This window comes from Aythya marila, assembly GCF_965140915.1.
Source record: "Aythya marila genome assembly, chromosome: 1".
Classification (NCBI taxonomy): domain Eukaryota; kingdom Metazoa; phylum Chordata; class Aves; order Anseriformes; family Anatidae; genus Aythya; species Aythya marila.
In genome coordinates, this window is record NC_139042.1 from 125,077,213 (window position 1) to 125,139,073 (window position 61,861).

The following is a 61,861-nucleotide window of genomic DNA, read 5'->3' on the forward strand; positions in this document are numbered from 1 at the left end:
TACAGAATAAACTACATACATCAGATTTACAGGACAAAAGACATCTGTTTCATAACAAATAGCAAAATGTTCTTTTTCGTTTGTGCATTGTTCAGTCCTAAGTATAACATTGTTTAGTAGGAATAACTTAGGACTTCTGCTTTTCCATACTGTCCAAGAGGGGGAAAAAGCAAATACCAGAGTTGGTATATGTGGATTTAACACAGGAGAAAGCAAGTGATACTTTACACAGGTTTTATACTGACACTGGAGTCTGGCTGGGATATTGGACCATCTTAACAGATACATATTCTGGTACTTTAGACATTCAAATATGATCAAAACACTTCAACTATTTAAGGCAGAAAACTTCAGGAAATATGATAATGTGGCAGGTGTGGAAGACTCAGAATGTTGTAAACGCTGCCTTCTTGAATAAAACACTCTTTAACAGGTTCTGTACCACTTAAATATTTGCAAACCATAACTGTTAGGACAGCAGAACACTGGAAAGGGCTACCTAGAGTAAACTGGAGCCTGTTCATTCTCAGTATTAACACACATGGCAGGTGTGGTCTAGATATTCTTGCACCTCACACTACAAAGGCAGTACCTCTTGTGGTCCTTTGTGATCCTATTTGATATATGGTGACTCCTTTGCCTTCCAAGTTTCTTATTTTTGGTATGCTAGCAGATATCATCCCACTTAGCTTCCTTTTCTATTCAAAAGTGACTACTCATGTCTTCCTGATCAAGCTTAGCTAGACCAAAGCAGACTTCTTAAGATGCTCATGTAACAGCTACAAACTCAGCCATACTGTTTGTGAAGTACTAGGATCCCCCTTACCTCTGCACTTTGGTCATGAAAGACAGTCACTTGATACCCAAGATTCTTGAAAAGCAGCTCCAGGGAAGTACAGTCCACATCTCCACCTGAGCGATACTCCAAGTCCTTCTCACAATTGAAATTGACATTACTGAGAATAAGTGCTAAGCCTCGGGGCTCCGATATCAGTTTATATGCCTGAGAAGAAGATTTAAAATTGGTGAATTTAGACTATACAAGGAAATAATATAGTCTCAGAGTAGAACACTAAGCCCTATGTCCTAGCTTGATTACTAAGAATATGCAGGATTTCTACTTTGAGAAGGCATGGTAGAGGTCAAAAAAGTGTGGTTTAACATAAAAATGTTTATATTGCAAAGGGTTTCAAAGGCAACTGTTTCTGCAAGACTCCACAACTGATGATCTTACAAAACTATTAATAACATGTTGTAATACCTTCCCTTATTTCTTATTTTAAAAGGAACACAGCTTACACATTTCATACTGTGAATTAACTCTTGCTAACGTTTTTCTCCTTCTTTCACACACACACCAGTAGGACCACACATATTTTCATCATACCCATTGAAGGCCTAGCACAACGTTAGGAAAGACTGAGCTAACATTTCTTAAATTTGGTTGGGACCAAGTAGAGATACAAAATACCATGTGAACATAACGGTAGCAGAAAGGGACAATGAATCGCTGGTTCTCAAAGTTATGAAGATGTCAAAAAATGTTAGTAGGGAAAAGAGCTAATTTAGGAAGGGTGTCTTCAAAACAAGCTTGCCTCTCCCACTCTAACAACAAACCAATAGTAAATAGCAATAGCAAATCCCTGTAATCCAGAAGTAAATTTAATACTGAAGGACCTAAATTGGAAGTAAATTTTAATACTGAAGGACCATATCAAATAGGGTGTAAACAGACACAGATATAAAAAGAGGTGAATTAGGCTCACACTGATGTTGCCAAATTGTAACTTTCTGTTGGGGAAACCTAAATAAAGCAAAACAAAACCTGCTTTGCCTTGTGACAACATAGAGCCTTTAACAGAAACGTTAAGCATTAGCATGTAGTGTAACCCTAGTAAGGCATCTGCCCTATTATATGAAATGCTTAGTTTTCCTTAAGCCTGTACCATCACCACAACCTATGCTTTACGAACAGAACAAACAAGAAAGTAACTACAACTATCTACATAACTTCTGCAGCTAGAGAAAAGGATTAGAAATTCAGGTTGTTCTATCCAGGGCTGCACAGAACTCTGATCTAATTTTTGTGCCTAAGGAGACATTTCCCAATACAGTTAGCAATTAAAACAGCAAAGATTGTGACAGTGTACTGAAAAACAGTTCTAATATTGTGCAGACATTTGCAGAGTGTGTCAGCACACAGAACACAAGAGAAGGTAGATGGGGATGCAAACAAATAAATATGAGGTAGTAATATAGACAGCTTACAAGCACAGAGCAACAGAACAGAAGGCATTCCATGAAGTTCTTCATAAACAAAACCCAGAGAAAGAGATTTGTACAGAATAACAGAACTTCTCAGAATTTCTTATCACTTGTAAATGAGAACTACATCAAATCAAATGTGATTGGTAAGAGCTCTCAGTTACAGCAAGAGCGTAACACTAATCTGCATCCCAATGAAGTACGTTTCAACTCAGTTGTAAGTAGTACATGTTCAGTTGATATATTCAAATACCTCACATTTTAAAGAGATTTCCTCTGTCAACTACTTACCAAGCGCTGGTGATCATGATAGAATTCTGGAGTGCAGTGCTTCACAGGAGGAATCGGTGGACCATCTCCATTATCCAAAGAATGCTCCACTGGTTCTATGCAAAACAAAAATGCCAATAACAACAACAAAAATACTAACTAAAAAGGTAGTAATTTGCATATTCATAAGTACCTATTTATTACTGTCTACAGGAACATTCCTGTATTATTCTATCCATATGTCTAAAGATTTTGTTTCATCAGGGACTGTACTCACACAATGAAACACAACAGGAAAAAAAAAAAACATACTGGTACGGTACACCTATTTATTGTATTTTTAATTGGCAACAAATTTTAATTTTCCGTCTCATTTGTGGGTTAATGTAATGTCTATCAAGTTTAGTTCTAAAGAGTGTGAAAACAGTTTATATCTAAAATTAGACCAGTGTGCTTTTCTGTCATTTTGTACAGTATCTCATCCATTTCCCAGTAAGGTTGATGAGCTAGAAGATGATTACTAGAAATATTAAAATAGAAAAGTTTTTTTCTTTCCATAAAAGATTCCCATTCTCACTGGATACAATTCTATTTCACATTTTATGCTGAACAGGTACAACAGTGATCAAACTAGACATTTCTAATTTCCATGAAGTGCAACACTCTTGTTTTTTCTTTTAGTTTATCTGCCTTTGCCTCTGGTCAGCAGCAGATAAAAGGAATGAGAGTTAACTAGTTGCCATTTATAGACATTCTTTCCCCTGTCCTGAAGAAACTGAGCTAATACATTCATGGTCTCTTGAAATCCTTTTTTCAGAATTTTGAGTCATGGTTCTCCCAGCTGGAGGACCATGTACTTGTATTGGGTTTATGTGGAAAGATTTTGGTAGTGGGGGGCTTTGGTAGTGGTTTTAGTAGTGGGGGGCTGCACGGGTGGCTTCTGTGAGGAGAGTCCAGAAGTTGCCCCATGTTAGATAAAAGCCAGCTCTAGCTGGCTCCAAAAGGGACCTGCTGCTGGCCACAGCTGTGCCAATTAAGCCACGCTGTTTGCACCTCTGTGAAAGTATATTTAAGAAATGGAAAAGATGCCCAGGATGCTGCTGCCCTTGGAGAGCCCTCGCAGGAGCAGGCCCCAGGCTGGAGCTGCAGCCTGTGGAGAGGAGCCCACGCAGGAGCAGGAGGTTTGGGGGGAGCTGCCGTGGGGGATCCGTGCTGGAGCACTTTGCTCCTGGGGGATGGACCCCATAGTATGGAGCCGTGTGGGAGCAGTTCTTGAGCTGCTGTTTGAGGGACGCCTGCGCAGGGATCAGTTCAGGAAGGATGGAATCCCATGGGGGGACACATGGGCAGCACCCATTCCCTTGTGCTGCTCAGGCAGAGGACATAGAAGAGGGTGGAAGGGGAGAAGGTGGTTTTTGTTGGCTTTTAGTTTCTCACTGCTCTAGCTTGTTGGTAATAGGCAATAAATGGTATTACTTTCCCTATGCTGGTTCTGTTTTGCCCATGACAGTAATTGTTGAGTGATCTATATCCCTGCCCTTATCTCAACCCCTGAGCCCTTTTCATTGTCTTTTCTGCCCCTTTCCATCTGAGGAGAGGGGCGTGAAAGAACAGCCATGGTGGAGTTCAGCTGCCCATCTGGGTAAAATCACCACCACAATGCTCTATAAAAAAAACTATACCCTTTGTAGATTTAAAAAAAAAAAAAAAAAAAAGCTTTGAAACCTGTTCTTTAATACCAGAGAAAGCTCCTAATAACCAGCACACTGTTAAAGCTGTGGTTAGGATGCATGAGTACTCTTCAGGTGTTACCAGATATAATATAAAAACTAACAAGGAGATTCATTCCAACAACTAGTTTCCTGACGTAAGTCACAAATTCTTGATAAAGAAAAGTTGATTTCCTGAATTCAATGGGAAGCTACAGCAGTCTGTGTTGGGCCCACCTTACATACCACCTTAAAATAATTTGTTAAGAAGAAAGTCTAAGTTATGGAATACTGTCAATAATCAGTATCTTTCCACAGCTCTAGCTCACTTATACTCTATTGTAAATTTAAATGAAAAAGAAAACCCTTGAAGATCTAAAATTTTACAACTGACACATTCTATTTAAGCAATTAAATTTCCTGTAAGAATAAATGAAGCTGACTAGAATTAATTAGGTTCTCTTTCCACTATGCTATTTAAATATAATTTTCCAGCCTGTTTCTGCCTCTTGCATCTGATCATAATGTAGTCAATTCATTTACAAGTTTGTATTCCGAGGATGAGCAAAGTGGTGGCAAGCTTATTTCTAAAATTGAAATATGAGAGTATTAATAAATTAGAGTCAACCAACCAGATAGCCAATCAGGTATTCATGATGTAACGTGTGACTCACCAATCCAGCGTGGCTTCTTTGAATTACATGATTCACTTGAAGGGAGTGGTAGATCTGATCCATAAAAGTGTTCAAGCTACAAGACATCCAATAAATCCATGAAAAGACTAGCAAAAGACATCTATTTTTTTCTCTACGGTACAATGCTGTAGGTGTCATTGAAAAAAGATATAGGTATTTACATACACATATATGACTTGCTGTAATATATTCAATATATATTACATACAATTTAACATAAAACACTATACTACGGTTTACATCCAAATAAAACAGATTATGAGAAGATAACAGCAGCACCTTCTGTTATTGCAAAATTCCTTCCTGTCTTTGCTCATCTTTACTTTTACCCAAATGCCATTCTGGGACACCTTACTCTTATTTTTGCCAAAACTTGGTTTGTTCCATGACTCCTCTTTTTGGTTGCTTTCAAAATTTCATCGTTTGCCTAGTCTAATAAATTATAAATTTTGATAAGGCAACATCTCTGCTCAGAAGTATCTAGTCTTTCTTCCTCAGTATAAAGCATGCTTACTGAGAGTTCCCATCCTTCTCAATGCACTGAGAATACTGAATCTTTATTGAATTCTTCCTTCAGTCTGGTGTTAACAACAGCAGATGGTGAAAAGGTGAAAATAAAGATAACAAAATTAGGAAAGGGAAGTCCCTCCCTTCAGCAGAGAAGACTGTCTTTTAGTAGCTTTCTACTTGGAAAATCTTTGAACACTAAATTAAAGTATTCTAGAGAAAAAAAATAATGCAGCTTTTGTGTTCTTGATGACACATCAGTAAGAACATGTTAAACGTAGGAATATGCAGGAACCTCATGGAATTTGATAAGAAGTGCACAATCCTGCACCTGGGGAGGAACAATCCCATATGCCGGGAGCTGACTAGTTGGAAAGCAGCTTTGAATAAAAAGCCTTGGGTTCCCTCATAGAAACCAAGCTGAACATGAGCCAGCAATGGGCCTTTGTGGCAAAGAAGGCTAATAGTATCCTGGGCTGCATTAGGAGTCTTGCCAGCAGATTAGATAGGAGGTGACCCTTCCCTTCTACTTAGCTCTGGTGAGGCCACACCTGTAGTATTGTTTCCAGTTCTGGGCTTGCCAGTGCAAGACAGACATGCACATAGTAGAGGGAGTCTAACAAAGGGCCACAAAGATGATTAAGGGACTGGAGCATCTCTCATCAGAGGAAAGGCTTAGGACTGCTTAGCCTGAAAAACAGAAGACTCAGGGAGTCCTTATCAATGTGCAAAAATATCTGAAAGGAAACAGCCTCTTTTCAGTGGTGTCCACACAGGAGAAGAGGCAATGGGCACAAACTGGAACACAGGAGATTCCGTCTGAACATCCCGACACAGCTGGGTGACTGAGCACTGGCACAGGTTACCCAGAGGTGTAGTGAGGTCTCACTCCTTAAAGATATTCAAAACCTGTCTGGACATGGTCCCAGTCAACTTGTTGTAAGGGGGAGGATTGGACCAGATGACTTCCAGAGGTTGCTGCCAACCTCAACCATTCTCTGCTTCTGCGTGAAACTTATCTTCATCTCAAATTCTTTTCACTACCTTTTTATTCTAAGGCTACTGCAAGTTTCAGTTTGTAACTAAACCGCATCCTTTCCACTATAAGCATTTTTCCTAAACATTTGAAAAAAATGCCTGTGTGCCCAACCCAACCCCAAATGCAGCCCATCCATTTTATTTTTTAAAACTGACATACCTGTGCAATCCCATTGCTTAGGTTGGATTCTGTCTTCAAGATTATTTCCTCCAGATGCTGCTGTTTGGTTTCTCGTAGAGCTTCACAGAAGGCTGAGAAGGCATAAGGGCCTCTCTTGGGCAACAAATTGAGGAATTCCACGTTTTGGCTGAAGCTCCCAGACTTGGCCTAGATCCAGAGAAGAAACAAATCCAACACTCAAAGTAACATGCCAACACAATTCATTTTCATTTCAGTTAAGCTTCAGAACAACTCAGTCTTTTTCCGTCATGTAAATATCCTGTCACCATGCTTTGCTGTGCTATATCCTTTTTTACAGCTTTTCCTAGCTGATTTCACTCCCACCCCTCTGTTCCCACTATCTCAAGGGGAAGAGCATACGACAATGAAGCAAGCCAACAATTCATACATTTCCACACACAGTAATACACCCTGTTCTCTCTAACCTCTTAGTTCCAGTTACTGTCTGAATAGTAGCTGCTTATCCTCTTTCAATACACCAAGTCCAGAACCCGTTTTCACTACTGTTCAATGTGTTTATGGTCTCAGGCACTAATACACAAATCTCTTGGAGAGTGTGAATGAAAATATTTATTTCACACAGTCAATTCCAGAAAGACACTATATATGTATAATGTGTTACATTTATACAAATGAAGCAATATATGGTAGTATACAAGAAAAAGTAACAATCAAAAATTAAATTTACATTTCTGTAAAACATTCACAGGAAGTTCTAATTTTTAGCATGTTAGCAGAACATCTGCTAACAAACTGTCTGATTTATAAAAGCCTTTCCTGTGTAGAAAACTGAAACATCACATACTAAAATATTGGCTACTGAAAGTACGTTTTATGGGTTCCATGGAATTGACCTTCCATTTTTAAAGTTATCACTGTGATCCAAGATCTCTTCATTTTTTTAAATGATACGAAGTGACTGGTGAGTTACACAGAACCAAACACTAACACTGCATGAGCAATCATAGGAAAATCAGACAAATCACTTTAAGGCACATGTGTAAATCCTATGCTGCACTAGACTTTCGCACCATTATGTTTTCTTTCATAAAATATATTCAGCTTGTTCTTCAAAGCAGTTTGGCTTTTGTCCTGCAGCACTGGAATGATAATGCAAAATCTTTTTGATCTAATGCTACTACTAAAATTTCAAGCTATGTTCATTCATGATTGGCTAATAGCTCTTATTTTTGTATCAACAATGTCCCTGGACTTCAGTGTTCTGTCCCTTTCATTACTTAACGAACTTCTTACTAAAATCAAGTCTATATTTGCTGGATTGTCACACTCAAAGATTTGTGGTCAATGACTCAATGACCAAGTGGAGGTCAGTAATGAGTGGTGATACTCAGGGTCAGTATTGGCACCGGCACTGTTTTAACATCTTTGATGGTGACAGTGGGATCGAGTGCACCGTCAGCAGGTTTGCTGATGACACCAAACTGTGTGATGCAGTTGATACACTGGAGGGAAGGGACAGGCTTCTAGAGGGTACCTGGACATGGTTGAGAGCTCGGCCTGTGCAAACCTCATGAAGTTCAACAAGGCCAAGCGCAAAGTCCGGCAACGGAGCTGGGGCAATCCAAAGCACAAATACAGGCTGGGTGGAGAATGGATCAAGAGCAGCCCTGAGGAGAAGAGCCTGAGGTTGTTGGGTCCTAAGAAGCTCAACGTGAGCTGGCAATGTGTGCATGCAGCCCAAAAAGCTAACCATATCCTGGGCTGCATCAAAAGAAGCATGGCCAACAGGTTGAGAGAGGTGATTCTCCCCCCTCTACTCCACTCAGGGGATCCCATCTGGAGTGCTGCGTTCAGCTCTGGGGCCCCCAGCACAAGAAGGACATGGAGGTATTATAACAAGACCAAAGGAGAGCCATGAAGATCATAAAAGGGCTGGAGCACATCTCCTATGAAAACAGGCTGAGGGAGCTGGGGTTGTTGAACCTGACAAAGAGAAGTCTCTGCAGAGACCTTATAGCAGCCTTTCAGTACATAAAGGGGGCCTACAAGAAAGCAGGAGAGGGTCTCTTTTCCAGGGAGTGTAGTGATAGGACAACTAGTAATGGCTTTCAACTGAAAAAGGGTAGATTTAGATAAGGTATTAGGAAGAAATACTTTACTGTGAAGGTGGTGAGGCAATGGAACAGGTTGCCCAGAAAAGCTGTGGATGCCCCATCTGTGGAGATGTTCAAGGCCTGGTTGAACAGGGCTTTCAGTAACCTGCTCTAGTGGAAGGTGTCCCTATCCGTGGCAGAGGGGCTGGAATTACATGATCTTAAAGGTCCCTTCCAATCCAAACCATTCTGTAATTCTAAATTCCATGCTTCTTTCACCTCCCTTAGCTCTTTGGTTTATTTCACTTCCCTTAGATGACAAAAGTTTGTTTATTTAAGATATTTCCAGAACCAATTTGTTTATTCTTCCATTTATTTTAAATCAAAGAAAGATATCACCAGCATATTCTTTTTTTAAAGACAAGATAATTTAAAACAATTATTTATCTAGATCTTCATTCTATGACTTTTTTTTTTTTGAGTGGGGTAAGGTGTGCATAGAAATTAGATACTGACAAATCCAGGAAAACCTATGCTCTATTGTCAATGGCATTCCTCTCCTGCTATTTCCACAAAGGTGCGTGACAGTTAGTGTTATGATGCATTTTCAAGAACAGTCTGCCTAACAGTTCTCCTAAGACCTTAGCACACATTTAAGCCAGAGAGTGTCACACAATTGCAAATTCAAGTACTCCAGAAAAAAAAAAAAAAAAAAAAAAGGACAAAGTGCTTTTTGGCTCAGAAGATCTTTTCTTTAAATGCCTGTTACTTTTTATTCATCTATTGCATTCTAACGAATAGTACTATTCTGCAAACATTCCTGTCTTTTCTATCCTGTAAGTGCAATGCATACTTTGCAGCATTACTGTTTCAGTTGTGAATGTTGTCCTCTTGCCCCTGTCAAATTTCTGTTTTTGCTGTAATTTCCAGCTTCATATCCTGCAACAGTAGTTTAAGTCACTCTGTTCTCTTGATCAGGCTGCTATTTCTATTCATGTACATCTAAGCTCTCACTTTTGTGTAGAAAGTGTACTATTTACCTGACTTTTCCATCCTAAAAAACTTTCTCCTAACTGATTATCCATTAGTAAGTATCTCTGCATCTTCTTTTCCTTATTATATCCAGAAGGGAAGATTCCCGTAATCTTCCTCTCTGTCTTAGTTTAAAACAACTTGACTAGAGCAGGATTTTCTAAGAGACTCATTGTCATTATACTGACTTTGAGAGGACTTTTTTTTTTTTTTTTTTTTCCTCCAGTGACTAACTGCAGGTCAGCAATTGAGCATCTCTAGTAACCACCCATACTTTATAAGTTCCTGAGTCACCCTTTGACTTTCAACACCTTCCTACTGTCTTTGTCCTCTTTCACTAGGAATAGGAGCTACTTCAGGTAAGACTGCTTGCAACTGCCACGACTTGGCACAAGTATCCTTGATGTGTCTCAAAGAATTTCAGATTATCTTTTGGTGTACACCAAGTCAAAATTCATCAAAAAGTTTTTTCCTTATTCCTTGCAAAAACATTGTCAGTCTCAGGTTTGTACCATCTGCAGTAGCACCCAGCAAACAGCTCATCATTCTTATTTTTCAGAATCTGTTCTTAAGACAGGACCATCAACCTTACTTGACAAAGAACCTCTCGGTTGCTTACATGACCCTTAGGATGTACTTGACTTGCACCTGCAGTCATTACCATCAGTGTCCTTTTTCTTTGAAGACCTGCATCTCCTTTCTGCAGTCTTCAGTGCATTACTGTACGCCTAGGGCCTATCCCAACCCACTTCTAATGACTTCTTTTCCTAAGTACCCACTGCTCAGCATAAGCAACAAAAGCTTATGAATGATATTTGTCATCTTTAGAGCCTTGGGTCATGCAAAATTCTTCATGAAATTTACAAAAAGACATGAAGTACTTGAAGAATGTGAAAGGCGTGCAAGTGCCAGAACATACTTGTTTATAATACGTTTATTTATTTCCTCCTACGGGATTATTTTGGAAATTGGTAGTATTTCTGCCTTTACAAAAAAAAAAAAAAAAAAAAAAAAAGAAGAAGAAGAAGAGAGAAGCACAAAATAACAACAAAGGGCTGGAAGATACGAACAGACTCATGAAGAACAGTCTACTGCAACTACATGCCAGCATGCAAACTAGCAGTTTATTAAATTTCAGTCAAAATCAACATCACCCAAAGTAACTTACAGTTCTTGTGCGTGTTGCAAACAAGCCCTACCTGTTTGGTGCATGCTCTCCACGCGTAATCACACAACAAAACACAGGCAGCAGAGCACAGGCAGTAGTTTTGCTGTGCTGCCACTGCCCGGAGGGGCACGGGGCTGGGGCAGAAACACAGCTGACAGCGCAGCGAGCCGCCTACCTGGATCATTTCCATCATCTCGGTGGTGATGATGTCCTTCTCTATCATGTGCTCTATCAGCTCCTTCAGGACCAGCTGCTTTGCCAGCATCACCCGGTTCTTCTTCAGCGCTTCCTGGTGACAGCGCTGCATGCCGCACGCCCCCAGCATCCTACCTGGATGCCCCAGGAGGGGCCTCCCCGGGCAGGAGCACGCTCCACAAGCGGCGGAAGAGGCCTCCAGCACCCGCCCCGACGGGCCCTGCCGGGGAGCTGCGCGCTCCCCCTCCCACCGCCGGCTTCCGAGGCCGCGCAGCGCGCGCGCGCGCTCCCGCCTTTACCCGCGCTCCCGCCTTTACCCGCGCTCCCGCCTTTCCCGCGCTCCCGCCTTCCCGCGCTCCCGTCACCGAGCGCGCCGCGGGCCCAGAGATTCAAACGGCACCGAGTCACGGCGCCTGCGCATTGCGCGCGCCCGCCCGCCGGCCCCTGCGCCTCGCCGTGCGCGTGCGCCGGCTGGCGCGCCCTCACGGGCCGGCGCGTGCGTGCTGCCCGCAGCGCGGGAAGGGCTGTGGGGAAATTGGCCCCCGGGGAACGGGGTCCCAGAGCGCCTGGTGGGGGCAGAGAAACCCGAGTCGGAGCAAGATCGGGTTAACGGAAGGGGTTTCGTCAGCAGATCGGGATTAACGGGTGTGCTTTCTTTGCAAGCATACCAGTTCTGTGATCCTTTTTTTTTTTTTTTCTTTTTTTTTTTTTTTCCCTTCTATTTTAGCGCTTTTGTTATTAATGTGTTGCAGCAGAAATAAAAGTGTAGGGCTTAATTAGCGTTGAGTAAGTAAAAAGGGATGAAAAGTAGCATGCAGGCCGTACAGACGATACTTGAAAGAGATAAAGAAAACAAAACCATAGTGTTCATAACTGGTGGCTTTCTTTTTGTCTTTCTTTTGGCTGCTTATCTGTGCCAGTCAACTGAATTTCTTCCTGGCACTGAGAGAAGTCCTGGCTGCCTACCTTAGGCATAACTCTTCCCATGTTATACACCTGTATTGTTGTTTATTGCGGTTTGTTCTTTTGCAGATACAGGAAGCAGAGGACACCTTCTGAAACATGCAGAAAATGATTGATTTAAAAAAAAATCATCTATCAGCAAACTTGTCTCATATTGCTTTTATGACAGGTTTCATAGCTGATTCATCATTAATGGTAATAAAGAGATTCACATGTAGACTTAGAAATTGAACTCATCACTTTTTTTTCTAAGCTAAGTTTATCAAAAAAGCATAATGTAAACAGGTATAAATCATGGCTTTGTGAAATACATGTTTTGAGAAGAAAAGTGAACAATGCCACTCGGTTTTTATGTAGTCTTGTTTATTAATAAACAACATACAAAATATTTTCATCTATAAAGAATCAAACAATAAGAAATAATTTACTTGCTTTTAGCCTATGATATGAGTTAAAAATGATGTACACATATGAAACAATGCTGTGATGATTGCTGCCTGCAGTCATAAGGAGATCTGGATGACCATGTTTGTTTTTTCTTGTTTGTCTTTTAATTTGGACATTCACTAGACTTGAGTGTCTCTTTGCTCACTGCAAACTACTTTAACAGGGTCTAACAGTTTAACTTGCCCATTTTAAAAGACTGAACAGCATCACTAATTGATGAAAGCTAGAACCTGGCTCCAAACCAGAACTGTCAAGATGAAGACCACCTGTGCTTTGTGACTGTTACTCTCAGGTGCTCTCTGCTACAGTCACAGCCTTGACAGACAGACTGCCCCTCTCCAGGTACCAGAGAGAAATGCCTACGCATGGGGTTATGGTGAACTTGGAGTATTGACCTTTCTACACAAATATTTGTTGTGATGACAAAATATGTCAAGTGATCTCTTTGGGCCAGTACTATAACAGAGTAATAAGCCCTCCTGTACAGCTGTCAAAACTGGTGGTCCACAGAATCACAGAATGGATGAGGTTGGAAGGGACCTCTTAAGATCATCTAGTCCAACCCCTTGGCACATTGCACAGGATGGCATCCAGGTGGGTTTTGAATGTCTCCAGCAGAGAAGAAGGCTCCACAACTTCTCTGGAAAACCTGTCCCAGTGCTCTGTCACCCTCACAATAAAGAACTGCTATCTCATATTGAGCCAGAACCTCCTATGCTTCAGTTTGTGCCCATTGCCTCTTGTCCTGTCACTGGGCACAACTGAAAAGATGCTGGCTCTGTCCTCACCCTCCCCTCAGATACTTATATACATTGCTGAGGTCTCCCCTCAGTCTTCTCTTTTCCAGGCTAAACAGGCCCAGTTCTCTCAGAGTGTCCTCGTACAACAGGTGCTCCAGTCCTCTAAGCATCTTCGTAGTCCTCCTCTGGACTCACTCCAGTAGTTCTATGTCCCTCTTGTTCTGGGGAGTGCAAAACTGGACTCAGTACTCCAGGTGTGGCCTCACCAGGACTGAGTAGAGGGGTTAGGATCACCTCCCTTGACCTGCTGGCAACACTCTTCCGAATACCAGGATCCCATTGACCTTTTTGGCCACCAGGGGACATTGCTGGCTCATGGTCAGCCTGCTGTCCACCAGGACTCCCAGGTCCCTCTCTGCAGATCTGCACTCCAGCAGGTCACCCGCCAGCCTGTACTGGTGGTTGGGGTGATTCCTTCCTAGGTGCAGGACCCTGTGCTTGCCCTTGCTGAACTTAATGAGGTTCTTCTCGACCCAAACCTCCAGGCAGAGGGTATGTATATGTGTTCCATTGTTGACCTCTCACTGGAATAAAAAATGGTGGTGTCTTCCTTATGTTCATCACCTGCAGGCTGTGTAGGATGAGAACATTATAAATAACATGTCATTTCATAATGCCACAACTACTGTGAGGTTTTCAACCTCAAGCTGATTGGCAGCAAAATGATAGGTATTAGGTAGTGCCAGCTTCCAAATGCATACAGCCACCCTCCTCTCAAGGTTAGCACAACTGAGGATGTGGTGCGAGTGCAGCAGAGGCGTAGCAACAAGCAGCACAGATCAGAAATTTGTGTTGCTGCCAAAACTTTTATAATCAGGGAACTGCAGTCTCAGTCTCTCAATAGGAAAGTTAGGGTGGTTGATTATCACAAAACTCTCAGTGATATTGTTTGCACAGGCAAACAGTAATGCACAGGCAAACAGTAATGCACAGGCAGAAACTACTCAGAGCTGTTTCTGTTCCTCCCCTTTCCAAGGCAGCTTGTCTTTCCTTATGATTCGCTCTTCTCCCCCATAAAGATATATCTCCAGTTTCGGTTGTTGCTGTATGTCACGCAATTTTCTCTTCAGTGACTTTGCTTATTTTGTGCCAAGATGAAGCATCATGGTATTGCACTGTATATATGTAAATTGTGCAAAGTTTGTAGTGAATGTAGATACTATGTCTGTAGTTCAGCTCTGGTTCAAGGAATGATAAGACAAACTTCACCCGTGTGAGGCATGAAAAAAATCAGCTCTTTCACCTTCCCTCCAGGAGAACCATGAGGTTCAGCCTGGTGGGGGTTTGGTCCTGCCTTCATAGAAGGTGGAATTAATCATACTGTGGAGGGCTGGAAGACATCTTCAAAGACCTCATCGTTGATGGCAATCTCATAAGCAGGTGGAGGAGTGAGCGGCTCCAATGGCTCAACCCTGTCTGCAGTACCTTTCACTTCATGGATGTCTGAAGTAAATCGCAATCTTGGGGGCAGCACCAGCTGCAAGTGCATCCTGGAGCCTGTGTCTGTCTCAGAGGTGCTCCTTGTGTCTGGTGCCACTGAGACCCTGAGGGTTTCCATCACAGTCTCTTCCTGGGCAGGTGATTCAATAGCTACATTGTAAGGGGGGGGTTCACTCAATGGTGAGGGCACTGAGCCTGGATTGGATGCAATTGTCCATATCGCTGGAACTGACATAGTCATCACCTCCTCGTATGTAGGTGCTTCATAGGCAGCATTCACCCTATGCACAAAAGCAGAATGTCAGTTACACTGATTATTTTACTGATTTTTTATTTTATTTTTCATGTAGAGGCTTGTAGTTTGAATAATGTAGAATAGGGGCCATGCTAGAATCAGTAGATGGAGCTGAGGCAGGATATTTTATGTGGTATTACTGCATGTCATATTCTGTTATTGCATCAGTTCACTTATCCAGCCAGCTTAATACCTTGCTTCCTAGTCTAGAGAGTGTCTTATCTGACCATTTTCCCACACTCACCAGAATAAGTTAAAAAAAAAACAAAACAAAAGCAAAAACAAAAACACACTGTTCAATTCAATGTGTTAGGCTTAGCTTGATATCTACTCGTTTAAAATGTGCCAGCAGTGACAATTTACTACAAGGAGTTACTGATTACTAGTTATTTCTCTGAATAAAATAAGACTTTGCTTTTTATCTCTGTTTTAACACATTAGCTCAACGTTCATCAGTATTTAAGAATGTAAGTGGAGAAAAATAAATCATTTCATTTAAACAAGGATTTGCTATTCTGTCTTAAGAAGAATGTCTGCAGAGAAAATTGTTACTTTAGAAATGTTTTCCCTTTTAGGACATATGTTCAAATAAATAGATACTAGTTTACTTTTAGAATACCCCAAAACTATCAATGACAACTACAGAATTTATTTCTCTCTAATCTTTCTAAAAATAAACACAATAACATTTTTGCATTCTTACAACACCGTACATTTCAGAACATCAAGCAAATTATGCAGCTGGATAATGATTGTCTGGATTATAGTGACAAGGAAGCAAACATAAACAAACTCTTCAACTATAGTACACAGATTGTGGGTGAATTAGGTGATAAAGTGCAACCTGCAAACATGCATGAATCCAAAAAGCAATGTGAGTATTCAGAGACTCTCAAAATCAGATCCTGTTAATGTGAAATTGTGTTTTGAAGACTGGAAACACACCCAGTTACAGGTTCTTTTTTAAAAGTTTGCCAAAGAACAGTTGCTTCGGAGGTCAGGTTTATAGAACTAAACCAAGCTAACATTCAGTATTACCTCAGCATTTTTTCTTTTTCCTTGTCTGACTCATTGGCGGCAGGACTTGATTACTCAAGGGGAGATAAAACTAGGCCTGATCTGTTTAACCTTGGTAACCTTGGAAATAGTTAGTGAATCAGTTCCCAGGAGGAAGAAAATATGTATTGGACAGGATAAAGGAGATTCATAGCACAGACATTTGTAAGCTATACCAGAGTAATGAAGGAAAACAACCTAAAAAACCTTTTGTCTTCTGAATTGGTTTCTGTGTTTGATTCCCTAGTGGAAGGGCAGCAAAACAAAATGATTTTAAGGAGAGAGAGAGAGTGAGTCACAGAGGAATAACTGAGTTGGTGCTTACCCTGCTTGGCTTTGTCTGTTTGGAGGTATCTCATTTGTGTCATGTCGGTGTCGATTCTTCAAGTAACACTCAACAAACACGCTCAGCAAATAACCAATCAGGCATACTCCACCTACCCCTAGGAAGAAGTAGCCTATTGGGTTAATGTTAGATGAAATGGCTAGCATGGTGACCCCAATGAGAAGAGCAGCAGTGAAAAGAAGCAACAAGGCTTGGCGGATGTTCTTCCAGTGTGACTCTAACCACATGGTAGTATGGGTGGTGGTAGCAGACATTTGAGAACGGATAACCAGTTAAGGGGACAGACATCTGTGGAAGATAAAAATATTTTTTTTCAGGTTGAAATGTGGCTATACAAACACATTACCAGTATCACGACCAAAATAACATACATGCACGTTTATTCCATCATGAGAACAGGCAGCTATAGACTGTATGTTCTCATGATGGAATATTACCCATCATGGAATCCAGTAGTAAGCCTGCGAGATCTGTGCATAGATAGATGCCAATGTAAATTTACTAGAATTTCCTGTGTGGGTGCACACTGAATAATGGGAGTGCTTGGACTTGAAGGCATGAAACATAAAATGCTTAAATCGACCATTAGCACTTACTCTCAGGCTTATCTAAAGTGGTAGAGTTACCTATTAGAGAAATCTAGGATGCAAATTTGATTCTGTGCACTTTGCATAAAACTAATAAACGGAATAGATGTAAAGGTTTATTCTAGGACATTTTAAAATTGCATAATGAACATTCAGGTACTAGTTCAGATCACAGAATAAACATCGCCAAAGGTGCTCTCTGTCCCAGTAACTGAATGCCCTCTGTGTAGCATTTTAGCAATAACGTTATATTAGGTTCTAGATATAGCTTCAGTATGTCTGTTTTTGTAAAATGTAGACACATTTTAGTACAAGTCTATATCTTCAGTTCTTTTCTTTTGATCTACATTTTTTTTTCACCATTCTATTCTCACCAGTGCCCCTCCTATCCTTAGTTCCAAACCACGTATCTCTGAAAGAGACAGTAGTTGTTGTGTACAGTCAATATGGAATGAATACCAAGGATCTGTGGTATTCAAGAAATACAATCATTAAATAGTCATCTAGTATGTGTTACACTACACTAACATATATCCCACTGTTTTGATGACGACTGCTTTAAATGAAAAAAGTATGACAAAATAGGCATGTTTTAATTACTATAAATATCCAAACAAATACAGTTTTATATAGTTCCATGTTACATTGTGTGCTTTTGCACACTAAATGTATTCTCTAGTTACAGAGCAAAAACATGTAAATTTTTATATATATTTAAATGCCAGATAAAGAAACACATTATTTCTGAACAGGTTATGTTCTTAGTACCTTGTTTACTTTCAGCTTTAAACATAGACTTACCAGAATGAGGCTTTGGTAGGTAGGAACAGTCATGTTTTCACTTCTATCTTCATCACAAGGAGATTCATACAAGCTCTTCTGTCCCTGCTTCTTCCCCTTCTGATCTGAGGGCAGGATACTAGTAAAAACTTTCCCTTCCTCCTTTTGAGTCTTCTTTCAGGGAGACGAGGAAGATTTATTTTGAAAGTAAAAGCTGGAAACTAGTGAATATGGGTAGGCACAAAACCACAGGGAGATCCTGTTGTGCTAGTCTTGCGTGGGAAAGTAGAACCTCAGCTTTCCAGGTTCTGATTCTGAAAAAATTTCTGGACGATCACATACCTTCTGTACTTTCCCAGCTCTTCCAGGTCTGTCCCACAAAAGCAGGAAACTCATTAGAAAAGAGGGCGGAGTAAACAGAGGGGGAGTGCTTACCTGCGTCAGATATGTTCTACTTTCATAAGAGAAACTCTGCTCCGAAAATTACATTCTCTCCATACAGCAGAAGAATCTTGATCTCTGCCTCACAAAGCAGGAAGGACTGCAGATCCAGCCCACATCTCATGGCCCACATATAAATCTGTTTATGAGTTCTGTAAAATGTAAATTAGTACATTTTTCTATCCTGATTGGGTGCTGCAAGTCAGGTATTTTTTTATGACCTCTTTGATTTTACAGACAAAAGGAAAAAAGGTTTCTATTTTATGGAGGGCTGCATTAAAATCCTTTTTACTTCCAGGTGTATCTGGGAATGAGGAATATTGGTAATCAACAGAGCAGGTACAGAATTACTTTTTGAAGTCTGTTACCACCTGTACCTTTATGTCTGAAAATCATTGGAAGTTCTCAAACACTGAACATGAGTTATGTCAAGGGGCTAGCTGCAGCTCATGTTTATTTGTAATAGGAATATGTCCTGCCAACTGTTTTTTAATTAATTTTGAGGTTATAATTCACCATGGGCCAACAAGGTATGGTATGGAGTTTAACAAAGATAAACGTAAAGTCGTGGATGGGTGGAATAATGTCAAGCAGGTTGGGGTCTGGAATGGAGCTCTACTGAAATACGCCTGGTGGTCATGATAAACAACAAGCTATGCAAGAGTCAGCAGTTTTTGCTAGAAGCACTGGAAGCAAACTGTCCTGAGCTGCATCAGTAAGAGTATAGTCAAGAGACCAAGGGTGTGATTATTTCACTCTACTCAGCACTTGTTATGGCATACCAAGATTATTGAGTACAGTGTTGGTCCTTCCAACAATTGAACAACTGGATGAGATCCAGTGAACTGCCACCAAGATTTGAGTGTTGGAGAACTTGAGAAGTTAAGAGAGGTTGAAGGAATTGGGTTTGTACAGCCTAGAGAATGGAAGGCTTGAACAGGTGGGGAATGCCTACTCATGGTTTTCCAATACTTAGTAGGTAGTTACAGAGAGGCTGGTGGTACTCTTTTCACAAGGATGCATGGTGACAGGCAGGATGCAATAGGGAAGAGGGGAGCTTTCTGAATGTGAGAAACAATTTTCAATGTGAAAACAAGTAAATGTTGCAGTTACTTGCCCAGAAAAGTGATGGAATCATCTTGGCTGGAAATAGTTAAGACTCAGCTGAGTTTAAAGCCCTGGTTTCAGACTAGATGGTCACCCCTTCTAGCATAGACTTGTTTATGCTTCTATGTTTCTATTATTTTTACCTTTAGAGTTGCCTTTTTGGCTGGTAACATATAAAGACGTTCAGCTCTCTGGTTGTTGCCAATTCTTTGCTTTCAAGAGAATTCCATTGAAGATGCAAGACTTAACATCCATGTAAAGAGGAGGAAGTCAGGCTTCTGGTGTGAGCATGTCATTCTGCAGGACTATCATCAAAATAGGAAAAATGATTTGTTTCTTATAGCCTTTTCTGTTTTGGGGTTGCCTAATGTTGAGAACACCTTAACTGATAAGGACGATTTGACAAAACTGTTTTCACAGTTTCTCTGCACAGAAAGTATGACTGAATGGTGGTGGAGTCTGATGCCTGAGTACAAACAGCAACTTCCTTCTAACCAGGTAGCTAGTAGGTTGGTAATTGTTAGAACTGTTTCTTAGAAATAAAAGATTTAAATCCTACTTGGTTTAGGAGGGAATAAAAATACACATTAGACCTTGGCTAAGTGTTCTACTTACTGAGCTATTCTAATAAAAGAGCATCACTATCAGAAGAATTATTTCTAAAGAAAATATTTCCAGTTTTTAAAGTAGGAAGTTAAAGTATGATTTGACAAGGCAGCTGAATAAAACTAATAGATAACTGCTGTGGACATTGGTAGCCCTATCTCCTTTTGCCCTCTTCTCCATCTGCCATCTATCAAGACCTGTCCTTGCAGGGATTCTAGCGATCAGCTGATCCCTCTCGGAGCCAGCTCAGCTGTCTAAGCTAGCCAGAAAGTATTTACATTTTTTCCAGAGTGGATTATTTGCCAATTTATTGGGCCGAATCTGATCTCCAAAAGATCATCTAACCACTAGATCCCCATTCAAAGGAAGCAATACAAATGCATAACTGGAGTGGTGGAGGGCATGGGAGGAAGAGCAGGAATATCTCTTATATCTGCAGTGTGCACCATTTGATCAACCCAGCCCAAACTATTGGAGTAGAAGGAAGTTCTTTGACTGAGTAAGCAACAAAGCCCTGCAGAAAGGTGTAGAAGCTGATTCACCTTGCCTGTTAATTGTATCAGGAATTTCTAGCACAGACTGATAACTTGAGGCAACTTCCAGCTCTGGTATCTACACTGACTATCAAATCCCATCTTAAAGTACTTATCTTTCTACAAGCTTCCTTCTGCAGAGAGCCACAGCACTGCAGTCATCTGCACGTTTTCCTGTGGGAAGTAGAAACGTAAAAACTGCTTAGGGGCTAGGTCTTTTTGCCAAGTCGGGAGAAAGTTATGAAGGTGGAAAAACCTTCATTATTTGATGGAAAACTACCTATGCGATTGGAAAGGCTTTGTTTGATTTGTGGAAAGCCAAAAAGAAATAGCTTTTGTTGAGATTTTTTGTAGTGGTTTTGAGTGGTGCACCGTTTTTAAAAGTATTTATAGACATAGTTATGAAATACCAGGACAAAAAAAAAATAAAAAAATAAAAATAAAAAGGCTAGAAATGGTGGTTATCTCTGTTGCATTAGTTGTTACTTTTATTACTTCAGTTTATTTCAGTTTGTTCTGGGTCTGGTTGGGATGGAGGTAACTTTCCTTGCAGTGGCCCATATATAGTGTTGTGCTCTGCACTTGTAACTAGAAAAGCACTGGTATCACACCAGTGTTTTTTTCCATTGCTGAGCAGTGCTGGCACAGCATCAAGACCCTCTCCAAACCTCTCAAAGCCAGGAGGCTGGTGGTGGGCTGGGTGGGGAGGGGACATCACCAGGGCAGCTGACCCAAACTGACCAAAGATATATTGCGTACCATATGATGTCACACAGCAATAAAAGCTGGGCTAGGGGAAAGAGAAAGTGTGGGGGGTGGGCCCTCATTATGAAGACATCTGTCCTCCTCAAAAAAAAAGGTTTTTGTGTTTGTGTGTTGAGGCCCTTGTTCAAAGGACATGTCTGAACATCACATGTTGATGGGAAGTAGAGAATAATTTTATTCTCTTTGCTTTTGCTCAGCCTATGCTCCTTTTTTTTTTTTCCTTTTTTTTTTTTTTTTTTTTTTTTCCTTTCCACTCTTTCTTTTCCCTTTAATTAAATTATCATTATCTCAACCCATGAACCTTTTTTTTCTGTCATCATTTCTTCTCCTCCTTTTCTTTTGAGGATGGGGAGTGGGAGAATGGTTGTGGTGGAACTTAGCTGCCTAGCGGGGTAAGACCACAGTAACTACTGTATATTTAATTCAAGGAATTTTAAGGATTTCTGAGATGAATATTTAGGAATGATTTTTATGCATTTACAAGAAAAATACTTTGTAATGCATCTATGAGTGCATTAATTCAGCATTTCTCTCAATATGATACAGACTGCTGTGTGAATCTAAAGATATAATGCTGTATGAACATTTTGCATTTTTGAATGATTTGTGAGATTTCTGTGTCTGCCATTCTGATTATCTCCTTAGTTGGGTTCAGACTGACGTTGCTTACAGTGTGTCACTATCCATAACAATGAAAATTCAATCACATGACCGCATCAGGAAGTTTGTGGTGATACCAAGATTTAGAGAACCCAGAGTTGTTTGGGAAAGGCCTGAATAGGTATTACTATGCCGTGGTTACAAAACAAGGGGTGCAAGTCAGGGAGAGTAAACAAGGACACATTTATACTCTCATCCTAAACTCTCTCCCTTTCATGTGAAGTAGACATGCTTTTTATAAAAAAGAGTTTTCTATTTGCGTTCTCTATTGTTCGGGCATGCTGTGGGGATCAGTCTTCATTTGATAGCAGATCTCCTAAGACCACAGGTCTTGTTTTTCAGTCTTTCTTCCAGTACCTCTTTGTTGATCTTTGTTCTTCATTCAGTCTCTAAGTATCAGTTCACCTTTCCCCTGTTTCTTCTTACTATCTATTTTACCTCCTGCCCAGGCTGCTACTAATTAACTTAGTACCTAGTGTAACCTCATTTATCAGGTGGGTATGCAGAGAACTTGCTTTATTCCAAAGGGCTTGTGACGTAGATACCATGGCACCATTAATCTCTCTGTAATCACTAAATCTATAACCTTTTCCTGAAGCAATTTCTGAGAGTCTGCACAAGTATTATGAACAAAGTGGTACAGAACCACCTTTTCCTGTCTTGTCTACTACTTGTTTTGACTCCCAGATTCTGCTTAGTCACCTTTGTAAAGCATGACTTCATTTTTTTCTGTTGAGACTACTCTGTGTCAAAGGCATTATTATGTTGTATCTATGGGGCTGCCATGACCTGTGGTCGATACAGTTGTGGTCAGTCTGATGTCTGGATTATGAGGAAGTAAAACCCCAACAAAGTTACACCTGTGCTTGGATGTTCAAAAATGTGTGTAATTTTGAGAATGACCGTTATGCTTGAATGTTCATGGTTGAATAAACATTCGTTTCTTGGGAACCAGCAGATTCTTTCCATCTTCCAGCTTATTCCAGTTCTTATTGGATCAAGGTGAAAGTCGTTTTATGTGTAGTCACTGTATGGTGTTTTGTTGGCATGTCTATCTTCTACCTGCAGTGACTTTTCTGTATCAGTCATGGTAGAAATTTGTTCATAGAAAGACTCATGTTGCAGGGATAGCTTCTACTGTTGCTAGTAGCTCCTGATCTGTCTCCGGAATACCTGAAAAACATGTAAGAAGTGTTTTCAGGGCTGTCTACACATTTGAAGTACACAAGTATTTAAAATTAGTGAAGCAGTGCCCCCTTTTATGTCATGAGAATGGCAGAAGAGTAACAAGCATTTACCAAGGCTGTGGTATTTGAGGATTTTATCTCTTATTTCAGCCTTTTGTATTCACATTTTTAGTGTTTTCTCTGAAATAAAAAAAAAAAATAAATAAAAAAGAGGAGGTCTAGAAACTTCCTCAGCTTCTTATTTTGCAACTTGCTTATGACAGAAGCTATAAACCTCAGATTTCATTTGCACCGGTAAAATTTTCTGCAGCTGGTTATGTTTTATGACAGAACCTAGTCTGGTCTGTATCGTTTGTCTTTTGTTGGAGGACTTTCCATACTTTGTAGGATCTCTACACATGCAATAGTTGTATTGCTGAAAAATCAGATGTTGCTACATGTAAGATGTAAATTGCCAGTATACGCTCTTTTGAAGGAGAGCACCCCAGTCACTGTAATGCTACTAAATGGAGTATAAGGGTCACTTCTCCTTTCATGCTAATTGACATCTCCTAAAGTGGATCATAAAGAGGAGGAAAGAACCTGACTGTGACCAGAGGCAAGGAAGGAGGGCAGTTTTTCACAATATTCTAGCTAACTGCTAGAATATTGTGAAAGAATCAAGTGGAATATGTATTGTGAAAAGAGGAAGTGAGAAGAAATTGTTTTAAAATGAAATTAAGAAATCAATTGAGAATAGTTAAAAGAACATGGGAAGATCATGTACTCTTATACTAGACTATATTAGGTCATGCTAGAAATAAGAGAGAATAAGACCTGAATATGCAGAGCAACTTTATTGTAGGACAGTGTTTGCATCCCCTTTCTGCAGACATAAAGCCAAAGCAGATGATATGCAGTAAGAAAAGTTAACATGTATTTGCTGCATATTTCTTGTGCCCTTGTCTTCGTCTCTGCTCCTAGCGAAATATTCTTGCTGCTTATGTTGCCAATACATAGGGTTGTCCTCCTGACATGCTCTAAATTGCTAACAAGGCATTAAGCTAACAAAGTAAAAAAGAAAAAAAGCACAAGTTTTCACTCTGTTTTGCTTCAGCCATACAATAGAAGCAACTTACCTCCGAGACAAGAAGCTAGAAACTTTTTTTTTTTCTTTTTTGCCACTGGAAAAAAATGAGCATTACATTTCAGTTACATCTCTTCAAATAGGCATTTATATGTGTCAGTGAAAGAGCATTTTCTTTGTTACACTATGAAAACAAGAAGGTATGTGAGCTAAAAAGGGTGCATCTTTTAGCTTGTCATGATTTGCAAGGTGTGAACTGTCAGTTTACTTGGCTCCATTTGGTTGCCAAGGCACAGTGCTGGCTCATGTTCAGCTTTCTGTCAACCAAAACCCCAGATCCCTTTCTGTGGGACTGCCCTTCAGCATCTCATCTCCCAGTCTGTACATGTAGCCAGGGTTGCCTCTTCCCAGGTGCAGAATCCAGCACTTGCTCTTGTTAAACTTCATATTGTTGGTGATTGCCCAGCTCTAGTTTCCCTAGATCTCTCTGCAAGGCCTCACCACTCCTGACAGAGTCAACAGCTCCACCCAATTTGGTATTGTCCATGAACTTGCTCAAAACACCTTCAAGTCCTACAGCCAAATCATTTAAGAAAACAATAGAAGAAGAAGAGGACTGGTCCTAGAATGGAGCCCTGGGGAACCCCACTAATGACAGGTCATCATCCCAATGTAACCCCATTTACAAGAACCCTTTGAGCCTGACCCATCAGCCGATAGTTCACACATCTTATTATGCTTTTATCTGACTGTATTCTGGTCATTTTGTCCAGAAGGATACTGTGAGAGACAGTATTGCAAGCTTTGCTGAAATCCAGAATGATTACATCACCTGGCTTCCTTTGGTCAACTAGACGGGTGATCTTATCATAAAAGGAAATTAAATTTATTAAACATGATTTTCCTCTTGTGAACCCACATTGGCTTTTACCAATGCATTGTCCTTCAGGTGTTTTTCAAAAACTCACAGAATAATCTCCATAATTTTACCAGGCACTGAAGTGAGACTGACAGGCCTGTAATTGGCAGGATCTTATATCCTGCCCTTCTTGAAAACCGGGACCACATTTGCCAGTTTCCAGTCAAGTGGACCTCTTCAGATTCCCAAGACTGTTGAAAAATCATTGAGAGAGGTCTCACCATGACATCAGCCAGCTCTCTGAGTACCCTGGGATGAATTCCATTAGGCCCAATGGACTTATATGCATCCAGGTGGAGCAGCAAATCCTGCACAAGTAAGTTTGGGGTTGACTGTGAGTTTATTGTTCCCACAGTCATGGTCCTACTCAGAGCAGCTGAGGTTCCAGAGCCTGTGATTGTTGTTGAAGACAGGAATGAAAAATGAATTAAAAGTCTCTCTCTGTTTTGTCTATGTCCCTGTTTGTTAGGTGACCACCCTCATCAAGTATGGGACCAATGTTTGCTCTGGTCCACCTTTTCCTGTTAAGATACTTAAAAAAGCATTTTTTTTAAATTGTCCCCTACACTACTGGCAAGCTTCAACTCTAATTGAGCCTTGGCCATTTGAATTCTCTCCCTACAAAGGTGAGCAGCATCCCTGTAGTCCTTCCACGTTGCCTGACCTTGCTTCCACTTCCATACACTTTCATTTTCTGCTTATGCACTGGAAGATCCCTGCTCAGCCATGCTGGCTTTCTGCCCATCCTGTTTGTCTTCTAACATTTTGGAATTGCCTGTTCCTGTGCTCTTAGAAGATAGTGCTTGAAAACTGACAACCAGTGATGGACCCAATGTCTTTAAAAGCAGTTTTCCAGCAGACTGAAGTCTGCTCTCCTCCAATCCAGGGCTGAAGTTTTGGTAGCAGTTTTCCTTCAATCACCAAAGATTTTAAACTCAACTACCTCATGGTCACTATGGCCAAGGTGGCCACCTATTGCCACTTCACCCACAACATCATCCCTGTTTACAAGTAACAGATCCAGGAGTGCACCTTTTCTAGTCATCTCTCTTTGTATCTGTACCAAGAAATTATCATCAAGGTGCTTCAGGAATCTCCTGGGCTTGCTTGTCTCAGCTATGTGGTGTTCCCAGTTGACATCTGGCAGGTTGAAGCTGCTCATAAGAACAAGGGCAGCTGATCTAGCAGATCTCTAAAGATAAGTTCATCAGTGTGGTCATCATGGCCGGGTGTTCTATAGCAGACTCCCACAATGACATTCTCTTTATTTTCATGTCCCTTGATTCTTATCCAGAGGCTCTCAATCCCATTGCTGCCGACTGCAAGCACTGTACAGTCCAGTGCCTCCATTATATACAGAGCCACCACCCTCCTTGCTTGCCCTGCCTGCCCCTTCTGAAGAGCCTGTAACCATCCATCACAACATACCAGTCACAGGTCTCTTCCTACCAGGTTTCACTTATGCCAATGATGTACTAGCTCCGGGACTGGGCCAAGACTTCTTGCGCCTCTTGACTGTTTCTCATGCTGTGTGCATTTGTGTAGAAATGTTTCAGATGTGCTTCAGTGAACCCAGGCCCTTGTGGGACAGACTGAAGGCTCTTACTAGAATGCAGTCCCTCAGTTTTTGGCATGCAGTCTCATAGCTTATCACTGGCAGGCCCATTTTTGTCCCTTTCCCCCTTTGAATCTAGTTTAAAGTCCTATTAATCAGCCCTGGTAACTCTTGGGCAAAAATCATTTTCCTCCTCTGAGAAAGCTTCCCATAAGGACCCAGTAGGCCTGGTATTATGTAGACCTTCCCATGATCAAGAAACCCAAAATCATGTTGGTGGCACCAGCCTCAGAGCCACATATTGATCTGCTGGGTCTGCCTGTTCCTTTTAGTGTTGATCCCCACTACTGGAAGGATAGAGGAAAACCCTACCTGTGCACCTGATCCTTTAACCAATAGCCCCAAAGCCCTAAAGTCCCTTTTCATTGATCCTGGACTTCTCTTTGCTACCTCATTAATGCCAATGTGAAAAACCAATAAAGGGTAATAATCAGAGTGACATTCCAGGCGAATGCCTTTCTGAGCAACGTCTCTTACCTGAGCCCCAGGTAGACAGCAGACTTCCTGTCGTGGTTTAACCCGGCTGGCAGCTAAATACCACGCAGCCGTTCGCTCACCCTCCCCCCTCCCTCTCTGGGACGGGGGAGAGAAATGGAAAGTGAAGCCCGTGAGTTGAGATAAAGACAGTTTAATAAGACAGGAAAATAATAATAATGATAATAATAATAATAATAATAATAATAATAATACAATGATGATAATAGTACTACTACTAATAATATGTACAAACAAGTGATGCACAATGCAATTGCTCACCACCCGCTGACCGATGCCCAGCTTAACCCCGAGCAGTCCGGCCCCCTCCCCCCGGCTAGCCACCCCTATATATTGTTTAGCATGACGTCAGATGGTATGGAATACCCCTTTGGCTAGTTTGGGTCACCTGTCCTGGGTCTGTCCCCTCCCAGCTCTTACTGCACCCCCCAGCCTGCCCGTTGGCAGGACAGAGCAAAGGCTGAGATGTCCTTGGCTTAGTATAAGCACTGCTCTGCAACAATTAAAGCATCGGGGTGTTATCAGCACTCTTCTCATTCTAAGCCAAAACACAGCATTCCACCAGCTACTAGGAAGAAAATTAATTCTGTGCTAACTGAAACCAGGACATCTATCCACCCCTTATTCCATACCATTTATGTCATGCTCAGGTTACACTCTTTTCCATACATTCTAATTAGTCACCTATAGTAATCATGGTAGTGATAACATACAGTATAATATACTATTTAACATGGTGCAATTCAGTTCATGGGCTATTCTCACCCAGTATTAAATCTCCTTGAGGTACACACCGGACCTCTCCATTCTTTTGCATCACCCACCAAGTATATCCAGGTCCCTGAGCGAAAACAATTCCACGAATAGGTTTGCCTTTTCCTGAGGCAGGAGTAGCCCAGACTGTTTTACCCAGCATATTTTTTACATGCACTACAGGAACTTTATCCCCATCTACAGTACGTAACAGGTTTGATTGGGCAGGTCCAGCTCGGTTGGTAGATCCCCTAGTATTGACTAACCAGGTGGCCTTTGCCAAATGCGTATCCCAGTTTTTGAACGTCCCAGCGCCCATTGCTTTCAAGGTAGTCTTTAACAGGCCATTGTATCGTTCAACTTTCCCGGAGGCTGGTGCATGATAGGGGATGTGATACACCCATTCAATACCATGTTCTTTGGCCCAAGTGTCTATAAGGTTGTTTCGGAAGTGAGTCCCATTGTCTGATTCTATTCTTTCTGGGGTGCCATGTCGCCATAGGACTTGCTTTTCAAGGCCCAGGATGGTGTTCCGGGCGGTAGCATGAGGCACAGGATATGTTTCCAGCCATCCGGTGGTTGCTTCCACCATTGTAAGTACGTGGCGCTTGCCATTGCGAGTTTGAGGGAGTGTGATGTAATCAATCTGCCAGGCCTCTCCATATTTATATTTCAGCCATCGTCCTCCATACCAAAGAGGCTTTGACCGTTTGGCTTGCTTGATTGCAGCACATGTTTCACAGTCATGAATAACCTGTGCTATAGCGTCCATGGTCAAGTCCACCCCTCGATCACGAGCCCATCTGTATGTTGCATCTCTACCTTGATGGCCTGAGGTGTCATGGGCCCATCGGGCTATAAATAATTCACCTTTATGCTGCCAATCCAGGTCCACCTGAGCTACTTCAATCTTAGCAGCCTGATCCACCTGCTGGTTGTTTTGATGTTCTTCAGCAGCCCGATTCTTGGGCACATGAGCATCTACGTGGCGTACTTTCACAGCCAGGTTCTCTACCCGAGCAGCAATATCTTGCCACAATGCAGCAGCCCAGATAGGTTTGCCCCTACGCTGCCAGTTGTTTTGCTTCCATTGCTGTAACCATCCCCACAGGGCATTTGCTACCATCCATGAATCGGTGTAGAGATAGAGAACTGGCCATTTTTCTCGTTCAGCAATGTCTAAAGCCAGCTGAATGGCTTTCACTTCTGCAAACTGACTCGATTCACCTTCTCCCTCAGCAGCTTCTGCAACTCGCCGCGTAGGACTCCATACAGCAGCCTTCCATCTCCGATGCTTCCCCACAATACGACAGGACCCATCAGTGAACAGGGCATATTTCTTTTCATTCTCTGGCAACTGGTTGTACAGTGGGGCTTCTTCAGCACGACCCACCTCCTCCTCTGATGATATCCCAAAGTATTTGCCTTCTGGCCAGTCCATGATCACTTCCAATATTCCTGGGCGACTGGGGTTTCCTATTCGAGCCCGCTGAGTAATCAGTGCAACCCACTTGCTCCATGTAGCATCAGTTGCATGATGCGTAGAGGGGACCCTTCCCTTGAACATCCAGCCTAGTACCGGTAATCGGGGTGCTAGGAGGAGCTGCGCTTCAGTACCGACCACCTCCGAAGCAGATCGAACTCCTTCATATGCTGCCAATATCTCCTTTTCAGTTGGAGTATAGCGGGCCTCAGATCCTCTGTATCCCCGACTCCAAAACCCCAGAGGCCGACCTCGAGTTTCCCCAGGTTCTTTCTGCCAGAGGCTCCAGGTGGGGCCGTTCTCCCCGGCTGCAGTGTAGAGCACATACGGAAAATAACGTGCTATAATACTCAATTTGGAAAACAGGCGCAGCGCAGTTGAGATTAAAGCAATCAGCATTATGACAAGTGACTATTAAGCAGGTCTAATACTTATACCAATTTTATTTTAACACACTCTGGTCAGATCTGCCGTTATCTCAACCTTTCGAGCCCCACGTTGGGCGCCAAAAAGACTGTCGTGGTTTAACCCGGCTGGCAGCTAAATACCACGCAGCCGTTCGCTCACCCTCCCCCCTCCCTCTCTGGGACGGGGGAGAGAAATGGAAAGTGAAGCCCGTGAGTTGAGATAAAGACAGTTTAATAAGACAGGAAAATAATAATAATGATAATAATAATAATAATAATAATAATAATAATACAATGATGATAATAGTACTACTACTAATAATATGTACAAACAAGTGATGCACAATGCAATTGCTCACCACCCGCTGACCGATGCCCAGCTTAACCCCGAGCAGTCCGGCCCCCTCCCCCCGGCTAGCCACCCCTATATATTGTTTAGCATGACGTCAGATGGTATGGAATACCCCTTTGGCTAGTTTGGGTCACCTGTCCTGGGTCTGTCCCCTCCCAGCTCTTACTGCACCCCCCCAGCCTGCCTGTTGGCAGGACAGAGCAAAGGCTGAGATGTCCTTGGCTTAGTATAAGCACTGCTCTGCAACAATTAAAGCATCGGGGTGTTATCAGCACTCTTCTCATTCTAAGCCAAAACACAGCATTCCACCAGCTACTAGGAAGAAAATTAATTCTGTGCTAACTGAAACCAGGACACTTCCTTATCCCTATGGGTTGGGTCTGGATGACAAATTGGGCCCTCTGTTCCCTTCAGAATGGAGTTTCCTATGACTATAACCCTTCTTTTAACCTATAACCCTTCTTAACCCATACACCACTTTTGCTTTCTCTGGAATTCCTTGTGTTTTTAAAGGGAGCTCTCTTTTATTAAGGCTTCTGAGAGATAGCTTTCTTGTTCACTGTAGACTACAAAAAACACGACATGCAACATGTGGAATTAAGTGTATGTCTGGTTGAACAGATAGCTTTGACAAAATTTACTACAGGTGGTAACTGTGCATGGAGTGATGACTGGTTGCAAAGGGTCTTTCTGTGAATATGAGAAGATTGCCAATGAAGGGGGAATTGCAGGGTAGAGTGGACATTGTTCATGGACATCTGTATTGGACTGAAGTCATATTTGATGCCAAAAAGGATCTGCATGATAATTCCACTGTTTATTGAGAAGAGCTGCTGAGCCTGATGGCAACCTCTGATTAGTAAGACTGTTCTGTGACCTTACCTGCAGTTGGAAGACATCAGAGTGATTCAGGAAACATTGTTAACTCTTTGAAAACCTCTCATCTGAGTGCTCTCACTTTGGGTATATGGAAGGTCATAGTTCAGCCTGCAGAGACTTGTTAAAATATATTGGAACTACTGATGAGGTATATATTCTCATCTGCTGTCTCCTCTCTTCGTCCCAGCAACCTCCAAATTTTGTCTTACTTGATAAAAAAGGTTTAATAGCCTCCTTTCAGTCAATAAATATTTGTCAAAGCAAGTATCAAATGCTCTCTGCTGCCACACATAGTTGTACCACTAGACCTACTTTATTTTTATGTGTCCTTATTTCACAAACAAATAAATGACCCTTGGTTTTATTTCCTACATATTCCTATGCTCTACATAAACCATCTTTGCCATTCTCCTGACATCCTGTCATTGTGGGATACTCCTTGATCCAAGGTAGGTGCTTTTTGATAACATTATCTTGAGGAAGTAATTGTAAACACTTTGCATATTGTTTGTTTACTGTTCTCATTTAAGTAGCAGTGTCCATCCCTTCCTGTAATTAAAGAAAGGCACTTTTTTTTTTTTTTTTTTTCTCTCATTATTTTCGTCTATTAAGGAATAACAGCAAGAAAAGGGAAGCAAGGAGATTGTTCTTGTAGCTAAAGAACTGGACTGTGATTCAGGTAAGGAGTTAAATTTCAAGTTCTAACAAACTACCTTTGGTGTGACTTTAAGCACACAAATTCCTTGCAGGTCTCTTGGAGAACAAGTATTTTTAGGATGGGGACTGACTCTTATTTAGTGCTTTGCTAACAAGGTCAAGAGCTTACTAAGCTGTCTTTACAGCCTTCCTCAATACCTCTATCTCTGTCTCTGTCTCTGTCTCTATCTCTATATCTCTATCTCTATCTCTCTCCCTCTCTTTCCCTCTCCCTCCCTCTTCCTCCTCCTCCCCCCTCACCCCCGAAAGAGTAGACATATTTCACTGAAACATGTAATTTCACAACATTTCAAGTGTTGATGATGTAAGAGATTAGCACAATGAACATCCTCCCTGCCCAATGTATTTAGAAGTGAACTTCTATACCTTGGGGTCTATGCCATGTTGGATTTCCCTAATATTTTTAAGGCACAATAATTTGTGGATACTTCTTGTTTCCAGCCAGCTTGTACATTGCAGTGGGTTGTGCTGTCTGCACTAATAAGCAGCTGCTCATGCTTTTAAAGGGCCATCTGCATCTTTCTTATTTCCCAGAAACGTGCCAAAAGGAGGGGATTCCTGCCATGGAAGAGGGCTCTGGACTGGTCGTGTTGTACCCCTAGGGGTTCCCAAACTTGAGGGGGCCTAGCAGAGGTTACTCCCTACCACCGTTTGTACTTCAGACTCTTAAACATGTCCATCCCTATCAGAATATGAAAAATTCCCTCAAAGTTTCAGAGTTTCAGGCTGATAGGAGATGTTTGTGAGAAGTAATCCCAACTGGTTCAGATTATCTGGACAGAGAAAAATTGGAAGCTGCTTTATCTGTAGTTTTGAAAAAAGAACCTTAGCTGTTTGATTGCCTTTCCATCCAGGTATTTTCCCCGAAAGTGCTCCTAACTACACTACATCGTTCTGGGTCTGACTTCCCTCCGCATACGGTGTATGTTTCTAGCAGTCCTACTGACAATTTGGAAAACTGTAGGTACATACATAGCACAAAAACTTTGCATATGTACCATGTCTTTCTGTTTGGATTTGACTGCTCTAATCCCCCTCCTTTGAATTCCATTTCATTGCTGTAAACTTTCTAACTTGTTGATCCAACTGAGACAAGGCCCATGCTTTCAGTTTTGTGCTCTTCAGTCTATCCTCACTATAATGACTTGCCTCTCTGCTATCAGAGAAATCTGTCATTGCTGTTTTAACATGATCCTGGCAATCCTTTCCTTTTCTGCTGTCATTCCATGTGTAATTCACTGACATGTACTGGCTTTGCATATTGTGAGAAAAATCTCAATAATTTTATTCAGACAGGATCTTCTGTGAAGCTATTTTATTTGTGATTACAATGGCGGGCATCCTGCAAACAGGAGCGCACAGTAAAAGTTTATCATAACTTTATATGCCCTATTACCCGACACCTGATTTCTCCTGTTTCCTCATTCACTGAGTACTACAGGTTCACAACCTACTTGATGTGCTTCTATACGATATATGTACAATTTTATTTGACCAACTGTTAATTTCTCCTTTTCCTTTTTTTTTTTTCTTTTTTTTTTTTTTTCCTTCTTCTCTTGTAACTATCCTGTTACAAGCTTATCCTGTTTTTCTTAGCTATCCTCCTTATTTTAGGACAGTGGGACTTTCCCCTTATCTGCTTAACATACTCCCTACTGCTGTGCCGCATAATCACTGTTGAATATGCAAGGTTAGTGGAATTTTCCACTGCAAAAACACCTTCTATTCCAAAATCACAGCTTTGTTTCTCACAGTTCTCCCCTCTTCTTTTCTTACTCCTGTTGTTTTTGCACCTCTTCACATACACCACTCTTGAGTTTTTCCAACAAAAAGGTGCAACATTCTTCTTCGGATGTCACAGGGGATGGCAGATACACAATGCCATTATTATTGTAATAACAACAAACAGTTGTTTGAGCCAATTCCATTTGGGCAGGCTCTCATCTGGTCCATTCCTTGGTGAGCATATCCCCCCCTTCCCCATCAGCGCCACCCAAATCCCCACACAATGCTGCTCACTGTTGCTCAATCATCACTACATATCAGGTTGAGGTGACATAAAACTCGTACTGTGGCCTAAAGCTTCACTAAATTTACTCTACTAATGTGAAACAACAGCTACCTAAATTCCTTACATACCAGCAGCTTGTTACCCTTTCAGATAGATGACTTTGGAGGTCTACAGAGTAGTAAGGCAGAGCTTTTCTCATCTGATGTTTTTCTCAATGTCTTCATCACCGATATAGTTTTCATCTTGTCTTGTAGAATGCAGTTTTGTGTTTTCCTGCTGGTCAAGGTCATCAATGCTTGATCACCATGATCAAAAAAAAAACAAACAAATTCTTGCAATGGCACCAGCCTCTCAGCCATGTATTGATCAGCTGGGCCTTCCAGGTGTGCTCAGCACCTGCATCCATAAGGATGGCAGAAAAGAGAGAGACTTAATTTAGGAGGCTTTGCTTGCTGAAGGTTGGAAGGACAAGAAATGACAAGGAGGTGTTTGCACGAGGTTAAAGAACTATCTCGTTCTGCAAGCCTCTGTTTTGTGCTGTGTGTGAGGTCATTGCTGGAGAACTGTTTCAGTGCAGGCTGGGTAAGAAGCACAGGGAACTGACATGGAACAGACCCATAAACCATGGAAGCAGGCCTCTGGGCCATCCCTAGCCTCACTGAAAGAGTGCAACAAATACTGTAGAGCTTCACAGTAAATACAGTTAATCCTATAACTTCTTCCCCAAATGCTCTTCTGTGGCCAACTGACTCTGGCCTGTTTAGTCTACTTAAGCTCTGCCTTTTTTTTGGTTGCCTGATCCCTCTCAGTGAACGTTTTCTCATTGAAACACCTCTGACTGCTCAAATCAATGTTCAGTTTTATTCTGTTCTGTTTCTTCCATTGCTGGGTTTCCTTTGCTCAAGTGCCACCTATCTTTCTCTGTGCCTATCCTGTGCTTCCCATGGTTTCATTATTTTACTAAGCCACTTTCTTTTGCTTATTTTCTACCTTCATGCCTATCTCTATCTTTGCTTGCTTGCTTTTAGTGTAGCATTGTTGGCACCTACTCTTCCATGCCAGTTTCACAGATTTACCAGATGTGGGAAGTGAGACTGTATCTCCTTTAGGTCTGTAATAGGGCAGAGGGGAACACAACTCCAGGCTTGTTCCCTAGAATTCCAAGTTAAGTTTTTCCTGCATCTTTCAGAGTCTCTGTTTTGGTTCAAAAGTCCATCTCCTTGCTTGGTATTCTCTGTCTTGACAGCTAAATATCATGCTACCTTGAAAGTGATGTGGATGTAAAGCTCTGAAGAACTAGTAATGTGTATGTAAAGCTCTGAAGAACTAATTTAGTAGAAGAGATATCAACTTTACAGAAAATTCTTCCAGCTATTTCCAAATAGCTGACAGTTCTTACTAGTGCTTAGCACCGACCCCTGTGTCTGGTAGAAGACAGCGGTTTAGGTCCTCAATGTTTTTTAAAGTAATGCTCAACTTTTAGCTGCCCTGCCACCTGGTGGCATTAGAACATTCAGATAAACAGCTGAATTCCCCCAGTGGATGTTACCAGGCCATTGGTGTCCCAGTAAGCTAACATATATAGAGAGAAGATCAGAAAGGGAGGGCAGGTAAAGAAGCTAGTACTTAGTGCTTAGACTACTTAAATGCCTGCTACCTGAGAGGTATAGTTGCCAGCCAGTGTTTATTGGGGTAGTCACAAGAGTGTGTACCAGCTCTTGGTACCATGCTCATGATCAGGTCTCTGTAACAGAGGAGTAATGTTGCCTTAACAAGAGGCAAAACTTGCTCAAACCTCTACTCCCAAACAGGCAAATTTCGCTCAAGGTAGGTATAGGGACTGGCAGCAATGTGCATGTTCACTGACAAAAATGCAAAAGATATAATCATGTACTAATGGTTATCACAGACAATAAGTCATATAAGGAAAACAACTCAGTTCAGATTTTGTTAATCTTCTCAGTACTGTTTAAATATTTTAGTACCTAAGTCTTTGAGCATTTAATTTCCACTGATTTCAAGGTCTGAGGGCCTTGAAGATAATTTGGGGAAGTACATAGCAGACTCTAAAATCCATCTCATTTGATTCATCTGCCACATCAACACATTTTTGCCTCAGAGGCTGTTTTTTTTTTTTTTTAGTTAAGCTCTTTCGAAGGATAAAGTTTCATGAGAACCTGGCTTTCACCATGAGATTAATTCAAGATGTTCCTTGCATTCTCCCTTCCCACCAGAGTTCATTACCTCCATTAAAAAAATGCATTTTACCTGTTTCTGAGCAAGTACTGTAAATCAAGTCACTGGAATGTTCTGAATTAAAGCAACATCTCATTCACTCCATTTACATCAGAACCTCAGAATCAGTTTTGTAGCACAGATTGGAGAGTAGCAAATTTCAGGGGTGAAATGTTAAAAAACGAATTGGTCCCATATGAATGTAGCTTTTTATATCTCACAAAGATTTCCTTAAATTCCAGGCTTGATTTGCCCAGACTAAGGGATGCACTGGTAGAACGGAAGAAGGAGTTCTCAATTTATAGGATATTCCCTGAACAGGTAAAAGAAGTGTAAGAAGGAAAAATAGTGGATGGGGGAACAAATGACACTCCACAACACACAGAGCTAAAAGAACATGAAGGATACCGGTCTTTTTCTGATAATTTGTTCCAGGACTTGCTGATTTGCTGTTCAAGTGACTGAGCATGCCTATGCTTTAAGTTCAGAAAGAGACAAAAGCAGAATTCCAGCTGCTGCTAGTCCTTGTTCCTTCAGTGATGCATCAGAGGCAGCAAGGAATCACAGAAAAATCAAGCCTTACACAAATTAATTAAAGAGTTATCCCAATTAATCTATTACAGGGCCAACTTCAAACTATTTCAGTGAAAAATTTCTAACTAACGTAATCAATCAGAGAGTGAAAAGTTACATGTTTTGGTTTTAATGTTGTTGTTTGCATATCTTCCCCTCTGCAGACCACACAACATGAAGTTCCCTATAGCCATATCCAAGATTACCTTTGGATAGGCAGCAATTTGGTTATCTTTGAGGAAGCATAATAGTTTAGTTCAGTTACCAAATGAGTTTACATCATATTTACCACTGTCCTCCAAGGACCCTACTGTAAAACTGGCATTAATTAAAAACCCCTGCAAGGGCTGGAGCTGGTGCCCAAGAATGCATGTGTGTGGTGTCAGTCTCTTCTCAAATGTCAGTCACTACAATGCAAAGTGTATAAAATACTGTCCAAGTTGGGAAACAGTTCTTTTTGAAGTACTCGATTGATTTCCCAGATTTTGCTTTGGGCTTGAATTGTCCCTCTCTCTTCCACTGGTCTCTCTGGTGTCCTATCCAATTGGCATGCTGCAGGGTAAAGAGAAGCATGAATGTCTTGTTGTGTACTTCTAGTGTCTTTGTTGTAAAAGGAGAATATAACCAACATTTTTTAGGCCATATGTGCGTGTTTCTAAAGGACAAGCAGGAAGATACAAGAAATTTCTGAACCATCAAGACCTCAGTCCCATAATAATTTATTTCTCATACTTTTAGAGTAAGGGAAAAATATAGTCAGGGAAGATGTTTAATCGGTAAGTAGTTAAATCTTTAATGTTTTATCTTTACTGTTAATCATTGATCTTTGAAAGAATAATATTTTTACGAGTTTGTAAAGAACTAACCAGACTGGTAATACTGGCAAACCTCTAACTTCTTAACTAGAAACAAGACTGATCTGTAGAGTTAACAGATAAGGAAGAGAAAGCCATCTCACCATAAAATACATTCATTGGATACATTCAGATAATCACCGAAGATAGACCATATCTGTGTAATTCTTTCATTCTTATGTATTTTCCCAAGACTTTTCACATCTTGGAGCTTGGAACTGAAGGAACTGGCCCCAGCCATTTTTCACCTGCAAGACAAATCAGAACAAAAGAGAAAGTTAAAATTTAATACAGAAAAGTGATTGGCTGGTTGCATTTCTGTAGCAGGGTGACTCTTCCTACTTCTCTTTTGAAGGGTAACTACTGATGATGGAATACTGATATTTATCTTGTTTGGCATGCTGCAGCCTGCTTCCTACATCCTTTGCTGTCTAGTTACAACTGCAGCTGTACAGAATAATTCTTTTCCTCTGTTACAGATGAGAGGTTCTGCAAGTCTGGAACACTCTGCATGAGGGTGAAATCAAGTGTCTTTAGGAATACTTTTCTGAGGGGCTGGTGGTAAGGAAGAGAAAAAGGGGAGAAGTCTGGGGAGTCAGAGAAACAAAAAGAGAATCTGTTTAAGTCCTTTCCAAGTTTGGAGTGGAGACTAGAAACCAGGCAGAACATTCCAATTAGGATTAGTTACTGTGAAAGCGAATCTTCCTCACTCTCATTTTCATCAAGAACTTTTTTATACAATCAGAAACCTATTCAGAACAAGTAAATAAGTGTTCAAAATTCCCTTCTGTTTATCTTATGACCAAATTTAATTTACATTAATGAAGGTTTGCTGCTGAAAATTTTCCACAAATGCAACACACCTAATCATATACATAAGTCTTTCTAGTTACTGCTCTCCTCTTTTCCAGGTGCTGCTAAATGTGAGACCTGTAGCCAAATTCCATTTTGTATTAGTTATCACAACTTAACCCAGTTCTGTTTAAAAATTTAAAATTTGTCTTCTATTAATACAGAAAATGAAAATAAGGACATTCACATCCAAGAGGATGGTCAATCAATGAATTTCTATTAAAGTTGTGTAATTTGGATTTGGGTGCTCTGATAATGTTATTTATTAAGAAGGAACAGACTTAAAATAAAAATGTTAAAATACAAAAAAAAAAATAAATCAGTATCAGCCATACTCTTAATCTTAACCAAGATCCAATATCCAGTATCAAATAGTTAAATATGAACATTCTAAAAACTAAAGAACTCGGTAGTAATTTGAGAATGGCATGTGGAGTGCAAAGCCTTGAAACAAACCAGTGAGAGAGGATGGAGAACTCACATCTTTGGTCACTCTAACTGTATTGAAATACATTCCAGTCAACATTTTAAGAAGTATACTCAACATTTTTAATATTTGAAAGACATTAACTATGTTTTGTTTAGCTGTATTATTAGGTACACTCACCGATAACGTTGGCTAGCAGCTCTAAACGATCAGAGCCAAAAAAGAGATGAGGTTTCCCATTAAAATGTGCCACAACAGCAGGCATCCCAAATGCCTATTGACACCATGGAGATTAAACAGAGAATGTTATCAAATTTTTGTAGCTACATGATCAGTCTTCAGGAGTAGAACCCCAGAATGCCGACTTTTTTCCTCCCCTTCATTTCACCTTCTTCATTTTGAAAGATGAATCTAATGGAGCCATCAGAAAGTAGGGGATTCTGGATCCAGACTGCGTGCCCCTTTTCAGTGAGCTAAAAAAGCAACCTGACAAACTCAGATTTATCTCAAGTAGTGATAAGCAGTATCACTTGATACTGGTCCCTTAGTTGCCCATCTTTGTCAACCAAGTGGAATGGGCTGAGTGAGTTTCCCAGATGACAATGCAAAAAAATCCTAATAACAGGGAGTTAGCTTCCACATGTTCAAAAAGCAAAAGTGACTAAGAGAGATGATCTATATAGATCATGTTCCTTGCTTCCTATTTTTCTTAATAGAGAAGAAATGCATAGCTGTGATAAAAGAGGCGTTGGAAACATCTCACCCCATATTTTATTGCTTCCTCTGTTGTCTCCTTCAGACGATTCTTCACTTCAGGGGATGAAATCATGTCAAGTAGCTTCTGGGTGAACTCCGATGATAGCCCAGCCTGTCCTGCAACCTGAGAAAAGACAAGTTAATTAAGAGTGCTTTACTAGGAAGCATTCTAATTCTTATTATGGACTAACTAATTTAGTCTTCAGTGTTATCACCCAAAATCTATTACAAAAACATTATAAAATGTCCTTGAAGTACTTCTTGCCCATTGTCTTGCTGTATTCCCAACCCATTCATCATTTATCAACTCTTAGCCCCTAAAGCCCTAAATCTGCAATTTTATTCTATTTTTTTTCATGATTTAGAGAGAAATAGAGGGAATGCTGAGTTTAACATCTATTGAAATAATGTAACTTTAAAATTAAATAAAAAAGTTGTTCTGAAAATGAAAATCAAGAATCTTACCATATTAGTACGCCAAGACACAGTTTTTACTACAAAGATGGCCACATAGGAGCTGTAAATGATACTTGTAAATCAGAGAATTTTCACAGTTGCTAGTACTATTGATCTATCTTTTTAGTCTCCTCTGTGCCACTGCTACACAAGCAGTAGAGGAATGAAATAAAGGTGCCAAAGGTAAAGGTCAAATGTTTATCGGGTAATGCTGAAGTTACAAATACCTATTTTTAAAAATTATCTCACAAAGAATGTTAACTTCTAGTCTTAACATCTACTGGAATGACATACAGTTTTTTGTTTGTTTGTTTTTGCTTTTAAAAAAGAAGAAGTATTCCTGAAAGAAAACTCTCTCAATCACTTTTTTTTTTTTTCCTTCTTCATTTAGCATCCACACTTTTTTTGTACCTTCTCCTCTTTCCCACACATCAGAACAATCAGGAGCTCTTTCTGACGCTACTCAAATGGGAGATAAACAAGTGTAGACTGATAGCAGTACAAAATGCTGTGCAAGCAGGGTAACTAAAGTGTTTAGACTGCAGTCTTTATGCAGAGACATAGTATCTGATCCTCATCATTTTAGGGCAGGAGGATTTAGGAAGATTGAGGCAGGATTCAAAGACTACTTTGCTTCTATAGCAAGTTATGAGAAATTACTGCTGACTGAAAACTGAGTAAAAAAATACCACAGACACACAATGGAAATGTATCAAGTAAACAATATTTTTCAATCATTGTGTAAAATACGTTCACCTACAAATACTCAGAAGAAAAGGCTGAGGACACTTTGCAGCTTTGGATGGTATATTTCAACATGAGAGGATGGTCTAATACTTGCTGCAGGAGTGAATGAAAACAGACAAAAGCAAGTGAGAAGATACCTACCTGTCTGCCTTGCTGAACATGGATATATTCATAGACTTCCACAGAATGGCTAAATTACTTACAGATCTTTTTGAGTATTAAGTTTGTTTCTCTGAAGTTCTTCATGTCCTTGCTTTATTTAAATAATGATGGATTCATAGGCTTAGGACTTTTTCACTGGATGTTTAAATATGTCCTTCAAGTCTTGCCTTTTGAAAAGGCAAAATGCAAACTTTTTCTGAAATTCTGGTAAAAATATGCACTAAGATGAAGCTAAAGTACAAGGACTAGACTCTGGGAAAACAGCTGGACAGCAAGTTTCAAGTTTCAGATAGGGAAGTTGGGCAGTAGAGACTGTACCCCTTAGCCATGGACAATTCTTCTTCTCTTCATATTCTAAGAATTTAAAAATAAAAGAATGTAGAAGAGAGATCCCTTAAAAAGGGTCTTACACAGAAACCGAGATGCCACTATAACCTGTAAAAAATCTCGCCAGCAAAAGAAAATACATCGAGCAAGTACAATGTCTAAGCATATAAGGGTGCAATACAGCACTGAATTTAATAGTAAAGCTTGGCTTTATCATCCCACTGGGAGTTAACTTCCACAATGAAGTGTTGCATTTCACCAGAAGATTTCATATGTAGCAAAATCTCAATGCATTCTGGAGACTCTGTTTATACTTTCATTACTGTTAATAAAACAGTAGTAACAAATAATTCATTGTCCATTCTGGGTATCTTGCCACATGAGTTAACAAAAAGGGAGATTCTGGTTCAAAGTATTATTCAAAGCATGACAATAAATAAATAAATAAATAAATAAATAAATAAATACAAACAGAGCAGCTAGAGAAATTAAATCTTCATTTTTCCTAACAGAGTTTTTCAAAACTCCAAGTGATCAATTGACAAATTAGTAATTAGTAAGGCCACACTAAGCTGTTTCCATGGTTATTACTAATACAAGCAATCAGTAAGAATCTGTACCAGAAACGCAGAAGCACCAACAGAAAGGAGACACTTACAGCCACTATACTCTCCATCTGACTGATATCTTCATGCTGGTAAAAGAATAAAATAAGTAATTCAGTACATGTGAACAAAAGCTCAGTTCTGGACTTGAAAACAAATTTTCTAAGAAAACAGGAATAAAAACAATGTTAGTTGATACTACTGGAAAAATTTTCTCAGAAAAAGTTTTAAGACACGTGATCAAGGAACACATTGTGTGTTTTCTGACATGAACTACTGATTCGCTCAGCCCACAGAACTCACTATCCATACTGAAAATAAGAAATGGCAAATTAAGCTGATTAGAAGCTAGTTCTTTTCTCGTAGTGATTCCTGAACCACTATCACTTTATGTTTCCTGCCATGACTTTTAATGAAAAGACTTTTCCTTTCTCTTGTTCACATTCAACGTTTGAATGAAGTAGGACAGGAATGGTGACAGACAGGATCGAGATGCTGGCTTCATAAAATACCAACCTGTGACCAAAAACGCATCCAGAACTCTCTAGATAAGGATTCTAGGTATTTTGGTTGTGTCATATCAATGGCTGTGATAAAACGCATGGCTCCAAGACTACCTGTGTTTAGTGGAGAGACAAAGAAACATGCTGAAACAAGGCACAGGACCAGGAAAAGATATCGACTGCAGAAGTATTACCTAAAACCAGTATGATCGTCTATGTAACAGTTCCCAAATGGTAAAGCTTATGTTGATTCACAGTACCTTCAATGTTAAAATCATTGACAGGTGTATTTCCCCAGAAATTCCCTTTTTATGGTTAAGAAAAAACGCACAGACTTCATAGTGCTCCCAGATAAAGGAAAGGGCTGTGGTAAGAGAATTTATCTTAACCTTTACTGTCATGGAAAATTTGAGCCAGAGTCGAAAAATATCATCTAAGTCTCTTACTTACTTTTACCAAGGATACGTTGGAAGTCACTTGCTGAAACTGATACAGGCACCTGGTAATATTTTCCCATCCTTTCTAAATCCTTCAGCATGTATTCTGCACGCTTTGGCAACATTGCTGGGGGCTTGTTACCTTTCAGAAAAAGTTCTACTATAAGCAGGAGATTTCGACTATATTATAAAAGCACCGGACAAAACAAAATTTGATAAATTAGACCTCATCTATACATATGCCTAAGGAAGAGTACAATCTCATATCTCCTTAGTGAAACATATGCAGATTTTCCAAATATAATACTATGGCTTAAATGTTATTTATTTTGGTTTTGCACAGATCAGCCCTTTAAGTTAGTAGAACCAGTTTTAAACAAAGGAGCAAATGTCCTGGCAGAGATTTATATTGATTTGGATTGATGACCTTTAAACTAAAAAGCTACACATGGGTAAATAAATGCAGAGACTTGTTAATTTCATGATTTATAAATCTCACTGATTAATTTCTATGACACACTTTGATCATTAATGTATATTAAGAAATTGTAGGTGTTCCATGGGTTAATTCTAGAAAACCATTCCGTATCAAATAATTATTATCCTATTTTAGAATGGAACTTGAACAGTAGGCAGTATTTTCCACAGAGAGTATAAGCATTAGGGGCAATGTCATAACAGTATGAAATGCCTTGCAGCTGATTTCTCAGTCACTACTGAATTCCACAATCCTATAGTTACTTTGCTGATGGTGCCAAAACTGAGTTTAAAGGTGGCTCTGTGGGTTCAGCACTCATTGAGCTTGCCCACAGGAGTGTCCCACTAGTGAAGAAAGTACTTAATTTCCACAGACTTAATTTCCACATATTAGCTACCAGTTGCTTGCATTATGCCACCAAGGAAGGCCGGACGAAAGCGCAAATCAATGTTCCAGATGTGCTGGTACCGGCAGAGTACCTGCAACACAGAGAGGCAATGCCAGATTAACAGTCAGAGAGGTCTGTAGATCTCCATGCAAATAGAAAATAAGCTAAGGCATGAAATAAACGCTGCAGACAAACCCTTTATTATTAGCAATGTCCTAAAATCCTTTTTCTGGATGCTGCCTGAGAAATCTCATCTCAGAAAAACTGAAAAGACCACATCTGGGTTTTGACTACACAAGTCTAAGCAAGGGCAAAATAAACAAGAGATCAGGCTCATGAGCGGGCACTTGTTTAACATCAAAACTTTCACTAAAGTAAAATGTTCAGCAGTAATTCCCAAATCAGCACAGGCCATGCTGCAGTGAGGTTGGGATGTGCTTTTTAAGCGTTCCCTGCTTTTCAAAACACCCGGAAGAAGCTGCGGTATCTCTCACAAGTGAGGCAAAAATAAAATCTGAACACAGCGTGGGTAAAGCAAATCAAAACTAACCAAACCAAACCAAAACACGGATCTCCCGTTAGGTAAACCGGCTCTGTAAGACCGCTGCCTGGGGCAGGGCGGGCACGGCACGCGTTGCCCTTCAGCCTACTCCTGACCCCGGCCGTGCCAGGCCGGCTCCCGGCGGGGAGCCCCGCGGAGAGGACGGGGCTACGTGGGAACCGCCGGCTGCAACCAGCCGGCCTCCCTTCATCTCCTCCCCTCCTCTCACCTCAAACCCCAGCCAGGAGTACGGGGACACCACATCGTAGAACAGCTCCACGAGCGTCCGTCCCATCCTCGCCCCGATCCGAGCCGAGCAGAGCCGAGCCGCAGCGCCGTCACCTTTCTCCCAGTGCCCCAGCGGCACCACCCCCAGACCGGCCCGCGGCGAGGCGGCGCCTGGCGCCCTTCCTCTCGCGTGGTGCTGTTTTGCTGGCTTGTGTGTGGAGCCTGGCTTGGGAAGAAGAGGGAGGAGCTGGGGAGGGAGTCTTTGTTTTTCTCTGTGCTGGGGCAGGAGGAGAACCCTCCCAAGGAGGAAAGCTGGGAGCTGTCTTAGGCAGAGAAGTGCAGGATGTTTTCCCCAAATCCTCCTACTCTCATCTCTTCTGCCTGGTTTCACTTACTTCGTGCATAATTTGTTGCTATAGGAGTAATTATTGTTAAAGGAGTTACATGCCTTTTCCCTTATTTACTGATGCATGCTTTTTACTTTGGTACAGAAACATTTTTCCCCAGCATGAATTTTGCTTCAATAAGTTAGTTTCATCTCTCCCCTTTGTATTATGCTCACTTCCAAGCTCAGATCTCCATTCTGAGTAGTCATGTTGTTTCTCTGAAATTTTTGTCCTTTCAAGTGCTTGTTCTGTATAGTTAATCCACATGTCTGGCGATGGTGGGAATATTTGGGGAGTTAATCATACTCCATTTTGTTGCGAAGCATGGCCGAAAGCACAACAGACACCAGTTGAGTCAGATCATGGTGCTCCATTTTATTGCCCGAATAGCCTAACTTTTATAGTGAACTTTACAGGGGCGGACAGTGTTTCACACAAGATAATTGGTCAAGAGCACTCAGACAAACAACTATAAGAAAACAACCCCACCTGCAAGAAAAGAACCCCCCTTTTGATTAGCAGTCAGGAAAACAAGCCCCTTTGTGATTAGCAGTCACGTAGACCTAGTCCTTGAGGCCAGCTGCTGGTAACAATATTTTCTGAGTTCCTTAATTGGGCGATGTGGGAGTCATTGCCGTGGGAGCTTCTCACAGTTACTCTGGCAGCTTGGTTTGCTCAGCTACAGCAGGCCCTGAGATTTCTAAGGCCTACCCCTGGTTGCTTAAAGCAAGCTCAAATGGAACAATTGTTCCACGAGTACATGTCCATGTCCTGTATGCTAATTCCCAACAATTCCCCCGTTTTCTTTTTGTACAAGCAGTACTTGGTTTTACATCAGATGTCGAATACACGACATAACACAACTATACAACTTAACCCTAATAACACTATAATTACTGTAAGCACTTAATGGTAACACAATTTAATAGTAAGTAACACAACTTAATAGTAACACACTTAAGCCTAATCACTTGATGGTGATCGAAGGCTGTTCTTGACAGTCCTTGAGGTGTCACAGCCCACGTCATTGTCAGAATGATTATCAGGAACCTCTTCATGGTCGTCTTCGGTGTGTGCAGCTTCTAAAACTGCTTCAGTCCACTTTGCAGTGATCCACTGGGTACCTGTTCCCGGCACCACTTCAAAATCCCTATAACATTTTTGCAAGTAACCCTTTAACCACATTTATCACAATACTACGTGTAATGATGATTGACACCACAATGAACAGAATCCTTAATCCCCCTTTGACTAATCCCAGTAACCATCTATGCATTGTTTCAAACAAATCAGTGAAACATTGATTGAAAGGATTGATACCATATTGAATCTTTCTCATGTGCTCTTTCAGGAAAGTAATGGATTTATGAATTGACTCATTATGATCAAAAAGGTTTAAACAGTACTTTCCCTTAAATTTCTCCAAGTGGCTACTTCAAACAATGACTCTGTACTTGTGAAACATGATTTTGCTCGACCGATCGCAACTCGTTCTGCTAGTTGCTTACAATTGATTCCCTGTTTTTTCTAAAAAGCGCTGTAATAAATCATTTTTTCTATGATTTTTTGCCGGCACCAATTTCCTATGCTTTTGGCTTGCACTATGGCCATATCCCAGGATCCTGCACTATGGCAAAAGCGCGCTCTCACTCACATAGTACACAGTACAATCACACATACAGAGCACAATTGTACACCCAGAGGCCTCTGGCACATCTCACTCTCAATCATACCACAACCTCAATCATACCACAAGAATATAATTTAGAATGATAAGCAAACAAACAAGTATTGTCTCTCATTGTGTTCCTCGTGAAGTGACTTGCAACACTTTGTTTTAAAACCTTACCCTTACACAAATACTTTCAACACAAAATACCTGGACATTTAAGAATAACATATACAATTATTAACACTCCAGTTAGTATCCCTCCAGCAGCTGAAAACATACTGTTTGTCTGCAGCTACAGGAGATCTTTGCCTGCTCCTGCGGTGAGCAGCTGAGAGTGGAGTCCCCTCCGAACAAAACGCTCAGGGTGCACCTAGGGGCATCCACACCGCAGCCGATCCCTGCAGCTGAGCAGTTGTTACGTGCGGCCACAGATGCCACTCCAAGCACTAAAATTGCCAATGCCGTTCTAGCTGCAACCCCGCACAATTCAACATTATCATTGCAATCCGGTGCAAGCAATGCCCATTTATGTCTGGTGATTTCATGCAACTGCAACAAGCTAGAAGCAAATACAATGAGTTTATCTAAGTAACATGGACTTCTGATAGCATTTGCAGCGATACCTTGCCAGGCCCTATCCCCACAAATCAGAAAAACATCAGGAGGTAAGGCCAAAGCTGTACAATTGTTCCAAACACTGTAGTTGTTACCCCTTGTCTCCGTGCCATAAACCCCTAAACCCTGCTTAGCAGTGTCATTGTAATCACAGGTGTTATTTGTATTTCTATACCCATATGGCCCTTTCCAGGTTCCTGTAGCAGGATTCATCTGATAGGCACGGCTACATTCACATTTGTAGCCACCCTTCAGGTTGATACAGATTTGACTACAGATACCAGGGTTTTGGCATTCATCGATATCTCCACAGTTTCTCTTGTTTACAAACTCAAACCCAGCTGGACAGTCGCATTCCTTTATGATGCATTCCTTCAGGGGCTCATCACCCCAGTCCTTGCAGTCTCTCTGCTGGTTACACACTTTATTGATATCTATGCATTCTCCACTTCTGCACTTGAATTTACCAGGTCCAGAGCACTGAATAACATTGTTAGAGTTTGCTTCATCAGTGCCATCCAGACAGTCTCTCACACCACTGCACTACCTACTCCTATGGACACAGTTCCCATCTTCACATCTGAACTGGTCTGGCCTGCAGGTCTGAGAAGGGCAGTTAATTTGATCACTTCCATCCTTGTAATCAGGATCTCCGTCACATCGCCACTTCTTGTGGATACATTCACCTGAGCCACACTGCACCTTACTCGCAGAACACTTCACCGGAGGTGCAGGCTGGCGGCCACACTGCTCCAAAGATTCATCCGAGTGGTTGGAGCAGTCACCTTGACCATTGCAGACAAAGCTTTTGGAAATACATTGCCCACTACTGCATGTAAATTCTGCTGCACTACAAGTCACAATGCCACAATTCTCTTAATCTTCTGCACTGTCACAGTCCTTTTCACCATCACATTTCCAGGACACTGGCGCCCACCGCCGCCCCGCACCTGTGTCACTTATACTACTGCTATTACCCATGCCATCAGTGTCAGTGGCATCCTCCTGGTACCGTTTCTGTCTTTGCCGCCCCTTACTCTCCCCCTTTTCTTTTTGCCACTGACCATTCACCACAAATGGATGAGACACATGATTACTAGTTAGGAAAGAGAGTGTAACGTCTGCTATACGGCTGCAGGCGATCTGCTGGTTTTGGTAATACTCTAGCTGCCTCTCCGCCAGGTCCACGCGCTGCAGCAGGTTCTCAATGAAGTGCTGGAGCCTGGCTTTTCCCCGCAATTCTTTTTCTGCCACTTCTTCGAGGAAGTGTTTGAAAGTAACAACTTCTTCCTCTTTCCTGTGCAGCTCCTCCTTGGACTCGCTGAGGCGCTGCTTCAAGGCCGCGATCATCTCCACTGCCACGTCCACCTGCCTGCTGAGCGCCCGCTCCCTCTGCTGCACCTCCTGCTTCTTCTGCGAGAGCTGCACGAAGGCCGCCCGCACCTCCAGCAGCTCCGCCGTCTTCTGGGCCAGCTCCCCGGTCAGCCTGTCGAGCCGTTTCTCCATCGTCTTGTCCACGGCCTCCACCATCCTGCTGAACTTCGCCCTGACATGCGCCTCCAACAAGGCTTTGGGGTCGGCGGCGGGCAGGTAGCCGACGAGGCGGGGACCCAGCCCGGCCGCCTCCGGCTCCGGCTCCGGCTCCGGCCGCCCCTCTCCGGAGGCGTCGCAGAAGGCGGCGAGGGGCGCCCCGCGGCTGGAGGGGCTGCCCCGGCCGCAGGGCCCCGGCGGCGAGCCCGGCGCCGCGTCCCGCAGCGGGAGGAGCAGGCGGCCCCCGGCCGGCGCCCGCCGCTCGCCGCGGCCGTGGCCGTGCTGCTGGTGCGCCCGCAGGGCCGCCAGGCTGTCGAACCGGCCGCGCTCCCCGCGGCGCGGGCAGCGGAACGGCAGCGCCGGGCCGGCCACGGGCAGCGGCTCCGGCCACGGGAAGCCGCCCTGCTCCGCGCCGTCCTGCTGCATCCTCCGCCTTGGCGGGGCGGGCGTGGGAAACTTCGGGCACAGGGACCGGGACCGGCCCCAGCCGAGAGGTGGCCGCCCGCGGCCGCGCTGCCCCGGCTGGTGCCGGCGCCGGAGCCGAGAGCGGAGCGGCTGCGGGAGGCGTTTGCGACTCTTCCCGCTGTTCCGGCCGTTTCCCGGCACGTTGCGTCGACATGCCGCTTCATTGTGATTGTTCGACTGACAATTTGAGCACCATACTGCCCCAGCTTTGCAGTATCGTCTCACGTGTCCAAAAGCACCACAACGATAACATCGGCAGCGGTGTGGTAATTGGCTACTAGGGGGTGGTACTTGACCACCAGAGTGTGAACCGGCGGTTTGCAAAGGAGCAAGAGCTGCAAGGACCTGGCTCTGTGTAGACTGAACGTGCTCTTTCACAGCCTGTGCCTGTTCTCGCATGCTGTCACCTAATTGCTTTACTGCCTCTACTAACATAGCCTGTGGGCCTACTGGTACCTGAGCCATTCTTTCCAACCCTTCCTCGATTGTCCATGTCCCGGGTAAGGAAGCTAATATAGTGCAGGTAGAGGGGTTGCTATTCTGAATTGCACACTGTTTTAATATCATGCCCTTGAGGTAATCGGGCACCCCTGCCGCCTGTATGGCGTTTGCTACGCGATCAATAAAAAGCCCAAATGGTTCCTCTCTACCCTGTTTGATTCCCATGTAGGAAGGTATTCCCCCTGGCCCCTTTATCCGATCCAATGCTCTTCTGGCCGTTCTCATTGATTCCTTGGCTTTATCAGGTCCCAGCAATGCCTGTGCTTCTGTCCTAAAATACGGTCCTATCCCCATCAACTCTTCCAGCGTGACCCCATGTAAAGGGTCCCCCGGTGCTCTTATCACTGCGACTGCTTCTTGACAAGCAGCGTGCCAATGGGCATTAAATAAGAGCTGCTGGTGTTGGGTCAAAATTAACTTCATTATGCTGCGTATGTCTCCTGGAAGCAAAATATTTGTTCCCCAAATGTAGTCCAGCATCTGTCTCGTAGGTTCACCTTTCAGACCTGAGTCATTTACTGTGGACCGCAGCTGAGTTAACAATTTCCAGTCCAAATTCAGTAGATTAACCGTAACATTACCCTGGGCGTCCGGTGGTGAGTATATTACTGGGAAGGCCTCTGGAACCAATTGTGCAGCTATCTCGTGTTCACCCTCGCGTAGGGCCTCATTTGCTATTTGGTTCCACACCCTCTGCCTCTGTTGAACACCGTCTGTAAACGGGCTTGTGTTTTTTCTGTCTGGTTTTTGCTCTCTTATTTCCTCGTCCATCTCCCCACTTTCGGGAGTAGGAGTCGGTAGTGCTGCTGGTGATGGCGGGAGCACCAATGACGACTCTGAGGATGGCAGCGTTATCGTTCTCACTGAAGGCGGTAATGGGCAATCCCCAGCTCCCTCCATCTCTCCCTGTTGAGGGTTAACAGTACCAGCTCTTCCTGGCAATCCCAGTTGCTCTGTAGCGGCAGCAGCGACTCTCTGCTCAGCCTGATGTATAGCTAAGGCGTTAGTGACTGCTTTCCAAGGCTTTGATAATTTTTTAGCAGTCTTATTGTCATTAATAACTTCATCAAACAATTTGTCCCCAAACTTGCGCCATTCTGCTTGTTCAAAAACTGTATCTGGATTGATAAAACAACCCTGTGCTACTCCATATGCTAATAATCCTGGTAAATCCTTTTTGCAGTCTATACCCTGCGTGCTCCGCTTTTCTAAAAAGCATTTGAGCAAATCATACGCCGCTTGTCTCTCCATGCCTTTATTTATGCTGTTGCAGCCTTTGTGAGACACGTGACTGGCAGGGACCCTCTATAGGTGCTCCTGGGTGCAGGGATTCCGCGTTTATGTCCCGTTACGTCCCGTTCACCTGTCAGACTGCGGGTACGGGGATTATCGTCCCTTTCACCTCCACTGCGTTACTTCAATTTCTTGCGCGGTTCCGTTTCCCGCGTCTCTCAGCGTGAGTCCCCGCGTCCCCGCGTCCCACCGTTTCCCGCGTCTCTCACCGTGAGTGCCGCGTCCCACCGTGAGTCCTGTGTAGAGCGGTCCCGGGTCGTCCCGGCTGTCCCGGCTGCGTTCCGATGTCCCGGCTGCGCTCCAATGTCCCGGCGGCGCTCCGATGCCCCGCGCCGCTCCGATGTCTCAGTCTCGGCGCTGTGATGTCGCGGCGCCGCTGGTCCCCAGCGCCGCTGGTCCCGACGCCGCTGGTCTCCTGGTCTCCCTGCGTTCCGATGTGCCGGCGCCGCTGGTGTCCCGCTGCGCTGGTGTCCCGCTCCGCTGCGCTGTGTTTCCCGGCGCCGCTGCGATGTCCGTGCTCGGCTGCGTTGTCTGCTCCGGTGCTGCGATGTCCTGCTCCGGTGCGATGTCTGTCCCGCTGCGATGTCCTGTTCAGGTCCTGTTCAGGTCTCAGCCTGTTCGGGCGCCATTTGTTGCGAAGCACGGCCGAAAGCACAACAGACACCAGTTGAGTCAGATCATGCTGCTCCATTTTATTGCCCGAATAGCCTAACTTTTATAGTGAACTTTACAGGGGCGGACAGTGTTTCACACAAGATTATTGGTCAAGAGCACTCAGACAAACAACTATAAGAAAACAACCCCACCTGCAAGAAAAGAACCCCCCTTTTGATTAGTAGTCAGGAAAACAAGCCCCTTTGTGATTAGCAGTCACGTAGACCTAGTCCTTGAGGCCAGCTGCTGGTAACAATATTTTCTGAGTTCCTTAATTGGGCGATGTGGGAGTCATTGCCGTGGGAGCTTCTCACAGTTACTCTGGCAGCTTGGTTTGCTCAGCTACAGCAGGCCCTGAGATTTCTAAGGCCTACCCCTGGTTGCTTAAAGCAAGCTCAAATGGAACAATTGTTCCACGAGTACATGTCCACGTCCTGTATGCTAATTCCCAACACCATTTTAGCCAGGTGGGTTGACAGCTTTGGTTGTATGATCAGTCCAATAGTGGGCAGTGAAACAGACTGATCTGGTGAATAGCTAGATGCAGGTGTCATTACATGAATGTGGCATTGCCATAGAATAGTAGAACCCCAGTAAGGTGGGAAGCATGGGCTAAAAATGCTTTGAGCTGTCCTACACGAGATGAATCAAGAATGAATCAAGATGGCCACAAGGATTTGGGTATAAGAGGTTGAGATGAAACTAAAATTGCAAAGAAGAGTAAGAATGCCAATAACAAACATACTGGTCTAATTTCTGTGGGTGCCGGCACAAACAAGAGTAAGAAGTGCCAGGATATTGCACTAGGAGTGGTTAATCACATTGGGACCACTGAGTGGTATCTGCAAGGTCTGAGCTCTGTGGACATGGCTAGAAGAGATCCTCATATCCAAGATGCTGCTGCCAGCCCTTCACAAATTTTTTGGTTCGTGATAAGGTTGTAAGATAGTGAATGGCATATTTCTATTTAATGATCGTATGCAGTGACTGCCAATTAAACACATTCAATTAGGGCTACGTCTAGAAAGACGCGTGTTTGAGCACTACACACAGCAAAAGAAGTAGCTTTCTTAGGACTCAGGATGTTGATCAACTTTTGGGGGACAGTGCTGGATATGTAGCAGATACCTACAAATGAGAGGTGTCTCAAGAAGTGACTCAGCTTGGCATCATCCACAAACTTGCTGAGGGTGCACTCAATCTTACTGTCTATGTTATTAATAAAGGTATTAAACAGTTCAGGTCCCAGTATGGGCCCCTGAGAGACACTGCTCATCACTGAGCTCCACCTGGACATTGAGCTGTTGACAGCAGCTCTCCAGATGCAACTGTCCAGCCAATTTCTTATCCACTAAATAGTCCGCCTTTCAAATCCATGTCCTTCTCAGGACCATCCAGTGGTGAGGCTGAGGACATATTCCCAGTAGGCATATTCACACAGAGTGCACATATGCACTATGTATGCGCATGAACATTGCTGGCCACACAGATCACAGATCTGCTCAGGGTGCTCACATGAATGCAGACAGCACCAATGGCCTCATTCTGCTACCCTCTTTGGCTGAGCAAAATGGAAGTCCACTAGTGAAGATATATACAAGGTGGATCCCTCCAACAGCTGGGCTCAGACACTCAGACTGCTCAAGATCTGCCCCTGGATCCAGCTGACACCTGGACATAAGAACCCTTGAGGCTACAGCCTCACTCCAGTTGCTGGCACAGACCGTTGTCCATACACACACACAGGCACACAGCTGGCCAAGATATCCCTCATCTCAGTAGCTGATCCCCCCCCACCCATGCTAGTGAAAAAACATACCATCACCCTCTAAGATTCACAAGCACTTGCACATTTGTAGATCCCTTGAATATCAGCATGGAATGTCAGTCCATCTGCTGCTCATGCCCTGAGCCCTTTTGCCAAGTATTTAGGTCTCCTACTTAAGAAGTATTACTTTATCTTATTCAACTCAATACCTGCTAGCAGAGGCATACAGTTAGACACCTATTTCACAAGCACTCATGGATCCCTCTATGCTCAGCAAAGGCTCTTATCTTGGACTTTGAACTGTGCTCCAAGCTCCCTTAGCCACTTACAGCTCAGATTCAGTCTTTATAGAAGCAGGTTTTCCTCCTACTCACCGTGTAATGCAGCCCGAAGTTGTTGGGTGATCTCATAAAAACCCCAAGTGCATATCCAAAAAGGAGCAGAAGAGAGAAAATGGGGGCATGGGGTGGGTGGTGGGAACGACAAGTAATACCCTGCCCAAGTAAAAGGTCTGCTCCCAGGCTCTTCACAGGAGCCTGTCACAGGTCCATCTCCACAAGTCCAGAGGAGTTGAGGGGCACAGTAGCAGGTGGGAACCTGTTGAGGAATGGTTAAGTGAAGTGGGACGTGTGAATGTTGGGCAGTTGGGAGGCAATAAGCTGTTAAAGTACCGTACTTAGCTTACATGGGTCTGGGCACGTACACAGGTGGCTGAGAGCCAATCAGGATCAAGAACACGATGCCCTTAGGCGATTGGGTAGACCCCCTGGGGCAGGACGGTAGCAACTGCAAAGTGCGGGAAAATGTTAACCAATCCTAAGTTTAGTTTAAGAATGTTTATGAGTTTCGAACTAGATAAAAGGCGACTGAGCTATCCATTAAAGTTGAAGTTCACTGTTCACTCATATTGAGCGTCTGTGTCTTCCTCCCGTCGACAACAAATGGCGCCCGAACAGGGACCGATCTGAACGGGAACAGGGACTCGGCTGGAGTCGAACCTGCGAGCCACGGTTGGACGGGATACGGGGACCGGTCCTGCAACGCAGCTCAGGAGGTGAAAAGGATTAAAAATTGTCGAATCCCCGCACCCGAGGCCTGAAAGGCGAAAGGGACGAAAACTTCGAATCCCCGCACCCGCAGCTCGGAAAGGGAGTCCTCGCACCCGGGACGAGCCCATAGAGGGTCCCGCCGGAAAGCGCCGCCGAGGTCTTGCAAAGGCTGCAACGGTACCGACGCATATAAAGGTATGGAGAGGCAAGCGGCGTATGATTTGCTCAAATGCTTTTTAGAAAAGCGGAGCACACAGTGTATATATTGTAAAAAGGAATTGCCAGAGTTATTAGCTTATGGGGTAGCTAAGGGTTGTTTTTTAAATCCTGATATGGTGTTTGAACAAGCAGAGTGGAGGAAGTTCGGGGACAAACTATTTGATGAGGTGATTAGTGATAACAAGGTGGCGAGAAAATTAATGAAGCCATGGAGGGCGGTAACTAATGCGTTAGCAACACACCAAGCTGAACAAAAAATAGCTGCTGCCGCAACAGAGCGATTAGGATCATCCAGTCAGAATGGGGGGACTTCTGCTGCTTCCTCTACTCAACAAAGAGCTGAGGAACAGTCTTACCCCTCTCCACCATCATATAGAACAGTTATAATTCCACAGGGGACCTCGGGTGGCTGGGAAACGTCTGTACCCATATCAGGGGAAGAAGAATCTTCACAGCCACCGACAGCCCCACCCGCACAATTAGAGAAAGGAGAAAGGGTGGGTGGGGAATCGGGAACAAATTCATTTTCGACAAATCCATTTAAATCCAATTTACAGGATAGGGAGGAGACATGGAAAAGAATAGCTCATGAGGCAATGAAGGATGGGAATATCGAGATAGCAGCACAGATAACAACAGCCTTCCCGGTGGTGTACTCACCTCCAGATGCACAGGGAAATGTACAGGCTCAGTTGACTAATTTGGATTGGAAGTTATTAACACAATTACGATCTACAGTAAATGAGTCTGGACTAAAAGGAGAACCTACTTGTCAAATGTTAGACTATATTTGGGGAACAAATATTTTACTCCCAGGAGATATTCGCAGCATAATGAAATTAATCTTAACACAGCATCAACAACTTTTGTTTAATGCACATTGGCACAGTGTCTGCCAAGAGGCAGTAGCGATGATACGAGCGCCTGGAGATCCCCTGTATGGTGTTACATTGGACGAATTAATGGGTATGGGACCATATTTTAGAACAGAGGCGCAGGCACTTTTGGGACCGGACAAAGCTAAGGTATCCATGAATCTAGCCAGAAGGGCATTAGAACAAATTAGAGAACCAGGGGGAATACCGTCCTACATGGGAATTAAACAGGGTAGGGAGGAACCATTCGGGTTGTTTATCGATCGAGTAGCAAATGCAATACAAGCCGCGGGAGTTCCCGATTATCTTAAAGGCACTATATTAAAGCAATGTGCACTCCAAAATTGTAACCCTTCAACTCGAAGTATATTAGCTACATTGCCGAGTACTTGGACAATAGAGGAAGGATTGGAAAGAATGTCTCAGGTACCTGTAGGTCCACAGGCTATGTTAGTAAAAGCAGTAAAACAATTAGGTGACAACATGAACGAGCAGTCTAAAGTGCCTGCCGCCCTTGCACCTTTGCAACCCCCCGGAGGACGTTCTAATGGCCGAGGATCGGCACCGCAGCGCCGTTGTTTTCGGTGTGGTATTGCGGGACACATCAGACGGGAGTGTAAAACAGAATCAGTGTGGTGCCAAAACTGTCAATCAAATACTCATAGCACTTCGGCATGCCGACGAGGTGCATCGGGAAACGGCCGGAGCAGCGGGAAGAGCCGCCCCGCGACGACACAAAAAGCGGCTTTTGTGACAACGGCAGCAACAGCACCGGCACCATCTGCAGCGGCTCCCTCTTTCTCCGACCAGCCACCAGAGAGAGCCTCGGCCTGGATTTGGCAACAGTAGTCGATGTGACTTTATTGGATTCGAGACCCACCAGGGTAAGGACAGGAGTTTTTGGACCAATAATTATTAATGGTGAACCCGTGGGAGCTCTATTAATAGGGAGATCGTCTGCCACTATGAGTGGATTACAAATATTAATTGGACTTATTGATAAGGACTATCTTGGGGAAATACAAGTTATGGTTTCCGCAATGTTCCCTCCAATTCATGTGCTGCGGGGCACAAAAATAGCACAATTAATCCCATTGCCTCATCTTGCTGAAACGTTAGCACCAGAATCTGGAAAGTATCGAGGACAGGGAGCATTTGGCTCCACGGGAAAAGTGGTGCTATTGACACTTGGTATGCGTCAAAGACCACGACAAAAGGTCGCTGTGTGCTTAAAGGATGAAAAAATACAAATTGAGGCATTGTTGGATACTGGTGCTGATGTATCGATAATTAGCACAAAAGATTGGCCGTCACATTGGCCTACATTTGAGTCTAATGCCACGGTTTCAGGAGTAGGAGGTATGATTCTTGCTCGTCGATCACCAGTGCTGCAATGGACAATAGGTGATAAGGTGGTAAATTGCAGTGTATCCATCTTATCACTGCCTGAGGGAGTACAAGCGTTAATAGGGCGAGATATCCTTGCCCAAATGGGAGCGGTTCTCACAACAAATCATCAAAATTTTTAGGTGTGGCCATTGCTCGGACTTTCCCAATCCCACTTAAATGGAAAACTGATGAACCTGTGTGGGTTGAACAGTGGCCACTAAAACGGGAAAGTCTTTTACATGCTCATAAATTAGTACAGGAACAGTATCAACAAGGGCATTTGAGACTGTCAACAAGCCCTTGGAATACTCCGGTTTTTGTGATTCCCAAAAAATCAGGGAAATACCGTTTGCTACACGACTTACGAGCAGTTAATAGTCAAATGTGTGCTATGGGAGCACTGCAACCTGGGTTACCTAATCCTGCTATGATACCAGAAGGGTGGAAATTGTTAATTGTAGATCTTAAAGACTGCTTTTTTACAATTGCATTACATGAAAATGATAAACAGAGGTTTGCTTTTACACTCCCTGCCATAAACTGTGAAGGGCCATGTCAGAGATTTGAGTGGACTGTATTACCTCAAGGCATGCGTAATTCACCTGCTTTATGTCAGCTCTATGTCGATGCGGCACTTCAACCAATTCGCCGCGCATGGCCCAAAACGATAATTTACCATTACATGGACGATATTTTGCTAGCCCAGAAGGAGATATTTTCCCTGCAACAGAAAAATGCTCTGGCAGCTGCTCTTAAACAAATGGGACTGGTAATTGCACCAGAAAAAATTCAGGAGGCAAGCCCCTGGAAGTACTTGGGGTGGAAAATTACAGATTCCACTATTCAGCCTCAGAAACTTACCATCCAATCGAACATCAAAACCCTCAATGATGCTCAAAAACTGCTAGGAGATTTACAATGGATTAGGCCAGTGGTCGGAATTCCAAATGAACTGTTGAATTCCCTTCGGCCATTATTAAAAGGAACCGACCCTGCCACAAAGGTAACATTATCAGAAAAACAGTCAGAAATATTACAACAAATTGCATCATTGATTACAACGCGTGTCACACATCGACGCATACCCGACAGGCCACTCGATCTTACTATTCTGTGTGGTCCGCAATATTTGATGGGTGCTATCACACAGCAAAAAATAAAAACGGGGGAGACGGGAATGGAAACTGTGGTATTGGAATGGATAGCTTCCCCTATTGCAACCCCGAAGAACAATTCAAGATGTGTTATTCTTAAATGTCCAGGTATTTTGTGTTGAAAGTATTTATGTAAGGGTAAGGTTAAAACAAAGTGTTGCAAGTCACTTCATGAGGAACACAATGAGAGGCAATACTTGTTTGTTTGCTTATCATTCTAAATTATATTCTTGTGGTATGATTGAGGTTGTGGTATGATTGAGAGTGAGATGTGCCAGAGGCCTCTGGGTGTGCAAGTGTGCTCTGGGTGTGCAAGTGTGCTGTGTACTGTGTTAGTGAGAGCGCATTTATTGCCATAGTACAGGCTGAAATCATAGGAAATCAGTCATTGTGTGAAGTAGCCACTTGGAGAAACTTAAGGGAACGTACTGTTTAAAACTTTTTGATTGTACTGAGTCGATTCACAAATCCATTACTTTCTTGAAAGAGCACATGAGAGAGTCAATATGGTATCAATCCTTTCCATCAATGGTTCACTGGTTTGTTTGAAACAGTGCATAGATGCTTACTGGGATTGATCAAGGAGGGATTGAGGATTTTGTTCGCTGTGGTGTCAATCATCATTGCATGTAGTATTGTGATAAATGTGGTTGTAGGGTTACTTGCAAAAATGTTATAAAATGTTATAGAGATTTTGAAGAGGTGCCGGAAGTGGGTGCCCGGTGGATCACTGCAAAAGCGGACTGAAGCAGCTTTGGAGTCTGCACGCGCCGAGGACGACCAGGAAGAGGTTCCTGATAGTTATTCTGACGGTGACGTGGGCTGTGGCATCTCGACGACTATCAAGAGCAGCCTTTAATCACCATCAAGTGATTGGGTTTGGGTGTGTTACTATTGAGTTGTGTTGCTTACTATTAATTGTGTTGCCATTGAGTGCTTACAGTAATTGTAGTGTTATTAGGGTTAAGTTGTATAGTTGTGTTATGTTATGTATTTGACATCTGATGTAAAACCAGCCCTTGAAGAAAAGTCACCAAGAAAGGATAACAGCGACCATGGCTGAATTAACGAAGCAAGGGACTTTGGTTATGTTATCAGTTATAATAATGGCTGGACATGGTAATGCCATCTTAGGGAAAATTGACCCTCAGCAGAATATATGGGTCACCTGGGCTAATCAGTCTGGACAGAGCTCATTCTGTTCAGTTAGTTAAAGAGGGACTTCGGTTTCTACTTATAGTTATATTGATTATAATTGCTGCATATGTAATCTTTAACTGCCTAACTAAGAAACTAGAGCAACTCACACAGAAGGTATTTGTTGAGCAAAATAAAAACGGGGGAATTGTTGAGGAATGGTTAAGTGAAGTGGGACGTGTGAATGTTGGGCAGTTGGGAGGCAATAAGCTGTTAAAGTACCGTACTTAGCTTACATGGGTCTGGGCACGTACACAGGTGGCTGAGAGCCAATCAGGATCAAGAACACGATGCCCTTAGGCGATTGGGTAGACCCCCTGGGGCAGGACGGTAGCAACTGCAAAGTGCGGGAAAATGTTAGCCAATCCTAAGTTTAGTTTAAGAATGTTTATGAGTTTCGAACTAGATAAAAGGCGACTGAGCTATCCATTAAAGTTGAAGTTCACTGTTCACTCATATTGAGCGTCTGTGTCTTCCTCCCGTCGACAACAGGAACCCAAACTCCATCTCCCTCCAAGAGCTGGAAAACACTTTCCCAGGATCCTCACAGGGCTGCCTTAGGACAGCCATCAGCCCCATTATTCAAGGATAAAATCCATCAAGTCAACAGGAGAGGGACTGAAAGGATATTACTGCAAAGGGATCTGGGATACCTTATCAGATGCAGAAGAAGAGCATTCTGGGATTGCACAAAATTCATGGGTTTTTATGGGAGGAACCAAAGAGAGGGAAAGGAATATATCTAAATGATGTGAGGAGGAACAAGGTTTCAGAAATAGAGGTATAAGGGGATAAAAAGGGATAGTTGTGTATAAACAGGACTCGGCTACCAGAAGAACCAGGATAATTGGCTACTGGAATGACTTTATGTACTCTTGTGATAGTAGGTATAACCAGGGAGAAAGTAAACAGGTCCTACTTGGAGCTACATGTCCAGGTGGTTACATTCCCTTAGGAATTTTAACAAAAGGCTTAATCTTTGCCAAATTTGCCTTTCCTTTTTGGTTTCCTCTTCATTCCTTCCAGTCTAGCTCAGAAAGGATAAAGCTATGCAGATAGAAATATCCTAAATATTACTTAATAGTAGCAATACAGATTAACAGAACACTGTGCTCTCATGATATTCTATAGTGAAGCTCTACTTGGTGCTGAGAGGCAGACGTCCAGAGAAGCATAGATTTGCCAGGATCCTCAGTGAGTACAAAGAAATATTAAGTTAATTTCAGTGCAACTTCTTCTGCCTCAGTCCTTGGCACAAGGTTATAAGGTGTCCTGATGGTGAGCTAACAAGGTTAGTGAGATTGTTTGGGCAAGGATCTACTTGTCTGTTTGTCTTCCCTGCTGTTTTGGACAAACTCACACTTCGTTATGTACCATGCTAGCTAGAACAACTGTTGTTTTTATATATAAATGAGACTCTCATCTTCATTATGGCGACTCTTATGGATATATCATCTAGACACATCTTTACAGTGGCATCCTCTATGCAAATACAGCTTTGTTGGGTGGCATGGGAGTGGCTATTGGAAAGGTGGGGCTCAGATTTTCATAGAATCATTAAGGTTGGAAAAGACCTCCAAGATCATCTGGTCCAACCATCACTCTACCACCAGTATCACCGACTAAACCGTGTCCCTAAGCACGGGCAGTAACTGTGTCCCTAAGCATGGGCAGATGTTCAGCCATTTCCAGGAAAGCAAGGCCCATCACACATAATTGTTACTTGGAAAGACAAACACCATACCTCTGAACATTCCCTCTTCTTCCTTCTTTCCCCCCAGTTTTATTGCTGAGCATAACATCATACAGTATAAAAAGTCCCTTTGGTCAGTTTGAATCAGTTCTGGTTGTGTCCTCTCTCAGCTTCTTGTGCGTTCCCAGCCTCCTTGCTGGCAGGGCAGCATGAGATGCAAAGACATTAATGCTGTGTAAGCACTGCTCAGCAGCAACTAAAACATCAGTGTGTTAGCAATACTGCTTTTCATGACAAATCCAAAACACCTCACCATGTTTGCTACAATGATGAAAACTAACTCTAGTCCAGCCAAAACCACTACACTGATATAGATAGCAGATTTCAAGGGAAGCTTTTTCTTTCAAAACCTGAAAGAAATTTTATTATTTTTTTATTTTATTATTTTTAATTTAATTTTATTATTTTTATTATTATTTTATTTATTATTAGGAGCCAAGACAACAGTACTTCTACTCCATCAACTTGTGGACTTTTGCAGTCTGCATTCACATGATGAAAATAAATGACACGATGGAAACCTATAGATATGACCACTATTTGTCCTATGTTGAAAGAAATTAAACTTTCTATTACTGTATAATTGATATGATTTTGGGAGACAATAATTCATCATGGTGTAGAGGGAGAAAAGAGGAGTTTTTCCACCCAGTCCAAATTGTAATTCATTTGCATGTAGTTCAAATGACAGCCCTGCATTTAAAGTGAGGACAAGAATAACCTCTCGTTTAGTTTGTTATCTCATGTAGTGCTACCTAGCATTAATTCTGGCTCTCACATTCTATGTGACAAATAAGAATATCCAAAAGTTTAAACACTGCTTTGATGATCTTCTTGCAGTTCAGTCTCAATTCCTAATAATCAAAATTCGTCATACAGTGAAATGTATCCACGAGGAGTAACATACATTTGAGAAAAGATCTTTAAGCAGTTTTAATAAGAAAATAT

At 42.5% G+C, this 61,861-nt stretch overlaps 3 protein-coding genes across 4 annotated transcripts in view; all 3 read right to left on the reverse strand.

Annotated features, from left to right (window-relative positions):
* Positions 1-11,426, reverse strand: part of CASP2 (caspase 2) — a 20,090-nt gene extending 8,664 nt beyond the window's left edge. For both annotated transcript variants that reach the window (XM_082758193.1, XM_082758194.1), the window contains exons 1-5: positions 11,095-11,426; positions 6,645-6,812; positions 4,919-4,994; positions 2,557-2,651; positions 827-1,003 (exon numbers count right to left, since the gene is read on the reverse strand). In XM_082758193.1, coding sequence (XP_082614319.1) covers positions 827-1,003; positions 2,557-2,651; positions 4,919-4,994; positions 6,645-6,812; positions 11,095-11,244 — 666 coding nt within the window. In that variant the 5' untranslated portion in view covers positions 11,245-11,426. The remainder of the gene's footprint in view (positions 1-826; positions 1,004-2,556; positions 2,652-4,918; positions 4,995-6,644; positions 6,813-11,094) is intronic.
* A 999-nt stretch (positions 11,427-12,425) lies between these two features.
* On the reverse strand, positions 12,426-18,190 carry TMEM139 (transmembrane protein 139). The gene is made up of 3 exons (XM_082758479.1): positions 17,850-18,190; positions 16,441-16,749; positions 12,426-15,045 (listed from the first exon to the last, which is right to left on the reverse strand). The coding sequence occupies exons 2-3, from the start codon at positions 16,713-16,715 to the stop codon at positions 14,640-14,642; spliced, it is 681 nt and encodes a 226-aa protein (XP_082614605.1). The 5' UTR covers positions 16,716-16,749; positions 17,850-18,190; the 3' UTR covers positions 12,426-14,639.
* Positions 18,191-37,400: 19,210 nt separating this feature from the next.
* Positions 37,401-44,552, reverse strand: GSTK1 (glutathione S-transferase kappa 1). Its single transcript, XM_082782550.1, has 8 exons — positions 44,395-44,552; positions 43,634-43,715; positions 42,772-42,900; positions 42,335-42,435; positions 41,872-41,907; positions 39,529-39,645; positions 38,946-39,039; positions 37,401-37,734 (listed from the first exon to the last, which is right to left on the reverse strand). The coding sequence occupies exons 1-8, from the start codon at positions 44,458-44,460 to the stop codon at positions 37,685-37,687; spliced, it is 675 nt and encodes a 224-aa protein (XP_082638676.1). The 5' UTR covers positions 44,461-44,552; the 3' UTR covers positions 37,401-37,684.
* Between the last annotated feature and the right edge of the window lie 17,309 nt (positions 44,553-61,861).

Bases quoted from the DNA above. Each gene is read 5' to 3' on its own strand.
- GSTK1 (XM_082782550.1), bottom strand. From the start codon at position 44,460: ATGGGACGGACGCTCGTGGAGCTGTTCTACGATGTGGTGTCCCCGTAC. The intron at 42,901-43,633 runs GTAGCTAATATG...TTTTTCTGAAAG, and splicing joins TGGCATAATGCAAGCAACTG to GTAACAAGCCCCCAGCAATG. The intron at 37,735-38,945 runs GTGAGTGTACCT...TTTGTCTTGCAG, and splicing joins GCTGCTAGCCAACGTTATCG to GTGAAAAATGGCTGGGGCCA.
- TMEM139 (XM_082758479.1), bottom strand. From the start codon at position 16,715: ATGTCTGCTACCACCACCCATACTACCATGTGGTTAGAGTCACACTGG. The intron at 15,046-16,440 runs GTAAGCACCAAC...TTTTGTGCATAG, and splicing joins AACAGACAAAGCCAAGCAGG to GGTGAATGCTGCCTATGAAG.